This window comes from Lontra canadensis, unplaced genomic scaffold (assembly GCF_010015895.1).
Source record: "Lontra canadensis isolate GAN:19392208 unplaced genomic scaffold, GSC_riverotter_1.0 scaffold66, whole genome shotgun sequence".
Taxonomy (NCBI): Eukaryota; Metazoa; Chordata; class Mammalia; order Carnivora; family Mustelidae; genus Lontra; species Lontra canadensis.
This window is the reverse complement of record NW_022631060.1, coordinates 6,671,470-6,732,417: the sequence shown is the minus strand read 5'-3', so window position 1 is coordinate 6,732,417 and position 60,948 is coordinate 6,671,470. Positions and strand designations below refer to the sequence as shown.

Genomic DNA, 60,948 nt, shown 5'->3' with positions numbered 1-60,948 from the left:
CTCTGTGGGCTCAGGAGTGAGGTGCCACGCACCTCTGGGACCGCCCTCCAGGGAGAGACTGGTCAGCCCCGAGGAGCCTGGGCACCATCCCTTTGTAGAGGGCCCGGGGCCTGACAGGACCCCCGCACCTCAGCCCTTCCCAGGCCCGGGGGGACAGGGCCTCCCTGCTTTCCTCCCCAGTGCAACAGGGCCCCCGTCTCCCTCAGTATGGGCCCCACTTAGTCCAAGAGGCAGATGGGGGATTAGGCCAGGCCCAGCCCAGAAAATAAAGCAGGGAAGGGCCCTCCAGCGCTGTGCAGTTCTGTCATGAGCTCTGACTCCCACTCAGCCCTCCTCAGGGAAGGGGCTGGGGAGAGCCGGGCAGCAGGCCCCTGCGGACACGGCTGCTCTGGTGCCTCCCCTCCGGTGGTCTACACTCCAGAGCATTTTCCTCTCTCATGCCCACCTTACTCCAAACGCAGAGCACCTGGGGTGCAGAGCAGTGGAGTGGGGGGGAGGCAGAAGCGTCTGGGCAGTACCTTGTCCTCCTGGAAGAACTGGATGGGAGCTCTGAAGGGCAGTTAGAGCTGGGCTGGTCCCTGTGCTGATTCCCAGACTCCCACTGACCAGTACTTTTGCTTGCTGCCAGGAAGTTGGTGAGGGGGAGGCGGGTAAAGGGGTGACTCAGCGATGACAGGAGCCCAAGGGACAAAGGTCATGGGTGGAGAATTGAGAGACACTGTTTACAGCAGCCCGCCTCCTCCAGGAGGTCTTCCAGTGCTGAGCCGGCCCCACGGACAACTCCTCTCCGACCCACCCTTCTACTCCCCTTTCCTGTTTGTTAGGAATTTTGTCCTTGCACTGACAACTTGGGTGTCCCGTGTGCCTACCCCATTAGCCTCTGAGCTCCTGGGTTGGGGAGGGCACAGCGGAACTGTGGTTTAACTGGGGCCCCACAACGGCTGGGACCATCAGCACTTCCTACTTTGAAAAACCATTTTATGAGGCGCCTGGCTGACTCAGCCGGTGGAGCACACGACTCTTGATCTTGGGGTGGTGAGCCCAAGCCCCATGTTGGGGGTAGAGATTACTTAAAAAAAAAAAAAAAAAAGAAAGAAAGAAAAACCAGAAGCATTTTACATCTATTTTAGTTGAGTGAAATGTGGGAAAGTGCTGAGAACAGTACTTGGCACACCGTAAGTGCCATAGAAGTGTTTAGTTTATCGCTGGTATTTTCTGCTCATACTGTCGCATTAGTGACACTGGGCAGATTTTACTGATAAAGACCTGGGGATACAAACACTTTGGCCCTCCGCTCACTGTGGAATCTTCCTGACTAGTAGGGTAGGCATGGGCAGGCTACAGGACCCCCAGAGAGTCGACAAGGCCAACGCTTGCCTAGACTAAGAGCAGGCAGGGTCTTTGGGCACAGACTGTGAGAAAGGAGCTTTGGAACCCATGGGCTTCTCCCTCCAGTCTCCTGGGGCCGGCGGGGGTGGGGTGGGAGCAGGGAAGGGGGCTGGATTAACCCAAACGCTCTTCGGACCTCCAGACCTGCCCCCATAAGGCTCTGCGGGACAAGGGGTGGGAGTGGAGGCTCCAGCTGGACTCTGGGGAGTTACCAACCGGCCACGGGGATTACTGAGGCTGAAAAGAACATTTGCCTAGGAAGGGAAAACGGGAAGTGAGAGGCTGAGGATAACGCTCTATAAGTCCCCCGGGACCCACTGCAGACCAATGGGGAGGAGGGGGGTAGGGGGAGGTGGTGCAGTCTGGGGCATCTTGACAGGTCCCCCACCCCAGCCTCACCCCTTCTCCCCAGAACACAGCTGCAGCAGCTGCCCCGCCCCCTCTGCCTTCGCCGCCTGCCATTGGCTGGAGTCGGGCCCCGCCCCACGGAGGCGGCCAACCATTGGTCTAGGTCTTTGATGTTTGTGCGCTTGTGGGGGTGGGGGACAGGCGTCATTCCCTGGAACCCGCGGACTTCCTCTCTGCTTGTCTGGGTCACCCTGTCTGCCCGTCGCTGGCCCCAGGCTCGGTCTCTGGCCCCAGCCCTCTTCTCTCTCTCTCTCAGCAGCTGTCTCTCTCGTGCCCGCTGGCCTGTCTCTCTCCTTCCCCGCAGTCGCCTCCTTCTCTGCCTGCCTGGGTGGCCGCCATGGGCCGGAAGCGGCTCATCACTGACTCCTACCCTGTAGTGAAGAGGAGGGAGGGCCCCGTTGGGCACAGCAAGGGGGAGCTGGCACCAGAGCTAGGTCTCTTATGTGTGTGGGGGGGCGGGAGCAGTGGAGGCGCCGAGGGGCATGAGAGGACGCGGGTGGACGTGGGCAATGGAAGAGGAAGTGAAGTATGGTGTCTACTTCCTACTCCAGGCCTGGCAGTGGCCGGCAGAGGAAAAGGGGTGGTGAGGGCCGGGGAGCAGTGGGGCTGCTGTGAGGTGAGGGGCAGGGGACTGGCCTGAGGAGCCGCATGTCATTGCAGGGGAAGAGCCCCAGCCCCCAAGCGTGGATGAAGCAGAGCTGGAGCTGCTGAGGCAGTTCGATCTCGCCTGGCAGTACGGGCCCTGCACAGGTGAGAGCCCTCTCTGGCCCCAGGAACACATCCTGGGGACAGTCCTGTCACCTGCACGTCCCCGAGGCAACCCAAGCCCCTGCCTGACCCTCTCGGCCACTGTCTCCTGAAACTAGGGGGCGTGGAGGTTCCGACACACCCCTCCACACCCCTCCACACACACTGTCTGGCCTGAACTCTTCCCCACTGCCCTGAGGTGCCAGAGTCGTCTTCTTCCCACCCTGGCAGGGATCACACGGCTGCAGCGCTGGCATCGGGCGGAGCAGATGGGCTTGGAGCCGCCCCCAGAAGTGCGTCAGGTGCTACAGACCCACCCTGGAGATCCCCGATTCCAGTTCAGGTCAGAGACAGGCCAGGGAGGGCTCTCAGGGGAGCCAAGGTTTCCATCAGGCACCACTGGCCTGCTGGCCCCTGGGGTGGGGGCTGCCCTGGCCTGGGGAAGAAATGGATGCAGGCTTTGGGGCCTTGCTAAACAGGCAAGAAGGTTCTCTAAGGTGCCTGGCTCAGGAAGACCAAAGATTGCTTTAATAATCCCTACCGCTGAGCTAATGGTGGGGGAAGGGTGCACCCAGGGCCCTAGGGACTATGTATTTAGGACAGAGGGGTTGGCCAATGACTATAGACCATGGCCAAGAATTAGGGCTGGTGAAATCCGACCAAGGACTTAATTGACTCTCTGGCTCCTCCCTTCCTCCCCCCCCTCCTCCCCTTGTACAGCCTCTGGCATCTCTATCCCCTTTGAGGCACCACCTAAGACCTCCTGCCCGCTCTCCCAGAGCCTCAAGACACAAGTGACAGGCAGTTGGTGCCCCCTTGACTCAGTTCTGCTGTGAAGAACCTTTAGCAGGAAAGAGCCTCATAGAGAAAAGAGGCTGAATCTGGAGGTCTCGGAGGCTCAGGCCTCCATCTAACCAGCAGGCTCCTGGAGCCGCCTCTGAGAGCCAACTCAGCTGAAGCTTGCACTTCCTACAGGGAGAGTGGTCTTGAGGACAAGGACCTGGCCATGACCTTTCAGATACCTGCTACGCTCCTCCCTGACCACAAATCCTGTGGTCCTGGGAATAGTGTGGCAAATAGGCACAGCCCTGGACACAGACAGGATGGAAGGCAAAGATGCACTCCCCACCTGAGGCTGGGAATCTGAGGGCAGAACTGGCAAGGGGTTCACTAATGCTTGTCAATAAAGAACACTGAGTCTGGAAGCCTGGCCTTCAGTCCCTTAATGTGGCCCTGCGTGGGCTGGCAGCAACCAGCAAGTTGATAGGTGAGAGAGAACCAGCGCTCCGCCTTCCCTCCGCGGCCCAACCCTACACCTGGGACGGAAGAAAGACGCCTTACTAGACCCTGGGACGAGTCCTCATTAGAGCCGATCAGCCTCTGGCGCCTCCTGGTGGTCTACAGGGAAACTACTCTTTAGCCAACTGCAGGGACCAGCCAGAGAAAACCTACCTGACAGGGCCACCCAGCCTGCCCAGTGTGGCCCACCTCACAAATATGGGTCCTTTGTCAGAGGAGGATCCACACAAGCCTTATAAAGTCCAGACCTACACATTCCCGGAAAGCACCTCTGCTTCCCACATCGAGGCCACCTGGATCCGAAGCAGCATTGAGGAGGTCCTGCTCCGAGATGGCCATCATCCAACCGGCTCTGGTGGGGACTGGGTGAGGCCGAAACAATGATTAGGGGACCCTGGGATGGTCTGACATGGAGAATGGAGTCAGTGCTCCTCACCCTGTGTTTCTGTGCCAGCCCTCCATCCCGAGCAGAAAGAGACAGCACCACTGTTAACTCCTTGGGGACAGGCCCACAGAGCAGCCAAGTGGCCTCTTCAGCCCCCACTGTCCTGGGCACTGCCTGTGCCTCAAGCACTGTAAATGAATCATCTCTAAAACCCCTAGAGGGCACTCAAGGTCGATTTTACAGGGAGGGGGCCTGAAGCCCGGAGGAGCTGGCGGCACCAGCAGGGGTGTGGGGATGAGAGGCCTGGCTCTGCCTGTCTACACCCGTGCCCCAGCTCATCGGCTGAGCACCTGCTGTATCCCGGGCTCTAGAGGTCCTCTCGGGTGTTGTTAGCAGTGAGGAGATAAAGAAGACGTACAGGTAAATATTACGTGGTAGGCAAAATGAGGGTTAGAGGTCAAAGAATGCCCGGGGTGCTTGGAGAGCTTGATCAGGGAAGCTCTCCGACAGGGTGGCGTTTCAGCAGAGACCTGAACAAAGCACAGGAACGGGCCCTACACCTACGGGGGCGCTCTGGACAGAAGAACAGCAGCACAGTCCCAAGACAGGAGCGTGTGCGTCCTGGTCCAGGAACAGCATGGAGGCCACGCAGCCAGGGCGCAGACGGGGGCAAGAGGAGTACGGTGGGAAATGAGGCCAGAGAGGTAGCAGGTTGCTCCCACCGGGCCTTTCACGCAGGCTGAGATAAGGAATCTAGATTTTAATCGGAGGGAGACAGGAAGACACTGGTGGGTTTTAAGCCAATAAATGACATAATCAAGCTTATGTGTTGAAAACATCACTCTGGCTGTTGGTGGAGAACAGATTGTGGGGCTGGGGGAAGAAGAGGCAGCAACACCGCTTGGGAGGCTTTTGGGGTCGGCCCTGAGAGTGCTGTTGGTGACTGGGGCCAGGGTGGGGAGACCAGTTGGCTGTGGGTCTGAGAGAGACGGGCCAGGGAGAACTCCAAAGCCTTTGGCCCGAGCAGCTGGAAAGCCAGAGTTCCCATGACTGAGATGGGAAAGACCTGGGAGGGGTGAGGAGGGCTGGGTGTCGGGAGTTTGCGCCTGACACCCAAGCAGAGCTGGGGAGTAGGTGGTGGATACGCAAGTCTGGAGTTCTGGGGAGTTCTGAGTTTGAGATGTAAATGTGGGCGTGTTTTAGGTGGCATTTAAAGTCCTGAATGTGGATGAGGTTACCTGAGTGGGTACAGATGGAGATGAGAAGTGGTCCAAGGACAGGCCTGCACCTTCTGTGCTTAGAGGCGGGGGAGGAGGAGACTGGGGGTGGCAGGCTGGAGGAAAGTCCGGAGGGGCGGGCCTAGGAGGCCTGCACAGAAAGCATTTCAGGGTCTCCGATGCTCTGGAGAGGCTCGTAAAATGAAGCCTGAGGGCAGCATGCTGGACTTGGCAATGTGGAGGTCACTGGGGACAAGAAGTTTCCATGAGTCCTGGAGTGGGCACAGATGGAATGGCAGTGGGAGTGGAGAGCGGGAGCATGCCAGCTCTTTCGGGGACTTGTACTGTAAAGGGAGCAGAGCAATAAAGTGGTGATCAGAGGGACGTGGGATCAAAGAAGGGTTTTGGGGTTTTTTTAGGATTTGTTTATTAGAGAGAGAGAGAAAGCATGTGTGCGCATGCATGAGCGCAAGTTTCGGGGGAGACAGAGGGCGAGAATCTTCAAGCAGACTCCCTGCTGAGCACAGAACCCCCATGCGGGGCTTGATCTCAAGACTCATAAGACCACGACCTGAGCTGAAATCAAGAGTTGGTCCCCTTTGTTTTTTTTTTTTTAAAGATTTTATTTATTCAACACAGAGAGAGATCACAAGTAGGCAGAGAGGCAGGCAGAGAGAGAGGAGGAAGCAGGCTCCCCGCTGAGCAGAGAGCCCGATGCTGCGGGGCTCGATCCCAGGACCCTGAGATCATGACCTGAGCTGAAGGCAGAGGCTTTAACCCACTGAGCCACCCAGGCACCCCAAGAGTTGGTCCCTTAATTGGCTGAGCCACCAAGCTGCCCTTCAAGGGAGGGGTTCTTCTGTGTCGTTTTCTCTTTTGTTTTAAATGTATTTTTTCAAGATTTTATTTATTTACTTAGGAGAGAGAGAAAACAGGGGCGCCTGGGTGGCTCAGTGGGTTAAAGCCTCTGCCTTCGCCTGGGGTCGTGGTCCCGGGGTCCTGGGATTGAGCCCTGTGTTGGGCTCTCTGCTCAGTGGGGAGCCTGCTTCTTCCTTTTTCTCTACCTGCCTCTCTGCCTACTTGTGATCTCTGTCTGCCCAATAAATAAATAAAATCTTAAAAAGAGAGAGAGAGAGAGAGAACACAAGCGGGGTGAGCACCAGAACCGAAGCAGACTCCCTGCTGAGCAGAGAGCTGGACAGCTGGGGGGCTGGGGCTTGAACCCGGGACTTCAGGATCAAGACCTGAGCCAAAGAAAACACTTAGCCGATGGAACCACCCAGGCGCCCCTTGTCTTTTGTTTTAGATAGAGTGACGCTATAGCATGATCACACAGTGAGTGAGCCAAGAGGGAGGGTGCTGGTGCCACAGGAGACCAAGGTGGCGGTCACGAGTGAGGCCTTTGTGAGAAAGTAACAAGGGCCAGGACCAGGACCCAGGGACAGGGTGGCCTCAGGCAGGAGCATCCAGCATGAAAGGGAGGGAGGGCAAGGATGTGGAAGTAGTTGCAGGTGGGAAGGTATGGTATCGGTGGGAACATTCGAGAATCTGATGTTTGCTGAGAGCCTTGTGCCGCTGGGTGGGGTCTGATGTTTCCTAAATGCCCTCCATGCCACCTGCTGGGCCGAATGCTGCACCTTCCTTCCGTGGCTGACTAGAGGGACTCAGAACACCGTCATTAGGTGAGTATTAGCCACGGCTCACAGGTAAAGGCAACTGAGGCTGAGACTTGCTCAATCAGGAAACACAGGGCCAGACTCACACCGAGGGCTACCTGTCGCACTGCATTGCCCGCACACCTGCTTCCTACCTGTACCTGTGCCCCAGCTGAACGGACAAGATCCACCTGTGTGGAAAGTTAAAAAAAAAAAAACAAAAAACAGTGTGATACAGAGGCCACGTTGTGGGGGCCACAAGGAGTGGTATCGACACTGAGTCCTCAGGAGGGAGAGAGCACGCGTGTTAGAGACCCTCACTGCGGGGACCCTGAGCCCAGGACAGTTACCTCCCACTGCAGTGGTTCCCTCCACCTGCCTTCAGAGCCTCACCCCTTCTGCTCACCCCTGCTTCTCAAACCCTTCCGCTGCAGAAGGAATGCAGACCCCCCAGGGCAGCGGGAGCCGGGCCCAAGATACTTCCTCTCTGAATATTCTTCCTACTTGTATGTTTTATCTTCAAAATCCCTGGCCAGGTTTGTTTTCTTCTCCATGACAGGTCTGAGTAGTTGTCGTACCATTAAGAAGGGATGAATTTGCCAAGTATAATGAACCCTTTGGGAAGCCGTGCCATGTGTGGCCTCTGGAGGGCTTGATCTACCCCAATGCACCCCCTGCCCCCCCACTTTGCCCCACCCACCCACCATCTAGCCCAGTGGCGGAGTCATGCTGCAGGAAGTGGCAAACAAGGGCTCATTGAAAGCAAAATGGGAGGTCAGTGGCCCATGAAGGGTGAGGAAGAGTAGGTGGGCAGAGAAGAGCATTCTAGAATGAGGCACTGGGCTGAGGAAAGGTAAGGAGGAGAGGCAGATGGGGGTGCCCAGCGGGGAGATGTGCAGACAGACTGCAGCACTTGCTTTATGAAACTCGGGGCAAAAAGCTAGCATTTCAGGGCTTCCCACATATGCAGCACTGTTTGGAGTGCCTTCCTTCCCCTAGAAATGATGATACACATTTTAAAGATTTTATTTATTTATTTATTTGTCAGAGAGAGGAGAGAGAGAGCATGCACAAGCAGGCAGAGAGGCAGGCAGAGGCACAGAGAGAAGCAGGCTCTCCGCTGAGCAAGGAGCCCAATGTGGGGCTCAGTCCTGGGACCCTGAGATCATGACCTGAGCCAAAGGCAGTGGCTTAACCGACTGAGCCACCCCGGCGTCCCAATGACAGACAGACAGAGATCACAAGTTTGACAGACAGAGATCACAAGTAGGCAGAGATTCAGGCAGAGAGAGAGAGAGAGAGAGAGAGAGGGAGGAGGAAGCAGAATCCCCACAGAGCAGAGAGCCTGATGCGGGGCTCGATCCCAGGACCCTGAGATCATGACCCGAGCCGAAGGCAGAGGCCTCAACCCACTGAGCCACCCAGGCGCCCCAATGATTCACATTTTATAAAAAGATTTTATTTTTTAATTAAATTTTTTAAAGACTTTATTTGTTTATTTGACAAAGAGAGATCACAAGTAGGCAGAGAAGCAGAGAGAGAGGGGCGGGGGAAGCAGGCTCCCTGCTGAGCAGAGAGCCTGATGCGGAACTCGATCCCAGGACCCTGAGATCATGACCCGAGCTGAACACAGAGGCTTAACCCATTGAGCCACCCAGGCGCTCCTATAAAGAGATTTTAAAGAGGAGATCGAGGCACAGCCAAGGTCAAGTACTTGCCCAGGGTCATACAGCTGTAAGTGAGTAAGAATCTGATGGCTGCAGGCACGTCCTGTGGGATAAGGCCAGCCAGAGGGACTGGGACCAGACAGAGGGCCTGGAGTCTGCCCTTACCCATGGTGATGACAATACCAGAAGGCTGCTGAGCAGAAGGGAGATAGGATAAAAATAATCATTTTGGAGAATCTGTCTGCCCAGATGGGGAAGGAACTGCAGGCAGGGAGACCACAGGGGAAGCTATTAAGTATTTAGGATGGGGGCGCCTGGGTGGCTTAGTCCGTTAAGCGTCTCACTTTGGTTTAGGTCATGATCTCCAGGTCCTGGGATTGAGCCCTGTGTTGGTGGGAGTCTGCTCGTCCCTCTGCTGCTTGTCCCTCTGCCCCTCCCCCTGCTCATGCTCTCTCTCTCTCTGTCCTCTTGCAAATGAATAAAATCTTTAAAAACAATATTCAGGACATGGGTGCTGAGACCTTGGATTCGCAGACAGAATGCAAAGGACCGAGAACGGCCAGAGCTGTTGCAAAGGCAGGCGGTAAGGCTTGTGTTTGGGAAGGGAGGAGTGGGGGGGGGAGGCGTCAAAGATGACTCAGGATGTGAGCTGGGGTGGGTGAGAGAAGGCTGATGCCAGGAACAGAAAAATGGAAACTGGGAGGGCAGGCAAGCTGTAGCTCACGCATGTGCAGTTTAAGATGATGACAGGACTCCCATATGGAAACATCCAGGAGGCAGAGGCAGCCTAGAGGGCAAGTCCAGCAGCAAGGTCAGGAAGAGGTGGCATCCAGGGCCCAGGGGGATCGCCCGCACGGAACCCACACTCGAGCCCATGAGGATGGGTGAGTTCTCGGTGTGGGGGCCTGGGGAGAGAGACAGGGAGGGGGCGTAAAGACAAGATCAAAGATGGCACCCGGGAAATCCTCTCCAGAAGGTGGAAGAGCAGCCAAGGAGAAGGGAGAATGGCCGAGTGGCAGGAGAGCCACACCAGAGCCGGCTTCCAGGCAGTTCTGAGAACTCTGCAAGTGGCTGGTGGCACCTGCCAGAAGATATCAGGAGGAGGAGGTGGAAGGGAGGACTGGCCTGCTCTGAGTGACCTCACACTTGCTGCATCCCTCTGTCTCTGCGTTGTAATTCTCTCCGCCGCCCGCAGCCGCGGCAGTGACTACCAGGGCCACACCCGCCAGTGAAGGTCACGCGATCCCTTCTCTGTTGACTTAGGTGTGGCCGTATTTATCTGCCTCAAATTCAGACAAATGCGCTAGGAACACAAAGGCTTCAGGAGCTAATTCGCCAAGAAACTCAAGTAAACAAGAAAGGCACAGATTTCCAGACTGTTCTAGAAGTAGACTGAGGCCACAGCAGTGGTGGCTTAAGGTGGATTTGGGTTCATAAGACCTCTAGGACTTTGGCGATCCTCAACACGGCTGCTGGCCCTCCAGTCCATTCACCTGAGCCCTAAACTAGAAAACAACTTTGGGCCAGTGGTGGCAGGTGCAGATGGTCAGAACCCCATGCGGAAGCTTCGAGAGCCTCCTGGAAGCAAGAAGGCCCTACATGCGCATAGCAAACACTGCCCCAGGACAGGTGTGCACCTGACACTGTGGGGACTCAGACTCCCTGAAGGCGGCCCTGTGGCTAAGGATTTTAGAACGAGTGGGGTGGACACGAGGGGCTCCTGGGTCCTTCTCGAGCCCTACTTTGGTCCTTGGGCTCTTGAAGGAAAAGGCATTTCCCAGAACCTCCCTTGGGGCAGATGCCTCCTTCACCTCACCCAGAGTTTGCTGTGGCTCCTGGTCCGGCTCGTCCCACCCTCCACCACACGCCGTTTCTCTCTGTGCAGCCTTCCCTAAGAAGACTGAAGGATTTCTCCTCTGCTCTCCATGGCCGTCTGTTTCTATTTTGTGAGAGCTTCATGGTCCCCTCTGCTGAGTGTTTCATCCTGGGGTGGGGGGGGTAACATGGGGGGGTGCTCCACAGCAGGCCCTCCAGGCTGATGGAATCTTGGCACGTCCTTCATACTTCCTGCTGGGTCTGTTGGTCCCGTCCAGCCTGCGACACTCAGGTAGACGTCAGCTGAGTGAAATCCGGTCTCTACCTAAGTCACTTCTGGGGGCTGCGTGGCCTTGTGGGCGGGAGCCGTCTTCTCCTAGAGCCTTCTCAGCAAGGGACACATCGAAGCTGTCAGCTGCAGAAGTGGCTCCTTTACACTTCTTGCTTGAAGCCCACAGCTCCGCTGGGCCAGGCCTTGGCGTGCTCCCCGGAGGCCCTCTCGGGTACGGAGAAGGGAGGATCATCACATCGGAAGCACACAGGACCGCCCCGCCGCTCCTCCACGGGCTCTCCGGGGGTGGGGGGTGGCTGCCCAGGACCCTCCCACAGCCACTCCTGCAATGCAGGGGTGTAAGCCGGTACAGCTTGAGGATGCCAGTTCGGCATCCTTTGTCACAATGACAAATGCGCACATCCCATTCAGTCCGTAGCTAGAAATGCAACCGACGGATACAACTGTGCGTGTGTAACAACATATGGAAGGTTATTCGTGATCTTTCCATTTGTAACAGCGAAGACTATCAGCAGCCTGTCTACCAGGAAGGCACTGGTAAAGGGAGTTACGTACACGACAGACACCACACCGGAAAAATTCAAGCAAGCTCTGCACGGACTGGTCTAGAATAGAACGGGCTCTCAGATATATGGGGGAAAAGTGAGGTGGGGAAAAAAAGATTTATAGAGGAGTGTATACAATATGCTACTATTTCAGTAAAAAAAAAAAATGTGTGCATTCATCTACAATAAGCATAAATATCTCTGAGAGGACACTCCAGAAATCCAAACCATCAGTTGCCTTTGAGAGGAAGGTAACTCAGTGGGTTGGAAACAGGGAATGAAGGGACATTTTTTATTAACATGAATTTTGAACTACATGACTATATTACCTATTTAATCAACCAATAAGAAAGGCTTTCTTACCGTGTTCATGCTGACGTATTTAACAAATATTAACTGTACTAGAGACAATTCTAAGGTAAAAGAGGCTTTGTGCCATCTAGTGCAATGGCCTTGTGGACTCAATGCCGCCCTCTTTTGACTACATTCCACTGGGATGGAGGGGTCCTCTACCTGTCCTTGGGGGTGGGGGTACTGGCAGGGGGAAGGGCCATCTCCTCTTTCACTAGACCTCTGCAGGGCACCTGGCACTGCCCACATTGGGACAAGAGTCAACTGTCATGGTGACCGGTTTCACAAGAGTCCAAGCATGATGAGTCCAAGAGAAATCCAGGCAGTTTGTCTCTTTCCTTGTTGAACAAGTATGGGGCACCTGTTAGCACGAGCAGCACATGGAAGCAGCAGCTTCGGTCCCAAGCCTCAAAGCCTTTCCAGTCCACCCTTAAACGTATGACGAGATACCCACCATCAAATACGACTGGCAAAAGCTTGGAGCGCCTGGGTGGCTCAGTGGGTTAAAGCCTCTGCCTTCAGCTCAGGTCATGTTCCTAGGGTCCTGGGATCGAGCCCCGCATCAGGCTCTCTGCTCTGCGGGGAGCCTGCTTCCTCCTCTCTATCTGTCTGCCTCTCTGCCTACTTGTGATCTCTCTCTCTGTCAAATAAATAAATAAAATCTTAAGAAAAAAAAAAAAAGACTGGCAAAAGCTAAAAAACTTGGACAGTATAGTCTGTTGGCCAGGTTGGGGGGAAACATGTAGGAGCATACCACTGGCACAGCCTCCTGGGGAAAGGAATTTGGTAGTGCTAGTGGGACGATGGAACATTTGCCCTCTGGTCCAGCAATGCTAGTTCTAGGAACTGATCCCAAAGATTCACTTCCACAGACATATAGCAACACAGGCCTAAGTTTATTCACTGTACGCATTATTTGTAATAGAGCATTGGAACCACATTAAGTTCCCATCCATGGAAGCTAATTAAATAAACCCAGCAATGCAATCCTGTGTAGCTATTAAAAAACAAATAAAAACAAACAAACAAACAAACAAACAAAAAACGAGAGAGAGAGAGATTCCCATTAGCTGATACAAAGTGATTTCTAGGATATCTTGTTAAATATGTAGTGTGCTACCTTTATGTAAGGGAAAATAAGGTATAAATCTGAAAGAAGAAACATAGGAAGAGTAAACTAGAGGTGAGTAAGACAGGTCCTGTTGGGGGTAGGTAAGAATGGGCTGGAAGAGGACGGGAGGGAGATCTAAGTATTTCTGATATAGTCTCAGCTCCTGAATCATATGAATATTTTACAAATTCAAAAATATCTCAGGAGAATTTTTTTTTAAATCCTAAAATTGACTACAAATACTAACACCTGAACCTAACTGTGTATCAAATTGATGATATAACCACACATAAAAAATAATAGAAGAATACAAATAAATTCTCAATATAGTTCATGGGCTTCCTAAGGACTACCAAAAAAAAAAAATCTTGAACTTTACTTAATAGGTTTGTTGTTGATAATGGAATGGTGTAGGAATTCTAAAACTCTTTTGCTGTTTTTGTATGAAGGATACCAAAAAATGAATAAATACACAGACGTTAGAAGTCAGAGGTTGAACTATGGAAAAAGGGAGATAAAATGCAGAAAGAAGATGAGGAAAAATCCTCTAGTTGCCAGATTTGAATTGGAGATAACAATATGGTAGATTTTTTTTTTCTTTTCTTTCTTTCTTCCTTTCTTTCTTTCTTTCTCTTTTTCTTTTTTTTTTTTTTTTTTTTTTGGTGGGGGGTTAAGTAAGCTCTAGTCTCAACACGGGGCTTGAACTCACAGAGGATCAAGAGTTGCGTGTGCTACCACCTGAGCCAGCCAGGTGTCCCTAGAATTTTTTGGGTTTTTTTGCCCCTAGAATTTTTTAATGTTTTCATTTCATTGAAATGTAATTTATTTACAACAAAATTACAGACTTTAAGCATATAGTTTGGGTAAATGTATGCATTGATGTAACCATCAACCCAATGAAGATCTAGAACATTCAATCTGCCCAAAAGTTTCCTTACTCTCCTCCTTTACCCCTTTTCACACTCTTGTTCCCAATAATTGGTAATTTGTATTTCCCTCCTTTTTTTCTTAATCAGTCTTGCTAGGGGTCTATCAATTTTATTAATTTTATTCAAAGAACCCAACTTTTGGTTTTGTTTTCTTTGTTCTTGGTGTGTTTCCATTTCACTAATTTCTGCTCTCATTATTTCATTTCTTGGGGTTTAACTGGGTTTTTTTTGTTGTTTTTTTGTTTTTTTTAGCTTGTCTTGTTTTACTCTTTGACCTATAACATAATACATAAAATCCATGATGTAAAAGTGTACAAATCTGGGTGGTGAGGCACCTGGCTGGCTCACTCGGTAGAGAATGCAACTCTTGGTCTTGGGGTCCTAAGTTCAAGCCCCATGCTGGGTGTAGAGATTACTTAAAAAATAAAATAAAGGAAAAGGGTACAAATCAATGGTTTTTGGTATACTCACTACATTGTACAACCATTGCCACTAATTCCAGAACACTTCTGTTACTCCAGAAGGAAGCTTATTAGCAGTCAGTCCCAATCCCCCCGCCAATCACTTGTCTACTTTCCTTCTCTAGGGATTTGCCTTTTCTTAACATTTCATACAACTGGAATCAAACAACATGTAGCCTTTTGCATCCAGCTTCTCTGACTTACCATAAGGTTTTCAAGGTTCATCCATGTTGTAACATGTAACTACATTCTTTTTTATTTTTTTTAAGATTTTATTTATTTATTTGACAGAGAGAGATCACAAGTAGGCAGAGAGGCAGGGAGGGCGGTGGGTGGAAGCAGGCTCCTGCTGAGCAGAGAGCCCGATGCGGGGCTTGATCCCAAGACCCTGGGATCATGACCCGAGCCGAAGGCAGAGGCCTAACCCACTGAGCCACCAGTCACCCCCAAATAAATAAAATCTTTAAAAAATAAAAATAAAAAAATAAAGTTATTGATTTTCCTCTAAGCACATCTTTAGCTGCAATACACAAATTTTGATATGCTGGCTTTCATTTTTGTTCAGTTTGAAGTATTTTTTTTATATTTATATATTTGAGAGAGAGAGTGTGCAAGCAGGGAGAGGGGCTGAGAGAAGAGAGGAAGAGAGAATCTCAGACAGACTCCCTGCTGGGTGCAGAGCCTGACACGGGGCTTGATCTCACAACCCTGAGATCAGGACTTGAGCCAAAATCACGAATAAGACGCTTAACTGACTGAGCCACCCAGGCACCCCCAGTTTGAAGTATTTTCTAACTTCACTGTTTTCCTCGTTGGCTCATTAGTTATAGAGAAATATATTTTCTGGGGCGCCTGAGTGGCTCAGTCGGTTAAGGCCTCTGCCTTCTGCTCGGGTCATGATCCCAGGGTGCTGGGATGGAGCCCCGCATCGGGCTCTCTGCTCAGCAGGGAGCCTGCTTCCTCCTCTCTCTCTCTCTCTCTGCCTGCCTCTCGGCCTACTTGTGATCTCTGCCTGTCAAATAAATAAATTAAATCTTTAAAAAAAAAAAGGAAAGATATATGTTTTCTCTTTTTTTAAGATTTTATTTTTAAATAATCTCTCCATGCAGCGTGGGGCTCAAACTTACAACACCAAGATCAAGAGTTGCGTGGTCTACTGACTGAGCCAGCCAGGCGCCCCTACAAATACATTAATTTGCAAACATTTGGGGATTTTTCCAGATATATTATTATTTATTTCTAGCTTAATTCCATTGTGATCAGAGAACATGTTCTGTGAGATTTTAATCTTTTGAATTTTATTTATTTATTTATTTTTCAAGATTTTACTTATTTATTTGAGAGAGAAAGATGGAGAGAGCGCAAGCACGCAGAAGCAGGGGAGTGGCAGAGGGAGAGGGAGAAGCAGACTCCCCACTCAGCAGGGAGCCCGACACAGGGCTCTATCCCAGGACCCTGAGCCGGAGGGATCATGACCGGAGCCGAAGGCAGATGCTTAACCGACTGAGCCACCCAGGCACCCCTAAATCTCTTCTTGTAAAGGCACCAATCATACTGGATAAGGGTCCAGCCTAATGACCTAATTTTAACTTAGCACCTATGTAAGGACACTATCTCCAAGGACAGTCATATTCTGAGGTGCTGGGGTGGGGGTGGTGAGGATTTCAATATATCAATATATCAATAGTAGAAAAGTCTATCATGTTGCTACATTTTTTAAAAAATTTTTCTTTAAGATTCTATTTATTTATTTTACAGGCAGAGATCACAAGTAGGCAGAGAAGCAGGCAGAGAGAGAGGAGGAAGCAGGCTCCCCACTGAGCAGAGAGCCAGATGCAGGGCTCGATCCCAGGACCCTGGGATCATGACCTGAGCCAAAGGCAGAGGCTTTAACCCATTGAGCCACCCAGGCACCCCTACATTTTTAAAATTTGTCTCCTATGTTCTTTTGTTCCTCGGTTCTCCTTTTTCTGCCTTCTTCTGAGGAACTGAATATAATTAATACTATATTTACATATTATAATTCAATAATCAAGATATTAAGTATCATTAATGTTATATTTTACATCCTTTCTTTGCTTTGTAGCTATACCTCTTTTTATTATTTTTTAATGGTTGCCTTAGAAACTATAGTATTCGAGGTGCCTGGGTGGCTCAGTGGGTTAAGTGTCTGACTCTTGGTTTTGGCTCTTGATCTCAGGGTTGTGAGATCGCACCTGGCGTCCACTCAGTGGGGAGTCTCTTTGAGATTCTCTCCCTCCCTCTGTCCCTTTCCCTACTTGCATGCATGCTCTCTCTCTCTCTCTAAAATAAAATCTTAAAAAAAAATTACAGTATATATCGCTAATTGATCACAGTCTAAATGAATTTCTTCACATTTTGCAAATATAAGAATGTTAAAACAATATAACTTTGTTTGCTCTCCCATTCTTTTTACTGTTATATTTTATTCCTACATATGTCATAAACTGTATTTTTTAAAAAATATTTATTTGACAGACAGAGATCACAAGAAGGCAGAGAGGCAGGCAGAGAGAGAGGAGGTAGCAGGCTCCCTACTGAGAGGAGAGCCTGATGTGGGGCTCCATCCCAGGATCCCGGGATCATGGCCCGAGCTGAAGGCAGAGGCTTTAACCCACTGAGCCACCCAGGCACCCCATAAACTGTATTTTATGATAATATTAATTTTGCTATAAAAAGACACTTGTCTGTTATGGAAATTAAGAAAAGAAAAAAGCAGTGCTTTTAAATTTACCCAGATATTATCATTTTTGTGGTGCTTCATTCCTTCCTATGGATCCAAGTTGCCAAATTTCCCTTCAGCCTGAAGAACACCCTTTAGCATTTCTCATAGTGCAGGCCTGCCAGCAGCAAATTCTCTCCTCTGTCATTTTTCTTAAAATGTCGTTCCTTCTCCCTCCTACTGCAAGGTATTTTCATCGGCTGAAGAATTCTAGATTCAAAGTCTTGTCAGCAGGATGCTTGGGTGGCTCAGTTGGTTAAGCCGGGGCCTTTGACTCAGGTCATGATCCCAGGGTCCTGGGATCGAGTCCCACATCAGGCTCCTTGCTCGGCAGGGAGCCTGCTTCTCTCACTGCCTCTGCCTGCTTGTGGGTTCTCTCTCTCTCTCTCTCTCTCTGACAAATAAATAAATAAATAAATAAATAAATAAATAAAATCTTTAAAAAAATAAAAAGAAAGTCTTGTCAGCGCGTTAGAGGTGCAACCCCACTGTCTTCCATCCTGCTCTCTTCCACATCACTGTTTCCTGATCTGTAACCCACCTGCTTTCAAAATGTCTTCTATACTTCTGGTTTTCAGCAGTCTGACTGTTATGTGCCCACTCCAGGTGTGATTTTCTTTGTGCTCATCCTATGTGTGTCTTGCCAAGCTTTTTGAATCTGCAAGTGAATGTTTCTCATTAAATTTCAGATTTTTTTTTTTTTATCATTCTCTCTTCCAAATATTTTTTTCTGTCCCATTCTCTGTCTCCTCTCCTTCTGGACCTCTGGACACATTGTCAGACCGTTTGATATCATCCCATAGATCACTGGGCACTGTTAATTTCTATTCGATACTTTTGTCTCTGATTTTCAGAGGACATCATTTCTCTAGACTGTCCTTAAACTCATGGGCTTTTCTTCTTCCAAGCCTTCTTCAATCTTCTTTTAAGCCCCTCCAAAGGATTTTTCAGTCCATTTGGTTCTTTTTTACAGTTTTAATTATTCTGGTAAGACTCCCCATTAAGACCACCATATATTCCAGGGGGGTCTGGGTGGCTCAGTTGGCTAAGCATCTGCCTTCAGCTCAGGTCGTGATCCTAGGGTCCCGAGATCGAGCCCCGCATCCATCTCCCTGCTCATCAGGGAGTCTGCTTCTCCCTCTGCCGCTCCCCCTGCTTGTGCTTTCTCTCTCTCAAATAAATAAATACATAAATAAAATCTTAAGGGAAAAAAAAAGAAGAAGAATCAAGAGGCAGGACAACTAAAACCAGTCTGTGATCCCCGACTGGGTCTTGAATCTTTTAAAACAAAACAAAACAAAACAAAATGCTATAATGGAAATTTTAGGGATATTTGAAGAAATGTAATTATGATAGGCAATCTAGATAATGATATTGCATCATTGTGAAGTTTCCTGGTCACTATGAAAACAGTTTGGCAATTCCTCAGAAAGTTAAACATAGACTTACGATATGATTCCCAGGCTTGCTTTTAGGCACAGGCCCTAAAGAACTGAAGCAGGGACCCAAACAGATACTTGTACACCCATGTTCACGGCATCATTCGCAGTCGCCAAAAGACGGAAACAACCCATATGTCCATCAACAGATAAATGGCTAAACAGAATATGGCCTATCCATGTAGTGCAATATTTTTTTTAAAGATTTTATTTATTTATTTATTTGACAGATAGAGATCACAAGTAGGCAGAGAGGCAGGCAGAGAGAGAGGAGGAAGCAGGGTCCCCACTGAGCAGAGAGCTGGATGTGGGGCTCAATCCCAGGACCCTGGGATCATGACCTGAGCCGAAGGCAGAGGCTTTAAACCACTGAGCCACCCAGGCGCCCCCATGTAGTACAATATTATTCAGCCTTCAAAAGGAATGAAGTTCTGGCACATCCTAGAAGCACAGATGAATCTTGAAGATATTATGCTAAGTGATATAAGCCAGACACAAAATGACAGATGCTGGATGATTCCACTTACACGAGGTACCTAGTAGCATAAGTAAATCTATGGAGATAGAGAGTAGAATGAAGGAGCGCCTGGGGGGTTCAGTTGGCTGAGTGTCAGACTCTTGACTTTGGTTCCAAGCCCCACATCGGCTTCGTGCTCAGCAGGGAATCTGTTTCTCTCTCTCTCTCTCTCCCCCTCCTTTGCCCCTCCCCCCACTCATGCGTGTTCTCTCCCTTTCTCTTGCTCTCTCTAAAATAATAAGTAAATGTAAGAAAGAAAAAAAGGAAGAAAGGAAGGAAGGAAGGAAGGAAGGAAGGAAAGAAGGAAGGAAAACAAATTAGAGATTACCAGGGTGGATGGGATGTTTGATGAAAAAGTTCTGGAAATGGATAGTGGTGATGGGACACAAGCTTATCAATATAGTTCATGCCACAGCTGTGAAGGTCTCCTGAGGCATTCGGCAGAAGGGGGTCAGTCCACCAAACCCAGAAATGAGCTGCATGGCCGTGAGTGCTGCTGGGGTCGACCATGAGCTGTTCCCCCGAGCACCCTCGCCCAGTTCCACGCCTTCCCAGGCCACATACACTCGGTGGGGTCCATACAATCAGCTCTGTCTCTCTGGCCTCGAGAAGCATCCTCCTTTCCCCAACGGGCTGCTCACCCCCACAATTATGTCTGACGTGAGCTAGGCCAGCACACGGGGCCTTGCTTGCATCCTGGCTTGTGCCTCGCTCCCCTTTCTGCCATAGCTCCCTCTCCATCTTCACCTCTGAGGCTCATGGAACGGCAGCCAGGCGTGCCATCCTGCGCCCAGCCCAGACACAGGATCCCCTAGAGCATCCCAGTGACCCGGGACGGACACACGGGAGCAGGGAGATCTGGCAAAGGAGGGGGCAGAGCGCCAGCTCTCTGCAGCAACATGCTGCCACAGGAACAAGGCAGTGTCTAGAGAGGGCATGACAACGAGAGACTCGGGCCAAATATGTCTGGTAACAGAGAGCAGCTGGGCCAGGCTGGAACACTGAGGAACATGGGTAGGGAACTCTGGCTGAAATGGGAAGGAAGCAGAGTACCTGTCTACTTTCAGGTTAGCCTATGACCATGACCTTACCAGGAGGCAGATGGCAGCCCTTCGGGGACAGCCAAGGCAGTGGAAAGATCGCTGGTCTCAATACCACCATTTGGCTCTTTGGTCTATAACCTAAAAACCCAGCTCCCGTAGGTGGGAAAGGGGAAGTCAGAATGGGAGACTCGCGGGCCGCTGTAAAGGACCGGCGTGCCCCGAAGCAGGCTGACGGAGGCCTCCACGGCAGGCGCTGACCACCACCTCCTCTCCAGCAGCAGGTTCTAGACTTATTAAAGCTTTATGTGGCACTTAGCAACGCAGGAATGCTGGCACACCCAGCAGGCACTTACCTGTGGCCGGTGGAGTGGGGGTGAACCGGAGGGGCAGGACGGAGAGGAAGAACAGGACTCCAGGGTTGGGAGCACAGGCTGCCCGGGAGACGAGGTCACAGCTCGCTTTGGGTCCCCCGTTCAGGAAGAGGAGCTTCTGTAGCTTCCAGAAATCCTGCGCCATCCCACATCTGGGGACAAAATCAGTAGTCAGTGGCGCCCCATCCCTTCTTTGTTGCATCCACTTAAACTTTCCCCAGCTTCCTCATTCTGAGGATGACTTCACCCTTTGTGAGCAACAGAAGGTCCCAGAGGGGAATCTAAGTAGGCCGTGGGAGGGTCTGCCCTGTCCTCAAGCCATTCTCCTCTCAGTAGTCTCTGCTTTGCCGTCCTCAAGTGACTCCTCTATCCCAGGTCCTAAGGCAGTTCTCTGCTCCCCGGGGTCACTGGCAGCTGTTCCAAGTGGTCAGCTCCAGGGCTTGCTCCTGGCACAGGGTCAGCCCCAGGCAGGACTAGAAGGACGGGCCCAGAAGTCAGCCTGAAGACGGCACTGCTGAAGCCAGCTTCCCTCTTTCACAGCCGCCACAGGCCTCGGCACGGTGGACATGGTTTCCACCCCCAGGTGGGTCATAAATGGGCGAGAAATTTCTCTGGGGAAGAGAGGGCCACAGACAGAGAAGAGCCAAGAACAGACCCAAAGGAGTAGCCATCACTGGGCCTCAAGACCGCTTCACAACGCCATGACGAGGTGTCCTTCCCTTGTGGCTGTTGCGCTCACTCCCAGGGACGAAGGCTCACATGCCCTCCTACCCATTCACGAGACCCTATTCCCCGGGCTCCCAGTTACTGTACTAAACCTGCCACCAATACAGCCCATGCCGCATAATCACCTGCCTATTCACTCTCCTCCCCGAGAAGGACATCTATAAGACAGCACGGAAGCTTCATAAAAGGGTCTCAGGACAAAACAAAGACCAGACCTTGGCTCATCTCTGCAGGAAACTCACAGCCCTCGTTCCTTCACTAACAGCGCCTACATGCCATGCTGGGAGTCAGACCCTGACCAAACCCTGTCCCTGCCTTCTAAGACCTCACGTCCTGTTAGGGCCCCAGACATTTCTCCCCCAGGGGCTGCCAGACTGGAGCCCGCAGCAACGTTGCCCTACTTCTGCACACATGCACCTCGTCCACATCCTCCAAAGCCCGGCTGAAATGCTGTCTGCTCCCTGCTGCTCTCATAACACAGCCACTTAGCAGTGGGGTCTCCTGCCTCTGAATGTGCACAGCAGACATCTGTACTCTCTCATGACACATCACTTCCCTCCTGCAGTCCGTGTTCAGTAGGCACAAATGATCTTCTCTATAGACTTTTTTTTAAAGTAGGCTCCATGCCCAGTGTGACGCACAGTGAGGGACTCGAACTCACCACCCTGAGATCAAGACTCAGACCCCCAACCACTAAGCCAACCAGGCACCCCTACAGACTTTTCTTGAGGGCAAAGATCATTTTATACATCTGTGTATCCTTCAGACCACCCTACACCAAACCAGGTACCTAACAGGCGGTCAAAAACAACGTGCAGAACACCTAGCTTCCACATCAAGATGCCTGTTGGATGAGTGAAGGCTTGTTTGTGAAGCCACTGGGAATTCCCAGACTTAATAAACGATACATTTTATCACTAATTTAAAATTCCTTGTTAGGGGGCACCTGGGTAGCTCAGTGGGTTGAGCGACTACCTTCGGCTCAGGTCATGATCCCGGATTTCCAGGATCGAGTCCCGCATCGGGCTCCCAGCTCCTTGGGGAGTCTGCTTCTCCCTCTGACCTTCTCCTCTCTCCTGCTCTCTCTCACTCATTCTCTCTCAAATAAATAAATAAAATATTTAAAAAAAATTTTTTTAATTCTTTGTTAGGGTTTTCCCAATTAATATCAAGTTTGAACTCAAAGCCAGTGGCATAGGACTCTGACGTATTCCTTCTGTGTGTGTATCCAGTCCTATGTAAATGTTATATAAAAATAATTCATATTCAGCTGTCTCTGCATGGTAGCACTCGAATGCTCACATCCTCTAGGAATCTTCCGGAAGGGAAAGCATCTTCCGCACTGCATAGTGTGGGCTTTGCCCCCTCCCTAGAGGCTGTGGGGTAGGAACAGAACCCAGACCACAGCTGGTGGGAGGAGATCCACAGCTGATTCTCCATCGGAATCAGCCTTTAACCATCCCTCCTAGGAGAATGGGTTTGCCCATCAGCAGAGGAAGTGACTCCAAAATTTAGGAAAGGTCTCATGGTAGCGAAGGAATGTTTATAGAGTCTCGGAAATGACGGCTGGGATTTCACTAGGGGCGGGCCTGCGGTCAAAAACTTACACACATTATCTCATTTAGTCTTCGACACCTGAGGGGGCACGATCATCACCCCCCGTTTTGCAACTGAAAAAACGGATGCTCGAGAGATGCAGTAACTTTGCCCAGAGTCACAAACCCAAGCTTCTCTGACTCCAGACCGTGAGCTGAGATTGTCGCTCAAACCATCCAGTTCCCTTTCCCTCTTCTTGCACGAGCGGGTAAGACCCCACATCCTCTGGAAGACACCGTAAGGATCACCCCCTCCAACCTCCCTCCGTGACAGCGGAGGAAACGCGCTCGGAGAGAGGAAGGGGCTCGTTCCCCGGGTCGCGCAGAGCCGGAGCCGCTCGGCGACGCGATCGCAGGGTGCCCCAGAATTCCAGCCCTGGCCGCACTGACGGGGGCGGTGGGGGACACCGAAGCCCCGAGCGGTGGCCCCGGGTCCGGATCCGTGAGGGGCAGAGCCGGATCCAGCCCCGGGCGCGCTCGCTGTCCTGCCCGGCTGGCGCTCCTCCTCGCCCGGCGGCGGCGCCAACCATCCCGCGGGCAGCAGCGCCCGGCCCGCGCCCCGGGAGTACCTGTCGGCGGCGCGCGGGCTCTCGGCCGGGGACCGGGCGCTGGAGCGAAGCGAGCGGGGCCGCGCGGGCCGGAGGCGGGCACTGGCCTGGCCGAGCCAGGCCTCCCTGGGCCACCTCGCCTCAGGACGTCGAGGCCCCGGGAGCGCGCGGCCGGCCGGACGCCGAGAATTTGGGAGCTTGTCCCGGGAGGCAGAGCCGCCTGGCTTCCTCCCCTCAAGCCCCCTACTCTGCCCCTCTGCAGACCCCTAGCTCGAGGACACCTGAGGGGGAGCAACGGCCACGCGGTCCTCAGAGTCAAGTAGCTGGGACCCTTGGAGGTTCCCATGGAAACGAGAGAGGCTCTTCACGCCTGCGCGGACGCGCTAGGCACGGGGGGAAATGTAGTTTCCCGGCTGCTACCCGGCGGCCAAAAGTACGGACGCCAGATGGCGCCGGAGCGTCGCGGTGGGTTCTGGGTCCTTCTCCCCGATCCCATCCCCAAAGCCCGGCGCGGGCGCTGCCGGCATAGGGGAGGCCGCGGAGGCCTGAAAGGTAGTTTCTCTTGGCACCCGCGGCTCTGAGGCGTCTGGGGCGCAGGGTGAAGCGGCGAGGGCACGCTTTCTTCGGCGCGTACAGTTTTGCCCTTTTGAAATCTGGTGCTCAGGAGGGGCCACCCTGGCTCGGGCGGGTCCTAGGCGGGCCGAGGCGGGCCGATGCGGGCCGGGCGGAGGGAGGACTCCATGGAGGTGGGAGCTGGCCTAGGAGGCACCTGCTGTCCGAGGGACGCGAGGTCCGCATCGCCCGAGGGTTCACGCCTGGGCTGGGCGACCAGTGCGGCGCTTGCCGGGCTCCTGCCCCAGCTGGGGACCGACTTGGGATTCCCTGGGCGGGGGTCCTCCCGCCCCTCCCTCCTGCTGGCCTCCGTCAGAACCGGTGAATCTGGGTGAGCCTGCCCGGGAGCCGCCCTGTGCGTCTGAGTTAGGCCTCTAGCCCGAGATCTAGAAACTTAGGCTCTGTTGCAGGCCTTATCAGAGTCTTAGTGACTTCTCTGGGCCTCACTTTCCTGTTTCCAAAAAGGTGGTAATAATCATGCCTGCTCTGTCTCCTGGGAGCGTGGCTAGGTTCGATGGAAATGGCACTGGAGTGTTGTAGGCTGGACAGTCCTTTAAGGACACAGACAGACGTTCCCATTTGCTGTACACTGGTGCAACTTCTTGGAAGGAAATGAGGCAACTCCTTTCAAAATTAAATACAAATAGGCTTTGCTTCAGCAGCTCTAGAAATAGGCCCTACAGGTTTTGTCCGTGTGTGCACCAGAAAGTATATGCAGGAGTAACCTAAGCATTACTTGGAATGAAAATTCATGAACAACCTAAATGCTCTTCAGTGGATGACCGCTTAAGTAAACAGTGGAGTCCATTGAATAGAATATGTTCTGGGGTGCCTGGGTCTCAGTCCGTTAAGAGTCTGACTTTGGCTCAGGTCATGATCTCAGAGTCCTGAGTGAGGGCTCCAGGTCAGGCTCTCTGCTCAATGGGGAGTCTGCGTCTCCCTCCCACTCTCCCTCTGGGCTCTCTGCACCCGCCCCCCACCGGCCAAATAAATAAATAAAATCTTTAAAAAAGAAAAAGAATATGTATGATTATTTTAGAAATTAGGCAGAGCTTCCTGAACTGATATGCAAAAAATTTTCAAAGTGCAGAATGTTGATAGGCTATAATTTGTTTCTAAAAGAATAGATAAATATATTTGATGACATAAGCATGGAATGTCTTTGGAGGGACTCGGAAGAAGCTGTAACATGGGTTGCCTATGATGGATTGGAAAATAAGATCAAGGGGGCACACTTTTTTTTTTGTCCCTTTAGCAATGTGTGTAAGCTGTGTGTGTGTGTGTGTGTGTGCGCGCACATATGTATTTCTTAATCATTTGTCTGCATTTTTTTCCAACTAATTTCTACACCCAGTGTGGGGCTTGAACTCGCCACCCTGAGATCAAGAGTCAGGTACTCTACTGACTGAGCCAGCAGATGCCCCTGTTTCCATTTCTGACGCAGTTTCCCCTGCAGTTTTTGCTTTCCCGGGTGCTGAATTCTTACTTCTTGGAGTCCTTCATAGATTCTGGTCAGCTCCAGAACTCAGAGTTCATGGTAGGACCCTCCTTCCCAGCTGCAGAGGCTACAGAAGGGCAGGGCCTGGCCTTGACTTCCCTCGTGACACTGTCACCCGACCTGACCCTAGCATGGTTTAGGACCACTGAAAGGGCAGTCTGCGTGGGACTCGTGGCTGGCCATGGGATGGCAGGCAGCTCGCTCAGGAGGGTTGACCAGCCAAGCGGACCAAGAATCAGACTGGCTTCCCTGGACCCCACCTGTGTCACTAGGCATGTCACCCACAGATAGATGCAAATGCTTCCTCTTCTAGAGAACAGGTTGAGGGTGAATTCTATCAATATAGGGGGGAGGGACATATATTGTTAAAATATCAAAGTGGGAAGGGGGACAGGGCACTTAGGGATTTCCTGGTCTGATCCCATTGTTTTACAAAAAGAAACAGGGACTGGAGGTGGAGTGACCTCAGTGGCAAAGCCAGGGTTAGAACCCAGGTTTCCTGGCCCTTGGTGCTCCGGGGCTAGAGCAGTGCTGGGCTCCCCCCAGGATCTGGATGAGAAATGCCCTTAAAATGGGCCATGAGTTCTCCATCAATGAGAACATTTGGTGCCACCTCCTCCCTCCGAGTCGGCTCTGAAGGAAGGAGTGGCATCCCCACCCCAACCCCAAACAAAGTAGTGTGTTATAGGACAGAGAATATAATCTTGGGAAGAGGGGACAGAAGTGACAAAGACAGGACCACTTATTCTTCTTGAATACTAAACCTGACCAAAAGGAATCTGTACCTAGAAGGGGAGGGCCCGTTGAGGGGACTTCTCCCTTGGCAGTGACGGGCTCTGTTGCACTGTGGCAGGAGGAAGATTCTCGGGACCCTAAATGTGCTCAAGAACTGTCACCAAGGGTTCCTCAGTGGCTTAGTCGGTCGGGCTCTGCCTTTGGCTCAGGTCATGGTCCTGGGGTCCTGGGATCAAGCCCTGCATTGGTCTCCCTGCTCGGTGGGGAGCCTGTTTCTCTCCCTCTGCCTGCCCCTCTGTCTGCCGCTCTGCCTACTTGTGCTCTCTATCAAATAAATAAATAAAATCTTTCTTTATTTATATTTAAAAAAATTTTTTTAAAGATTTTATTTATTTGACAGAGATCACAAGCAGGCAGAGAGGCAGGCAGAGAGAGAGGGGGAAGTAGGTTCCCTGCTGAGCAGAGAACCCCATGCAGGGCTCGATCCCGGGACCCTGAGTTCATGACCCGAGCCGAAGGCAGAGGTTTTAACCCACTGAGCCACCCAGGAGCTCCCAAATAAATAAAATCTTAAAGAAAAAAAAAAAAAAAAAGGAACTATAATCAAGTGTCCAAAAGGAGCCGTAGCTTCTGGAACAGGCTTGGTCCTGTCCAGATAGGCGTTGGCAGCTCCTGCTTTCTCATGGGTAACTCCCTTCAGCTGTCCCAACAGAGCCAGGCACCTGCTGCCCAGTGTAGGCTTGTCCCCTCCACCCCACCCCTACCATCCTGCCTGAGGAGCACGTGGGCAGCTACCATTTACCCAGGTCCTGCCCTAGGAGAGGAGGGAGATAGCACTGGTCTCCCCTCTTCTCTTCCCCATTCTTCCTCCCACTCCAACCCAAACCCACCGCTCCCGCACACAGGCCTGTCACAAGACACCTGGGAGCTGGGAGGAGACCCGACGAGCTAGGAGAGACCAGATTCCTCGTGTAACCAGAGAAGGATCAGACTCGCGGGCAGATAGCTTTATCATAAAAATGAAAATAATATGAAAATGTTTATTTCTAAGTACAAAGTCAGATACCATTAAGACTGTGAAAAACTGGCCAGAGGCCATAAAGGACAAAAAGAAGACTCTCTTTGGCCTGGTGTCCTGTGAACCAGCGCAGTGCTGTGGGGGAGTTGGGTGGGGGCAGCAGCAAAAGACCCGGCCAGTTGTGGCCTTTCGAGGGAGGCTGGCCCACCGGCCCTACCTGTGGGCCAGCTCCCCGCTCCTCAGAGCCTCGGGGCCTGGGGACTGAGGTGACTCCCTGCCTTTAAGGGCCACCGGTTCTCTGGCCTAGCGGCCCCCAGGAATAAAAGGGGCAGGGGTGAGGCAGATGGGAGTGGGTGAGGGAGGAAGCAGGGGCTTTTCTGCAGGGGAGCTCAGTTTTCATATTGTGGCTCAAGTGAATGTTTCAGGCAGCGACTGAGAATGAAGCAAGGTGTTCTTGCCCCCAGAGATATCTTCGGTCTCTCTGTCACATCCCCATTATAGATAAAGAAGGTCTTGAGCCCTTGGAGGAGGATATGTCTGAGACTTAAGGCCGCAGCCGCCGAGGCTGTAGTGACGATGGGGACTTGGCGCCACCTGGGCGGGGCGGGCAGGCGGGTGGCTAAAAGGAATGTGGGCAGGTCGGCTGGAGTGAAAGATGCTCATCCCAGGAGCTGTGTGTGGGCCCCTTGATTTGTGTCTGGGAGCCACGGGAGTGTGTGAGGGCTCAGGCCTCGCCCTCCTCCCCACTGCCATCCATGCTGGCCTGCCTCACCACCTTCCCGCGGAGCCTGGGTGCGGAGGTACTGGCAGCCTCCCCCTGCTCCTGGAAGGCCTGGGTCCGGGCGGCCACCAGGGCGGCGCTGTTGAGGGCGACCACAGAGTGGCGGGACTTCAGGGCCGGCCAAGGCCCCTTGGGACCCCGCCTGCAGCCCTGGGCCTTTGAGAGCTGAGGGCAGGGCTCTGGAGGGTCTTCCTCTGAGGATTCATTTGAAGAAAACACCTGCGAGGGTCAGAGTAGAAGAAGGACCTCTGAGAAGTCTTTCCAGGGCAGCGGCATCGAGCACGGAGCCTGGAAAGGGGCAGGTGTGGAACCATAAGTGAATGCAGAGACTGGGCTACCCACGGGTCACATTTCCACAAGCAAGAAGACAGCACCCCAGCCCCACGGTCCCTGCTTCTTGGCCTTCACCTGTCTACAACCTCCTGGCCCCACTCCTGCCATATCTTTGAGGCGCCCTCCTCCTCCCCCTGCCCCCTCTGCCTCTGTCCAGCCAGTCCTGAGGGCCTTCAGGTGCTGGGCTCTAAGCCGGGCGCCGGGTGAAGACACTCTGCCTTTAGGACCACACACCCTCACCCATCAACCGTCCATACCCAGTGCCACCTCCTCCAGGAAGCCTCTCCCAAATGTTCCCGCCTTCTGTGACGAGCTCCCCTTCCTCCAGGTTGGCCATCTTGGCCTCTGGTCGTGTGTGTGTGTGTGTGTGTGTATATGCATATATATATAGCAGGGTGGTCTGGCTTCCTATAGTCAAAGCCAGTCTCCGCTCTTCTACTCGTTCTACTCATGAAGGTCCACTGCTGAGGCCAGCACTTGGCTGTGTGGGTGCCATGACCCCCCGCACCCCACCCTCTGATGGGTCGACTGCCCCTCAGATTAGAGAGGGGCTGCCGAGATCGCCTCGCCTCCCTCCTCTGGGGTCAGCAGTTGTCCCACTCCTGGCCGGGAGGGTGGCCAGGCAGCGCTGCCCTTACAAAGCCTTTCATCAGGCCGAGAGCACCCACAGCCTCCAGCCCACGGCTGGCTCAGCCCAGAAGCCGCTGCGGATCCCCCCGGCCCCAGGACTGCTCTCCGGCTCCCATGGAGGGCAGCGTGTTCACTGGCCCCCTCTGGGTCTCCTTGGCCGCTTCGAGAGGACGAAACAGAGCCACCGGAGGCGGGGGGAGCGCACCCCATGGGAAGCCGAGCCCCAGTCCTGGTCTCTCTCCTTCCTGCCCCCACCTGCCCCTACTTTTGTCCCCTCACTGGGCCTCAGCCTGGGCTCCCTCCCTGGCCCCAGCCTCACCTCAGGCAGGTCAGTGGCCCCTGAGGCGCTTTCCAGCTCCGAGGAAGGCTCCAGGAGGCTGATGGACCTCATGACCCCTCGGAGGTTGATACGGGGCCGTGGCCCAGGCTCTTCTTTCGGGGCTGCCTGGCTCTCCTCCGGACCCATAGTCTTCACCTCCCCACCGCCCCCCGGCTCCGGCGGAAGAGGCGGGAATGGTGTAGAGACATCGGGGGCGAGGGGCTCCTCTGGGGAGGCCCCACCTGCTTTTTGCTCCCAGAGGTGGCTCTGCCGGCTGCAAGGAGGGGGCCCTGAGTCAGCCGTAAGTGACCCAGTGGCCACCTGAGCCTCAAGGCCAACCTTGACACCCACCTACTCGCGCTCCCCCACCGCCCCCGTCTCCCCCTCGAACCTGGCAGTCAGGATGCCCTGGTAGGTCTGCAGCTGGCGCAGAAAGCCGGGGTTCGGGCGAGCGATGGGCCGGAGCTCCTGCACGTGGCGCAGGGCCTGCTCCAGGCTCCAGCCGTACTGCTTCATGGCATAAGCGACCACTGTGGCGGCCGAGCGGCTGACCCCCATCTTGCAGTGGACGAGCACCCGGGTGCCCTGTGCCCTGTGGGGGCGGGCACGGTTGGTGTCGGGGAAGGGCAGGGCGGGGGGTGGGCGGCGAGGCCCTGCAGGCCAGGAGGAGTTGAGGGCACTGGGGACCACTTGGAGCTGGGCTGGGGGGAGCCGCGGGAGGCCGGGGGAGCCCCCACCTGGCGGCCTCCACGAAGCGGTGGGTCTCCTTCCAGTGGGGCAGCAGCTGGGCTGACTCCTCGTCCCAGAGGCGCACATTGTGGTAGACGAAGCGCTCAGGGTAGAAGTTGTCGATCTCGCGGGCCATGTTCAAGATGTGGCTGACCCTGTGGTGGCCAGTGGAGGGCGTGAGGCCTGGCCGACGGGGCCGGGCTGGGGGTGGGGGCACGTGAGGCCCATCGGCCCGCAGACCCGGTGTAGCCTGGCTGGTTGGGAGGGTCAGGTGGAGAGGAGGTGGCCGTGACCCCGAGCGAATCCTGTCGCCCTGCTGGGCTGGAGTTGCCCCCTCTGGTCCTGCCAGCAGTCGGGCTGACGGCAGTGCTAAGCCCTCTGGTGTCAGGGGGTCAGAGAACAGCTCTGAGTGAAGCTGAGACCGCGTGGCCTTCCCAGGAAATCGGAGGGCAGATGGCAGGAACCCAGGAGAGCAGGCAGCCAGGTCCCCCAGGAGAGGGGCAGGCACTCCTCCCTTAAGACACGGTCTATGGAGAGGCGCTTTTCTGCCTGGGAAAGGCTGTCAGGACACCCGGCTGCCCCTCTTCCCTGTGGGACTGCGGCCCTGGGGCTGGGGCTGGCTTCGCAATGTGCGGAGGGCAAGTGGGCCCAGGGAACCGCCACCAGGCCCTTCTTTCAGGCTGGAGGCGTTGCAGGGGCAGCAGCCTCCGAGGGAGGCGGACCTTCCGAGGGGCTAGAGCCCTACCTGTTTCTCTGCAGCTCCTCTAGGTTTGCGGCATTCCACTCAGAGCCCTGCGGAGGGAGGGCAGCGTCGTCCTCCGAGTCCCCAGCTTGCAGCACCCTCGCGCCCACCCTCACGCCTCACCCCTCCCGCTGCTGCTCACCAGGTAGAGGTGCGGGAAGATGCGGGAGGCGCGGTCTTGCTGGGCCATGAGCAGCAGCATCTGGTTGTCGATGAAGTCGCGGTACTGCTGCAGCGGCTGGCCTAGGCGCAGCTCCAGGGCCTGGCGGATCTGTGGGCAGAGCCACAGCGCCACCACCAAGGCTCAGAGGGTCCCTTGCAGGTACCCTGATGCCCCACCCTGCCCTCTGGGGCCTCAGAGGGCCCGACCTCCCGTCTAGGCAGAGGAGCTGAGGCCAGGTGTGGGGGACTGGCTCAGGACAGGAGGAAAGCAAGGTGGGAAGGAAGAGAGGAAAGCTCTGCCCCAGCTGGAGGACACCCGCCTGCATCAGACGCCCCCTCCCCCTGCTCTGTATGGGGGGGTGCTCCCTCCTCACCCCTGTTCCTCCCCCTTCCCTGACACCAGCCCACTTCTTTGGGTTTTCTGTGTTTTTTGGTGGTTATGTTTGTTTTTAAAGTAAGCTCTACGCCCAAAATGGGGCTTGAACTCATGACCCTGAGCTCAAGTCTCATGCTCTCCCAACGGAGCCCACCTCTTTGGAAGTGACGCTCTCCAGGTCACTGGTGTCCAGCACCTCCCACAGCTCAGCCCGGATAGCCTGCTCCATCTGCTCCTGCTCGGAGGGCCTGGGAGCCGAGCCCGTCAGTCCAGGGCCCCCGCCCCAGCCACCACGGCACCCTCCCTGTCCTCCCCTCCCTGCACTGACCGGCCGGGCTCGGCACTGGGAGGCCGCAGGGACTCCAGGTCAGCCATAGCCATCCACTCGTTGAGACAGCTTTGGTCAGAGCTCAATCTCTCCTGGTAGTGTCCAGCCCAGGTCAGGGCGCTGCCCCCTGGCACGAGGCCGCTGCCGAGAGCCGCCTCACATGCCTGGTGCAGCACCTGGAGCGTGGCCCTGGGACGGGGGGAGAGGCGGGGTCACACTGTCCTCCCTGCCACCCCTCCCCAGACCCTCGGCCATCTCTGAGAAGAGGAGGCCGGCGTGAGAGTGGGGCCATCCTAACCCTCACCACATAGTCTGGATGGAGATCGGCTTGAAGATTCGACTTTGCCCACCGGACGTCACACTGAAGCCCCTGAGGGAGATGGGGTGGGGGTGAGACCCAACCCCAGGCTCTGGGACAGGGCCCTGAGAGGCCAGCCCAGGAGCACCCCGTGAGGCTGGTCCTCAGGGTCTGGACACATCACCAGGCTTCAAGATAAGCCTCGTTTGCCAGATATGGGGTAGCCGAGGCCCAGAGAAGCTAGGCAACTTGCCTAGGATCACACAGCAAATCCAAGGTAAGGATGAGTAGACCCAGACCCCAGATGTCCAGCCTGGAGTTCGTCCACTGCTCCCCGGTGCCCAGCTGCCCCATCACACGTCACCCTGCGGGCCCCATCCCTCCCCCAGTTGCCACCTCTTACCCGTCTCCATCTAGGTACACCTGGGTGTCACTCCAGAGAGGCAAGACCAGGCCCAGGGTGCAGCTGGGGGAACTGGCAGGGGACAGAAGAAAAGCCATTGCCCCTCAGCATCTCACTTCCTCGCCCCCCTCCCTTCCTCTCTCTGCTCCCACCTGCTATCCGGGAAGTCCACCCCCAGGAGGACAGTCTCATCCCGGCGCAGGTATTCTCTTGTGGAAACTACCAGCAGGTAGCGGAGCCGGGGGGGCCGGGCTGCCTCCAGCTGGGCTGCCTGGGGAAGACGGGAAGCGAGAAGCCCAGGGTCACAGGGGCCCGAGGAGACCCTGCACCCCCCACCCCTGCCTGACACACACCTGGGCCTAGAACAGACCATCCTCTTCTCAGATACCAGATTAGTAGCTATAACCTGACAATCCCCCACTTTTGGATTTCATGGTCCCACAAAAATCTCTAAGAAGATTTTTTTCTTAAAGGGCATATGTATGGAAAAAGGGGGAAAATGGGTCTGACACTGTCCATTTTCAATTTCTGCCTAGGAAGGAGGCTTAGGAAAAAAAAATCTCTTCATTTGCCATCGCCGTCATTCGATTCAAGAAAGGTTTCTCACCCCGGAAATACTGAGGACACAATCCCCAACAAAGGATGGTGTGTCCGGGGAATAAATTCAGCTGTAGAAAGCCTGTCTGCTTTTGTTTTTCCCAGTTTCGTTTTTCCCACCTTGCAGTAGGTAGTGATGTGCCCCACAGGCGTCTGGGAGCTGGTACTCGGGCTCGCACCTGGGGCCCCCGGTGCCTGGACCCCTCTGGCTCAGCAGGCCCTCCTGAGCGCCTGGGCCTTCGGTATGCGGACAACTCCTGGGGTCCGGAAGGGCTGGCGCGGGTTGCACGGAACCCCGTCTGTGTGATTCCCAGCTCTTGGCCCTAATCCGGCCCTACCGGGCTCAAGCAGGACAGACCTCCCCCCACCGATTCCCACCCTGCCAGAGACCCCAAGACTTGACTGTGCCCCATCAAACTGACCAGCTGAGACGGCAGGCTCGCCAGCGTTTGGGGGCTCCTGTTACTGCTCCCCACTCAGACACACAGGCGAGCTCCCTTCCACCCTCCTTGCCCTCCCGCCCCAGGGCAGGCTCTCCTCCGTTCTCAGGGGGCTCTGGGCCGCCCCTCACCAGGCGGATGTCATCCTGCGGCCTCAGCAACTCCACCATGAGATGTAGGTGCTGGCTCTGCTCCTGCTTCCTGGGGCTCTGGGGCCTGTGCCCGTCGTCTGTCTGGTCCCCGTGGGGGTGTTCTTCGCCCGGGGGTCTCTCCACCGCCTCGGGACCACCCTCGGCTGCTTCTCCCTCATCCTCTCCATCCTGCAGTCTCAGGACAGCCCCGCGGAGCACAGCAAAGCTCTGCCTGGCGGGGTCCAGGGAAGCCATTAGGGTCCCTCGTACCCCCCAGGACAGGTGCCTCCAAATCACCCACCAGGGTTCTTAAAACAGGGATTGGGCCCCAACCCTGGGGAGTCAGTAGGTCTGGAGCGGAGGCCTGAGAACGTGCATTTCTAACCAGTTCCCAAGTGCCGAGGCCACCCATTTGGGGAACTACTGTCTTGGAGGCTCTCGAGCCACTTGTCTAAGGTTGGAGGGGCGGCGGGGCAAGGGTTGCTCCCTTTCCCTTCACACCTGCCTAACTCGGGAGATGCTTGGTGGTGGTCCAAGAGTCCTCGAGCCCTGTTGTCTCAACCTGCACTTTGGTTTGTGACTAGGCCTGAGCCAGGGTCCAGGATGGTGGTGACCAGGGGGAAGATGGAAGCAAAGCAGCCGGATCAGGGCTGCAAGCCGACTGCGCCCACCAGCCATGCCCGCTGACAACACTGCCCCACACAGTCAGTAGTTGGCTTTGGCTGTGAGTCCTCCAAGGTGGCAGTAGCCAAGCCTGGCAGCTGGACGTGGGTGTCTGTGTCGGGGAGAAGAGCTCACCTTCTCTGGAGCCGGCTTCTCCGCCTGGATGCCTGGTCCTGCTGAGAAAGCGGCCCCCAGGGCAGAGTGAGGAGGGCAGGGCAGTGGCAAGGACTCTCCTCTCTGCTCTCAGGGCTGCTGGGGGGAGGGGTGGGATCACCTCCCCCTACAACTAAGGACTGGAACCAGGGAAGGTGTCAGATCCCTTCCCATTCCAGTCCATTCCAGTCCACTCCCCACCCGGAGGGACTGGGGAAGCCTGGGCCCAGGTCCAGGTAGGGCAGCGTGGGGTGAGAGTGGGTGGGGGTGTTGGAGGTGTCCAAGGGGTTGGCCCAGATCTGGGCCTGGCAGTGGGCAGGGCCTCTGCTGTCTGGGCTGGCGCTTTGGGGCTCCAGGTCTTTGGTCTGAGTTCCTGGGAACCTCAAGACCCCCTCCCAATCCCCTCTAGCATGATCCTTGGGGTCCCCTTCCCCGCACCCCCAGGCTCAAGGGAAGACTGGCAGTGGGCAGGACGTGCTCCCCCAGGCCCAGCTGGCAGTCAACTGCGTGGGCCGGACCACGGCAAAGCTAGACTTACCGTGGGCCCCACAGGCGTGGAGTGGCCGCTGGCCGGGGGTGAGCGGCTCACGGTGACCAGGGCCATGGGGCCTGGCAGGGGGACACCTGGGCCGGTCAGGGCACTTTGCCCTCCCACAGCTCTACCGACAGTCCCTGCCCCGCAGGACCAGGAAGGAGAGACCGGAGCCACCAGGGCCTGGCACCTCCTCGGGGGCGGCCCTTAAAGGGCCAGACACTCGTCCAGCCCGGCCTGCGGAGCCAGCACGGAGCGGCCGCCGCCCCTCCCTTCGCGACTCCTCGGGTTGGGTCGCCTCGCCCCCGCCCCCGGAGAGATTGGGGGCGGACCCGGGGCGGGGCGCAGGTGCGGAGGGCTGCCGGAGGGAAGTGTCCAGAGGTCCTGCAACTTGCCAGCTTCGCCCTGGGGTTAGTCCCTCCTCCCGGGAGGCGCCCCTACCCCTGCCCTCCCGGCTCCGCCCACTTAGGTCACCTGAGTTCTGCTTTGGACCTCAACCGCGCTATTACCTACAAGAGATGGGTCCCAGGGAGGCGGGGCTGGGGACACCGGTCTTGGAGAGGATCAAACACAGTGAGTCTTAAGTTGGGGGGGCCCCCAAAATTATTTCTCCTTGCTGATTGACCCTCCTGCTTCCACTCTGTGCACGAGTCATTGGAAGACATGCAGAGCTTCAGGGGGAATCAGGCGGCGTGTAGAACTAACCCTTGCAGCTCACGGGGGACCCTCAGGGCCACCTCGGAGGTAAGCAGGGCTGAGCTGCAGCAGAGGGAAGTGACTTGTCCGAAACCAATCGGATAGAAAATGCTGGGGTCAGTGCGGGAACCCAGACCTGGGGCGCAGGGGCTCCTCCCAGCTGGCTGGGGCTAGTCTGGAGGCCCCGCCCCTCCCCCCTCTTGGACAGGAGCACAGGTGGATTCTGGGAAAGACCCAGGGAGTCAGAGGAGGAACCAGGGTCTCCGACGGGTTGGGGGTGGGGGGAGGGAAACAGGCTCCAGGGAATTGAGGTTTACAGACCACCGACTCTGTAAGGGACTTAACCTATGTGGGTTCATTTCATCCTCTCAACAGGCCTGGGGAGTGGGTAGGGCCTCATTTTACAGCTGAGGAAACTGAGGCTCAGAGACACTAAAGGGGCCACAGCCAGGATTCAAACCCAGGTCCGCGGCCATTGCCCACAGCGTCTCCCCTCAGTGTCACCTCCCCCTACCCCTGCCCCGTCTCCCCATGGAGCAGAGTAAGTCTGCTGCTGAAAGTCTGTTTATTTCCACCAAGGTCTCCACTGCAGGCCCACCTCCAGGGCTCCAGGCCCCAAGCTCAGCAGCAGAGAGTTTATAAATAAATAAGTTACAAAAGCAGGTGGGGAGCAGCCCAGACAGCCCTCCCAGGGGCTCCGTGCTCAGTGCTCGGTGAGTGAGAGCTGCAGGATCCTCTCTAAGTCCTCCTCCTCCTGCTGGCCCCGTCGTTCCCGCTCCTCCTGCTCCCTCGAGGACAACTCCAGGGCCAGGCGAAGCTGTTCCTCAAAGCTTGGGGGGCCCGGGGCTGGGGGTGTCCTGTGAGGGGATTCTGGGCCACTGGGCTCTGTGGACATCCGCAGGCTTTCTTGGAGGGCCCTTCCAGACAAGGCATGAGAGGGAGGGCAGACCAGTGAGCACTGGGGCGGGGGGAAAAAGGCTAAGGGCAGGGTCACGGCTATGGAGTTTATACAAGGGCAAGGAGAGGGTGGCTGGGACGCGGGGTTAGGCGCCCTGTCTCCCCCATCTTCATGCTCCCTTCGGTGGTAGGCAGCAGTGCTCACAAAAGGCGGCCCTGAAGAGGGCATGGGATCCCGGGATCCGCGCCTCCCCACTCCCCACCGCCACCAGCCAAGGACCCCCCCGCTGGCAGCCTCCTTGGGGAAGGACAGGCCGAGACATCGTCCTGGTAGGTCCTGGAGGGCCTCACCGCTCCAGCTGAAGCTGCTCCTCGTAAGCGGCGGCCTGGGCAGGAGCCCCGGGCCGGGTGTTGGTCAGCGCTTCCCAGACGGTCACCTGCAGCAGACGAAGCCCGGAGCTGTCACGCCAGCCGCCCCTGCCAGCACCCAGGGGGGCTGGGCCTGCCCACGTCCTACCTGCTCGGCCTCTGCACCCGCCTCCAGCAGGCTCTGCCGGATGGCAAACTGCAGCAGGTCGTCGTCCTCGTCGCGGAGGGGCTCGCTACGCTCCGCGCCCAGCACACTGTACCCCTCAGGCACCTCGAACACGGCGGGGTCCACCTCGCACGGGAAAGGGCTCCCTGTGCAGGAGGAGGGCTGCACTCAGCCCCGGGGCTCGGGGCCCAGGGTAGTGGGGCGGCCTCCCTGCCGCGCAGGTACCTGATCCCGGGCCACCGGAGCCGGAGGCCGGCACCCACACGGAGCTCAGGGGCTCGTCGCAGCCGCACAGGTTGCTGAAGGTGATGCGGGCGTTGAGCACGTGGAAGAGGGGAATCTCTGTGAGGAGGCAGTGAGCCTGAGCCACTGAGCCCCCGGGGCCAGCGGCCGCCCCCCCACCCCGACCCCTGGGGCCGTAGGCCGGTCCTCACCAATCTTGACCGGGAAGCCAGGGGGGAGGCGCAGGGTGATGAAGTCACGCAGCTTGGCAAAGTGGGCATTGCTGATGGCCATCAGGTCAATGATGGGTGTCACCTGGTCACCCAGGGAGAGCGGGTGCTCCTCACTCAGCCATAGCGTGGCCTTGAACCTGTATAGGACGTCAAGGAACCTCTGGTGGCCGGTCTGCTAAGGCTCACCCGCCCTAGACACCTGCTTTACTCACGCCCTCTGCCAAGCCTGAGCTGGCTCCCTGTCCGCTCAGCTGTCCCCACCTGCCTCCCCCAGGAGCTTATGTCCTTCTGGCCCTACTGCCCCAGCCGTCCCCCCATGGTGGGACCCTGAGCCCAGGCTGGGGCCTAGGAGAGCCTCAGCTCGTCTGGATGAGGCGGGCAGGGCCGGGCTACTGGCTTCAGTCAGGGCCTCCTCCACAGCCCCGTCCTCCTCCTTGGCCCATAGCCGCCCAGCACCTCACATCTGCTGTATTTTGGGGTCCAGCAAAGCCCAGAGGCCAGGACTACAGGGTCTGAAGCTCCACTCTGCCCCTCAGTGGCTGAGTCCACCTGCAGGCCCTGGGGCAGTGCTGGGCCCATCGTAACTCTACATCCTGGCTCCTCAGATCCTCCCAGTGCCCTGGTGAGCAGGTGGCGGCCAAGTGTGACTGTTATTCTACTGAGAACAGACTCTTGGAGGGGAAGACATTTCCTGGGGCCACAGAGTCAGGAGACGGTACAGCTACGAGCCCCTTCCCTCCGCCCCAAGCTGGCACTGAACAGAGAACCATAAATGGGGGGTGGTGCCACCCGCCCATTCATTCATTCATCGAAGAAGTGTAACCAGTCCTCTGGGCCCAGCCCTGAGCTGGGTGCCAACAACCACAGATAAGCAGACTTGACCCCTGTCCCCAAGGAGGAGAACCTAGCAGGAAGTCGGCTGGGTGAGTGGGTCTCCCCACTCTGGTGGGCCCCATGTGTGACAGCAGTCTGTAAGGGCTCAGGGGGACCATGCCAGCCAGGGTCCCCATCCCTGAGGGAAGTCCCCAAGCCAGCTGCAAGACCTCACCTCTGCACCTTGCTGGACATCTCAATGGGGCGGCCGATGTTTCTCGACTCCAGGCTGAAGTTGGGATCGAAGTATTCACTGGGGGAAATGGCTGTGGGGTTGGTGGGGCTGGCGGCCTGTTGCACAGAAGCCTGGGAGGGCCCCACGACCACACTCAGTGTTCAGGAGGGTGCCTGCCTGGCCCCGCCCAGTGGGTCCCTGCCCATGGTGCCCACCCCCCTGGGCCTGGCTCACCCCGCTGTGGGAGGAGTGCTGCTGGGCCATCCCGAGGAAGGACTGGAATGGAGTCTTCCCTCCTAAGGAGAAACGGTGGAGCCCTTGAGGAGACTTTGGGCCACTGCCCCCAGACTGTCCCCCCCCCACACACCCCCCATCCACTCCGGGAGCCTCCTGTCGGGTGGGATACAGAACACATGGGAACGGGGAGGCCTCCCAGCTTGTCCCAGAGGTTGCGGCCCCGACCCCAGACCAGGGACCCCAGCATGCGGCGGGAGGCAGCAGGCAGGCGCACCTGGGTTTACCTTTGCTCCTTGACTTGTCCTGGTCTGAGAGGTGCTCCGTGCGGGTGCGTGTCACCAGCTCCACATTGGTGGCACTGTATACCTGGGGAGCAGGGGGGACACGGCAGGAGCTGAGGGCTCAGAGCCTGTTCCCCACACTCCGCCTCACCAGTGCAGGACCCACGTCCTCCTCTCTGCAGGAACAGACAGGCTCTCGCCCCCCACCACGGAGGAGTTGGCAACTCTGAACCGTGGGGACTCAGTCGTGAGGGGAAAGCACTCCTCGTGTCATCTCGGTAACCGGGGTCAGGGCCCGTGCTGGGGTGATCCCTAACGTGCTCGGCGGGGCCTGGGCACTCGGACCCCCCTGAGTTCCCACGGCTGCACCGGGCTCCCAGAGCCCACGGGCTGCGCTGTCTCTCCTCCACGTGGGTGGATGTGGAGAAACGGAGGAGCTCCTGGGCCTCATCTCCTACCCCAGCCCCCACCACTAGCCTCTCCTGCCTTGGCCTCGTAGCCGCTAACGGTTTCCATCTTCTCAGACCGCCAGCCCCAGATACCACATTTGTTCCTGCAACAGACCAAACAGGAGCTCGTGAGGGCCGGTGCCCCTCGACCCTAGCCAGCGCCTCCCTTCTCTCTCCCTTCCAGAGACCCCTTCCAATTCGCCTTCCCACTGTGAAACGCAAGGGCCTTGCGGAGGATGCCTGGACAGCCGGGGACACTCGAACAGGGACCGGGCACTAAACGGTACTGAGAAATTATCAGTAACTTTGGTAGGCGTGATAATGGCGTTGGGGCTGGCTTTATAAACTTCCTGATCGGTTAGAGTCACGTGCAGAAGCATTTACTGTTAAAGTGACGGGACATCTGAGAGGTGCTTTAAAAATAGTCGAGGGAAGGGGCGCTGGGGGTGCCTCAGTGGGTTAAGCATCTGATTTCGGCTCAGGTCATGGTCCTGGGATCGAGCCCTGCTCACTGGGAGTCGGCCTGTCCCTCTCCCTCTGCCCCTCCCCGCACCTGTGCTCTCTCTCATTCTCTCTCTCAAGGAAATAAAATCTTAAAAAAAAAAAAAAAGTCCAGGGTCTGACTTGGGTGGTTCAGTGGGTTAAGCCTCTGCCTTCAGCTCAGGTCATGATCTTAGGGTCCTGGGATCGAGCCCCGCACTGGGCTCTCTGCTTGGTGGGGAGACTGCTTCCCCTGCTTCTCTCTCTGCCTGCCTCTCTGCCTCCTTGTGATCTCTCTGTTAAACAAATAAGTAAAATCTTAAAAAAAAAAAAAGTTGGGGCGCCTGGGTGGCTCAGTGGGTTAAAGCCACTGACTTTGGCTCGGGTCATGATTCCAGGGTCCTGGAATGGAGCCCCACATCAGGCTCTCTGCTCAGCAGGGAGCCTGCTTCCTCCTCTCTCTCTCTCTCTCTCTCTGCCTACTTGTGATCTCTCAAATAAATAAATAAAATCTTCAAAAAAAAAAAAAAGTCCAGGGAAGGGGCGCCTGGGGGGTTCCGTCAGCTGAGCGTCCAACTCTTGATTTTGGCTGCGGTCATGATCTAGGGGTCATGAGACTGAGTCCCGTATTGGGCTCCACGGTGGGCACGAAGCCTGCTGAAGATTCTCTCACTCTCTGCCCTTCCCCCACCTCTCACTCCCTCTCTAAAAATAAAATAAAGTAGCCCAGAGAAAAAAAGGAAAAAGCAAGGAAGGACAGGTTCAACAAGATTGACAGAACACCCGTAAGTGTTAAAGTTGGGCGATGAGGACATCCTATTCTCTCTTCTTTCACACGTGTTTGAAGTTTCCCGGAATAAAAAATGAAAAAAATGTGTCTGAATCAACGATAATGGTTTGCGAGACATCAATACCCCACTTTTGATCATGGTTACAGGACAAGGAGACAAAAGATCAACAAGGAAACAGAAGATTTGAACAACCCTGTAAACCAGACTTAATAGACTTTCTTAGAACACTCCACCCAAGAAGAACAGAACACACATTCTTCTCAGGTGCACGTGGAACGTTCTTCGGGATGGACCACATACTAGGCCATAAAAGAAGCCTCAAGAAAACCGAAAGGAGAAAAGTCATACAAAGTATGTTCTCCAAATGCGAGAGAATGAAATAAGAAACGAATAAAAGAATAAAGATCTGGGAAACTCACAAATGTGTAGAAAGTAAACACACTCCTAAAAAAAAAAACCCCAAGGGTCAATGAATAAACCAAAAGAGAAATCAGAAAATGCTTTGAGAGAAGTGGAAGTAAAGATACAATATTCAAAACCTGTGGGATGCAGCGAAAGCAGTGGTTAGAGAGAAATTTAGAACTCTAAATGACAACATTGAGAAAAAAAATGAAAGACCTAACTAAGTGGGAAATGATGTCTTGGGAGAAGACACTCAACATTGCCAAGAGGACAGCACGCCCCAAACTGAGTCACAGATTCAACACAAACCCTGTTAGGATCCCACCTGGCGGGGCGCCTGGGTGGCTCAGTGGGTTAAGCCTCTGCCTTCGGCTCAGGTCATGATCTCAGGGTCCTGGGATCGAGCCCCACATTGGGGTCTCTGTTCGGCGAGAGCCTGCTTCCCACCCCAACCCCCCCCAGCCTACTTGTGATCTCTGTCTGTCAAATAAATAAATAAAACCTTAAAAAAAAAAAAATCCCACCTGGCAACTTCTTGGTAGAAACTGACAAAATGGATCTGGAATTCCTATGAAATTGCAAGGGACCCAGAATACCCAAAATAATCGTGAGCAGGAAGAACCAAGTCAAAATGCTCACACTTTCCGATTTCAAAACTTACCATAAGGAACACTTACTAAGACAGTGCGGTACTAGCACGAGGACTGACATCTAGGCCGGCGGACTAGAACTAAGAGTCCAGAAATAAACCCACACATCTGTGGTCGCCTGATGTGCCACAAGTGTGCCAAACCCATTCAATGAGAGGGAGCAGTCTTTTGCACACATGGTGCTGGGACAAGCGGGTCCACCCGCAAAACAATGAAGTCGGATCCTTTCGTCACACCATACACACAACGTTAATTCAAGATGGATCAAAGACCAAAATGTAAGAGCTAACCCTATAAAGCTCTCAGGAGAAAACACAGGAGAAATCTCTGTGACTCTAGATTAGACAAAATATTGTCAGATAGGATGCCGGAGGAACAGGCGACGAGAGGGAAAAAAAAGATGCATAAATTGTATTTCACGAAAATTAAAAGTGTTCAAAGGACACAGTCAAGAGAGAAAAGTCAGCCCACAGAACGGGAGAAAATACTTGCGAATCATATTCCTGAGAGGGGACTTAGATCTAGAATATGCAAAGGACTCCTGCAACTCAACGGTAAAAAGAGAACACAATTTTTTAAATGCGCAAAGGATCTGAGTAGACACATCCCCCAAAAAACAGCTATAATTGGCCAATGAGCACATGAAAAGGTTCTCCACATTATTCATCATGAAAGAAATGCAAATCGCAGTGTGACGAAATACCCCTTCTCCCACCCACTAGGGTGGTTATAATCCAAAAATAAGTAAATGGACACCAGCGCCGGTGAGGACACGAGGGAAATGGAACCCTTGTCCCCTGGGGGGCAGGGGACGGAAAATGCTGCAGCCCCCTTGGTAAACAGTCTGACAGTTCTTCAAGCAATTAAACATCTGGTTTCCAGATGACCTAGCAATTCTACTCCCCGGTATACACCTGGGAGAAATGAAAACCGTGTCCACACAAAGCCTCGTATATGAACGTTTACAGAAACATTCATAAAGGCGAAACGTGGAAACAATCCTGATGTCCGTCAGTAGGTGAGTGAATAATTAAAATGTGAGCGAGGCACACAATGGACAGCAATCCAAGGAGTGAGGCAGGTGCACAGTACAGCCTGGGTGAAGTCTGAAAACGTTCTCGGGGAAAGAGGTCACACGAGACCACTGGTGCACGATTCCGCTCGGGGGAGAGTCCAGAATCGGGAAATCTCCAGGGAAAGTGAGTCAGTGGTTGCCTAGGGCTGGGGAAGGGGGTGAGGGCAAGGGAGCTGGTGGGGCATTTCTGCAAACATTAAAAACCACTGAATCGCACTTTTAGTAGGTGAACTGTTCACGATATGAAATTATATTCCAATAAAGCTGTTTGTTTGTTTGTTTGTTTGTTTTTCAAAAAGGTATTTCTGAAGTCTGTTCCAGGAACTGGGACATATGTTGTCAGAGAGAGAACAGCCTGGCCGGTAGGGTCAGACTCCTAGGCTACCCACAAAGGACTCTGGCCCAGAAACTGCCAGACTACTAAGAAACCCACACTGGGGCAAAGAGCTGCCCTGAACCACAGCCTAGAGTCCTTGTGATGGGAAGACACACGAGGACAGAAGTCAAGACGCTGGGCCTCCCTGACCTAGCCTCCGCCCCAGGAAGACAGCTGCCCTTGGGCAGGCGTGCAGGGGCCCGAAGGGACACACAGGTGGTCTGAGTGGGACCCCGGACCTGAAGGGACCCCTGCCCAACCTGAGCAGCCTCTGTGAGCGGCTCACCCTCCCCGAGGCCTGAACCAGGGCCCACGGTGGGGCTGGGCCCCAACTGACCTCTCGAAGGCCACATGGCGCGTGTCCAGGTGGGTGGAGACGATAGGAGAGGTGAGCCGGCTGGCCACGTGCTCCTCACTGGGTCGCATGGCGGCCAGCAGCGCTTCCGGCTCGTGCAGGGCGAGCCCCAGTGTCTCAGTGTGCACCACCTGCCGGTCGTGGTCCACTTCCATCACCAAGGCTCCTGCCTCTGCCCACCGGCACGGGTGCGTGAGGGGCGCAAGTCAGTGCCAGGCCCCAGATGGCGGGGAAAGGGCCACTGTGGTGCCCGTGGCCACCGGCTGCTAAGTGGGCCAGGCCCCAGCCCCCTGGGTCCCCTCCACCCTCAACCTCCGTTTCCACAGAGTAGAGAAAAAGAACAGCACAGTCCTCACAGGCCACGGGAGAGTCCGGGAGCAGGAAGGCGGTAGCCCGCCTCACGCCTGCAGCGAGTGCCCCGGAGTCCCCCAGAGCTCACCCCGGCCCTTGAAGATAAAGCTCCGCCTGCCGCGCTGCCAGGTCATGTGCTCGAAGCCCAGCAGGCTGGTGTCCACCCGCAGGCTCTCCCCCCGCTTCCACACTCGGTACACGTCACTCGGGCACATCTTGGACACGAGAGGCACTGTGGGGAGGACGGGGATCACCATGGTTCTCTCCCATAGATTTCCACCTGCCCCTCAGGCCCCTGGAAGCCAAGAGGTCCTCACTCACCCCAGCTGGTGAACTCCCACTTCATCTCCACGTAGAAATCGGGAGCCTGAGATAGACCAGAGCAGCTGAGGGGGCCAGGCGCGGAGGACCCGCGGGCCTAGGCAGCTCCTGATCTGCAGCCCCGCTCTGGGAGTCCAGCCCGTGGGCAAGTCTCAAAGTGCTGTGTCCCAGCTACGCCCCCACTATAACCACACCCCACCCAGGAAACGGGCGAAGTGGGGCCCTAAAAAGGTCTCAGAAGAAACAGACTATAAGTATCTGGAGCCTGGAGGTCAGTGTCCACCTGGCCACTGGTCTGCGGAGGGACCCTGGGGGACGTTCTTGCTCCCCCTGGGTCCCAGAGTCCGCATCAGTAAAGAGGGCACAGTGACCCCTCTGGGACTGCCCCCCATGCTTGAGGAGGACGGACAGGCACTCCAGCGCATCTGGCTGCAGCCACTGCGTCAGATGAAACTCTCCCCCCAGGACACAGGCATTCACCAGGAGGCACACATCTAAAGTTCCGTGAAGATTTCTGGCACCAGGGACCCCTGACGTCGGCAACGGCCTTCCTCCTAAAGGGCCCCCATCTCACCTATCTCACCCGTGTGGGCCGGGACTCCTATTTCCTACATGACCCTGGACTGGGGTCGAGAGAGAGAGGGCCGTCGTCGGCAGTGATGGGTAAGCTTGCTGCGCAGACCAAGCGAGTGGCGAGTGGCGGGTGACCAGAGGGACCGGACTGCCATGCAGTCTGTCACAGCCCCCTGACGGGGCTCCCCGCCCCTCCTGTCCGGCCACACCCCCGTGCCCAACTGTACCTGGCGGAGTTTGTTGAGTAGTTCTGGAATGCCAGCCAGCCTCTGTGTGGCCCTCTGGTAGTCCCGATACTGGAGCACCAGCTGTACCATCTCGGGGTCCCCAGTGCTGACTGCCTCCTGCAGGACTGGGGGCACCAGGCCGCTGAGGGCAGCTGCGTCGAAGGCCCCAGGCCTGGCCACTCACTGCCACGCACCAACCCCACTGCCAGCCTCAGGGGGGCCCCTCTGCCCTCTGCAGTACCTGCCCAGCCCTGGCAGCTCTCTTTGCCCACATTGGCATTGTGTCGAAGGAGGACTCTCACGGACTCCAGGTTCCCCAGGGACACAGCCAGCTCCAGGGGAGTGCGCCCCCGGGGGTCCTCCTGTTCAATGTCGTGCTGGGGAAGATGGGACACTCAGCACAGGGCAAGTCAAGAGAAGCAAGGAGGCCACTAGGCTGAACATGGTTGGGGGTCATTGTGGGAAATAAAGACAGCGAACAGGACATGGAAATGGCTGTCCTCATGGTGGGGGAGCAGGTGGGAAGGCCTGCCCACCTCTCCTGCCTTCCCAGAAGAAAGCTGGGGGTCACGCGGTGGGCGCTGGTCAAGCAGCCTGATCAGGGAGAGGTGCAGCCGCAGATGTCAAGAGTTTGGAGGCGCCTGGGGATCAGAACCAGGCTGGCCGTCCTCACCCTGTGTGGCGCGAATTCGGGGGTTGGATGCAGTGTGAAGCGGGCAGACGGGCGGGGGAAGGCCCAGCGCTGGAAGCCCAGGCCAGAGGCTCAAGCGAGAAGGGGCAGTGACCTGGGCTTCGGCCTCCAGGGTGGAGACCGAGGCTTTGAGCTGGCTGCGCAGAGGACAGCCCGGGTGCCCGGTGGGTCTCACCTGGCGGCTGTGCAGCGCGGCCTCCAGTTCACGGTGCCGGTTCGCCCAGACGAGCCGGTGCAGCGGGAAGGTGGGGCCCGGGCCGGCCATGCTGGACTTCAGCGCCGCATCCCGGGAGGGAGGGCGGGCGCGGCGGGGGCGACCCGGCCCCGCCTCGTCTCCAGGCCTGGTGCGGCCCCCTCGCCTCCGTCCGCGCCGAGGTGCGCCCCGCAGCCCCCGCGCCGGGCGGCAGTGGCGGCGGCGGCGCAGGCGGCGTGGAGGGCGGGCCGGGCGGGCCGGGCGGGCGGGGCTCGCCGGGGCGGGGCGGGGCGTCGGGCCGCGCGCCCCCTTGCCTCCCGCAGCCATGGCAACCGCAGCCCGGCCCGCGCCCGCCGGGGGCAGGCTGGGGGCGCTGCTCAGTCGCCTTGGCAACCACGCGCGCGGAGGAAGCAGCCAGGGGCAGCTTCTTGAGGACCCCGGTTTCAGCCGGGCCCGGGTCTGCGGGGGTGGGGGTGGGGGAGTTCCTGGCGGGCGGGGCCTGGCTACGGCTCCCCCCGCAGCCTGCAGGGGGCGCCCCAGGCCTAGCGCAGACCCCTGTTTGCGGGTCCGGAAAAAGGAAGGAGGGAGGGAGTCCGGGGGCGGGGCGGTCCGGCCAGGGGCGGGGCCCGGGCCCCTGGGACGCGTGCGCGCGCGTGTGCGCGTGCGTGCGCTGCGGCCCGCGATCTTGCTGTCCCCGGATTATCCGCTTTTCCCCATCGGCCACCCAACCATGCCCCGGCCTTCCTGCCCCGGCCTTCCTGCCCCGGCCTTCAGACCCTGGGCACCACGGGTACCGACTGTGCCTGTGAGGGCGGCCGAGACGGGAGACCCTGGCTCCCCTTCCCATCACCTCCGAGATGTCCCTAAATGCTGGCTGGCTTCGCAGAAAGCACCTTCCCCAGGGCCCTGGGCCGGTGTCTAGTGGTGGCATGACGGGCTGGGCCCAGCCTTGCGGAGAGACGTGCGGAGAGACAGCCCTGCCAGGTCACTGGAGCCAGGGATGGGAGCACGGGGAATGGGGCCAGTGGGCCTGGCTGGAGTCAGACCTCTCCCAGGGGACTGCCCGCCGGGAATGGTTGCCTTCCCCCACCGCACAGATCCCTTCTGCAGAGGCTGCACTCGGCTGCCAGTGTCAGGAAAGGAAGGAGAGTTTCGACATCAGGCCGGCCTTCCACCCACACCGGAACTAGGGTGCAGGCCTCAGCTGCCTGAGCTCTGTCCTTACCCCCAGCCTCAGCCTGGAGGCTGGTGTTGGTGGGTGGCAGGGCAGCTGCGGGGCTGGGCCAGGGCTGACCCTCTGGTCTCAGGCTCCCTATTGGTAAAATAACTAACTACGTATTTTGATCTAGAAGTTTGAGCCGCGTCTGTGCGGGGAGGGCCTGGCTGCCATTTTCCGCCTGCCAGGCGGCTCCCGTGCTATCTGGGATCCCTTTGCTACTCCGCCCCGTGGTGTCATCAGGTCACTGTTAAGTCCTTGGCTCTGGAGCAGCTTGAAGGCCTCTGAATGCCCAGAGCTGGACACTAGGCCGCCCTACCCTACTGCAGCCCACTTCAGCCTCTCCCTTCCTTGTAAAGGGCTCTCCCCTCCCCCAGGTTCTTCAACCCAAATCTAAGGGCACGTTCTCTCGCCAGGCCCCTCCTAACTTGTGCGGTGTTGAACACACCTCTCCGCCCTCTTTTACCCAGGGTACACTCCCTGGCTGTCCTCTGAACATGCCATAGACCTCCCTGTGGACACTCCCTGTGGACTCCTACCTCTCTCTTGTCCCCAAGTGGGGCCCATTCCTGGTGGGCCGTGTTCTTCCTCTCTTTGTATTTCTCCCCCGGACAAGCAATGGCCCCTAGCCTGTCTCCCTGCCTCCTATCCTGCACCTCCCTCCCTGCATCATGGGTGTCCCTCAGCACTTGTTCTACAGCCCGTCCTCATCACCAGGCCTGTCCAGAGCCTCCAGGGACTTCCCAGAACCTATCCAAGTTCAGACCCCACGTCCATTTGTATCTTCATCACTATGTGCGCCCTAGGCTCTGGGCCAGGTTTAGCCTGCTTTTCAGGGCCTCCCAGGCAGCTCCTTCCCACAGTGCTCCTAACCTAAGCCACTCCTGACTGCCTGGCCGTTCCCTGCATCAGGAAGCTCCTTCCCGACTCCCCACCCTAATGCCACCTGCAGGCCCAGCTCAAGGGCCTTTCCCTCCCAAGACTCAGCCTCTACCTCCAGAGCATCCCAACCCCAGCAGCCTTCCTTCTCCACCTGCCATGCTGTGCCCTGCATGTAGGCCACTCACCCCTGCCCAGCAGAGCACTGCATGGAGTGGACAACAACAGACATCCCGAGGGGCCTGGAGGGCCAGGATATGGGGGAACCGAACTTGAGCAGAACCTCCAGGTAAAGGCCCAATGCTGAGGCATCTCTCGGGCCCCAGGGACCCCGGGAGAGGGCAGCGCAGCAAGGCAAGAGAGGAGGCGGAAGCCAGGCAGGTCCAAGGGCCCAGAGGCCGCCGTGTGACCCCAAGAGCAGAGGCACTTGTCTGACTGCTTGGAAGGTGTCCTCAGCACAATGCCTGGCCAGCCGGGGTGCCCAGTCAGCCAGCCCACACAAGGACACCGAGGACCAAACTGCAGGCACACCCTCCTGCTTCCTTGGACAGCAGGCAGAAGACCCCTTCTGCTCCCCTAGGGTGGGAGGATGAGCTGGGAGAGGGGGTGGGAGAGCAGTGGAGCAAAGGGCTGGGCCTGGGTAGGCTGGCCCTGGATGCCTGCCACCGCCATGGAGGGGACCCAGTGCCACCAACACCCTCTCCCCTCAGACCCCGGCCCAGTGGTAGCTGGAAATGGTCATCAGGCACAAAAGAATCAGACACAGCCAAGTCAGGCACCATTTTTTATAAAAACGCATAGTCTCATTTTCCACTCTTTAAAATCACATTCAAAAATCGGCAAAGGAACGCCCCGGGGAGTGAGTAGATGGGAGGGGAGGGCGCGCCAACCCAGCCCCAGGGGGAGAGGGCGCGACACCACACACGGCAGCGTGACTGGCACAAGGGGGCATGCGGCGGGCGGGGTGGCGCCCCGTGGGCAGTGGCACTGACGGGACATGGGGCCATGGGGCTAGACAGCCCGGGGGGGAGCACAATGACCGGCCAGGGTTGGCGAGGGCTGGCCCCACCCGGCCCCTCTCGCTGTGCTGCCCGGCCTGTCCATGCTGCTCCCCTCTGGTCCTGGGCAGATGAGGCCTGGCCCAACCCAGGAGGGGGCGGGCAGGGGACCTCGGGGCCAAGCGAGGCCAGTGGACCCCAGCCCACAGCTGCCTTTCTGTGGTCCCTGAGCCCGGGCGCTTGGGGTGGAGGAGGAAGGGGGGACCGCAGGGAGGGCAGCGGAACCTGCTGCAAAGGGCCCACCCTCCCGACCGAGCCCCTTGGCGTCCGCGGACTGTGGGGATGGAGGCAGCCAGTGACACTGGGGTTCTTCCCAGGCAAGGGCACACAAACTCAAGTCGCTGTGGTGAGGCCCTGGGGTCAGGGAGATCACGGGCCCCTCCTCCACCAACCGGCTGGAGGACAGGACAGTGCAGGACTGTGCCCCTGGCGCAGGAGGGGCTGTGGTGGGAAAATTCAAGTAGTACCCCTGTGCTGCAGCCTCCCCCCGGGGTGGGGGGATGCGGGGCCACCCTCAGAGCACAGCCCAGAGCCTGAGGGGGCACAACCTGGTGTGGCGTCGTCCCTGGGGAAGGGCTGGGAGGGCCGCCGGGGCTGCCGCTCTCCCCACGCCCCGCCCTCCGCAGGAAGACACTGGGAGGGGAGACCCCCGGAGGGTCAGGGCTGAGGGTGGCTGGACAGTGGCTGGGTTGGTGGCAGCAGGAGCCAAGGCAAGCGGGGCCCCCTCCCCGGGGGCTGGGCCAGGCTGGGGCCACAGGAAATCACAATAATTACAAAATAAAACCTTTTCCGCTTGGCGGGAAAACAAATAATAAAAATCCGACAAAATAAATTAGAGGTTTATAAAAGGCGGGCGGGTCAGAGGCCGTTGGCGCTGCCGCGCTGGACCAGCGGCACCTTGCTCAGCTCCACGACCGGGGAGCGCGGCTTGTTCTTCATCTTGGGAACGCGCTGCACCAGCTGCTGCGCCTCACGGTACGCGTCGCGCAGCTCCTTCTTCCACTGCACCAGCTCCGGGTCGCTCTGCGGGCGCCCGAGGGGGTGTCAGGCGCGGGGGAGGGGTGGGGGTGCAAGTCCCCCCCACCCAGCTCGTTTCCCCCCACCCCAGCCACCCCCACCCCCCCGCCCCCGGCCACACTCACGTCGCACTGCAGCACGAACTGTTTGCCGCCGCGGATCTTGAGAAGGAGGCACTTCCGCTCCTTGATCTGCGTCTCCTCCACCGACTGGATCTCCTCCATGGTCAGCAGGCTCTGCTGCAGGCCGGGCAGGACGGGCGGGGCGGTGAGGGCGGCGGCCGGCCGGCTGGGCCAGTCACCGCGCTCTCGGGGGAGCCCCCCAGCCCGCCGCTTACCGGGGCCTCGCCCTCGCCCCGCCACTCCAGCCGGTTGGGGAACAGGTAGAAGTACCGCCGCTGCCACTGGGTCAGGAAGGGGTTGCCCATCTTGGACATGTAGCCGTGCATGATGCAGTCCTTGCCCAGGGCGTAGTCTGACGCGGGACAGCGAGAGGCGGACTCAGCCCGGCGGCCCAGGGCGGGATCCCCCGCCGGGCGCTGCCACCGCAGGCGGCTTCCCGCGACCGCGGCCTGGACCTGGGCCCCGCCCGTTCTCTACCATGAGCAGGGGGTGCCCACCCCACCCCCCGCGGCCCTGCACCCTCACCTTCCTCATGGCCCAACTGCTTGTTTTTGGTTTTCTTGCGGGCCTCCATTCGGTCCGTCTCAGCGTTGATGGTGTCGAAGACCGTTTCTGCCACCTCCTGCTGCCACCGCTCGGAGATGGTGAGGGGAAAGTTGCGGTAGAGCTCCTGGTCGCTGTCCAGCAACTTCAGTGAGCAGACAGGGTAGGGACAGCCGTCAGCCATGCGCCTCCCCAGCCCCAGGGCTCCCAGGTTGGGGCGGGGGGGGGGGTGGAGGGGGGCGGGGAGGGGCTGGTCTGGTCCAACAGCCTGCCCATGCCCATGCCAGGCACATTTGGGGAGGAGGAGCCTGAGGCCAGGCCAGGCAGGGACGAGCCAGGTACCTTGATTCCTTTTGTGTCCTCCTCGTCAAAGGAGCCAATGTCAAAGGCGTCAGCAGCGTTCACCTCCCCTCGAGGAGGGATCAGCGGGGGAGGGTACTGCGGCAGAACCCGGACTGGGCGTCAGCACGGGGCAGGGGCTCCCGGGGACCCGCCCGGCCCCAACCCAGGCTGGTACCTTCTGCAAGAAGACCATCTGCCAGTCCAGGGAGCGGAAGAAGGGGCTCTCCTTCACCTCCTGGGCCCTGCAGAGAGATGCGGGGCATCAGGCCAGGGGTCGCGTCTAGGCACTGGAGCAGGTAGCCCCGGTGAACTCCCAGGCCAGCCGTTCTTTGGCTCTGTCCCCTTGGGGAAGTTCCTTAAACTCTAGCCTGTTCCCTCAACTCTAAAACAGGGAGAGCAACAGTTCCCACACCACAGGGCTGCTGGGAGTTTTCATGTTTGTAAACCTTGAAACATCACGCCCAGCAATTAGTAAATGGTTTTGGTTTTTTTTTAAGACTTTATTTGTCAGAGAGAGTGAGCGAGTGCGCATGAGCAGGCAGAGTGGCAGGCAGAGGCAGAGAGAGAAGCAGGCTCCCCGTTGAGCAGGGAGCCTGATGTGGGACCTGATCCCAGGACCCTGGGATCATGACCTAAGCCAAAGGCAACAGCTTAACCGACTGAACTACCCAGGCATCTGGTAAATGTTTAATAAACACCAGAAGCTCTCGTCATCATCAATACCGTCACCATCTTTGTTCCAGGGGCCCCTTCTGGAAGCCGGCCCCAGCCAGCTCCAGCAGCTGCGACCCCAGACAGCCCCGCCCCCTGAGAACACAGGACAGGGCTGGTCACACCCCCACCCCGTGAGCAACTCAGAGGATACTGGCCCCAGGAGGGGGCCCTGGTGGTGGGACACAGGCCTCATCTTCAGGCCAGCCTAGTGGTGTGCCCACACAGCCGTGGCAGGGAAGACAGGCCTGGGACAGGGACCCTGGCCCCAGACACGCACCCTCGGCCCAAGCAGCCCAGTCTCCGGTTGACATCCCTCTGCAGCAGCCCCTCCAACAGGGAACGGAGCTCGGGGGAGAAGGAGTCGGGCAGCTCCACGGCCTGCAGGGAGGAGCGGACGTTGGCAGGGGCCGAAGAAGAGTCCTGGCCCCCGGCACAGAGAGACAGCGCCCAGCTTCCTCACTCACCCCAGAAGGCGTGTCTGTTCTGACAACACAGGGATGGGGAGCCTCTGGGGCAGGAGGCCCGAGTTTGGTGAGAACTGAGAGTCCACGGCCCAGACACGCACAGCAGACCCCAGCCCCACCGTGGCCCCCCGTGGACTCCACCCAGCCTCCCTATACTCACCATTGTCAATGTCATGCGGTCAATCTCATGCTTATCTTTGGTCTTGTGCTGCCGGAAGGGACTGTGCCTGGACAAGAGACACAAGGTCAGAGGACAGGAAAGGGGAAACTGAGGCAGGCAGCAAGAATGATTCTCATCTAACGTCAGGGATGGTGCCACCCTAACCCCCAAGCAGTGGAGGCACCCCTCCCCTAGGCCGCCCCCTGGACTGGGGAAGAGGGCCTCTCCCACTGCCCGCCTGGGAGAGCCCACTCACCCCCGCAGCAACTTGAAAAGCATGCAGCCCAGGGAAAACCAGTCAGCACTGCTATCGTAGGCCACGCCCTTCTGCAGGACCTCGGGGGCCATGTACCCGTGGGTGCCCCTGTGGAAGCAAGGGGACCATAAGTGGATTGGGCCGAGGACGCAGGAAAGGAGAGTGGGGGGGCTGGGCACTCACACGCTGGCGTGGGGCTTCTTCTTGGAGAAGTCGCAGGCCAGGCCCAGGTCTGAGATGCGCACGTGGCCGTGCTCGTCCAGAAGGATGTTGGCTGGCTGTGGAGGAAGCCTAGTGAGCAGCCTCCGGGGCGGCCCAGGACCGAGTGTGGCCAGGCAAGACGCCCGCGAGGGTCAGGTCACTCTAGAGGGATCCAGGTGTCCAGGGACGAGGCCCTGGGCGAGGCCTTCTCCTTCCCCCCGCCCGTGACCACCTGAATCTGGAAAATGGCTCGGTAACAGGGATAGGAAGAGAGCGGCCGGCTGGCCCGTCCCCGCAGGTCCTGTGCCAGTCGCGCTGCGGGGCCGGGGTGGGGGCCGAAGCCTCACCTTCAGGTCCCGGTAGACAACGAAGCGGTTGTGCATGTGCTCCAGGCCCAGGATGATCTCAGCTGCGTAGAAGCGCATGTCGGCCTCGGAGAAGACTCCGTGCTGGGACAGGTGGTAGTGCAGGTCCCCGCCTGCGGGAGGCAGCCCCGCGGGGCGCAGGGGCGGCGCTCAGCTCCCTGGCCGGCCCCCAGCCCCGGGCGGGTGGGGTTAACCTGGGCACAGGCCGTGCACTCACCGTTCATGAGATCGAGGATGAAGCTGAGCTTGTCCGGCGTGTGGAAGGCATACGACATGCAGACGATGAATGGGCAGTCCTAGAAGGACACGGGAGTGGAGTGAGCAGAGCCGCGCCTGGCTCGGAACCGAAGGCTGCTGCGGTTGACAGGCCCGGGCCCTCCCGGCTCACCCCAGTGCTGACAAGGGAGAGCATGATGCGCTCGTTCAGGGCCAGGGTCTCCCCCTGCTTCATCTTGATACGCTTCTTATCCAGACACTTCATGGCGTACCTGGTGGGGGAGGAGGGGGGCAGGGGGGAGGGGCAGGGGGGATGCCAGTCAGTCAGTCAGTCCATATGCTCCTTTGCTCCTTCGGTGCAGAGCCCAGGGCTGCCTCTGGGAGTCAGCAGGGGCGGGGGGCAGTCCTCGGGGCTCTCGCAGTGAAAATTAGACACTGTGACAAGCCGAAGACCCATCGGAGTCAAGACAGAGCGACGGCAGGCCTCTGGGGGCCTGTGCAGTGAGGATCCGGGATGGAGAGGGACAGGAGCCTCCACAGAGAGCCCCACAGACATCCCCAGGGGCCCTCCCTTCCTGCGGGCGTCCCACTCGACCCTGGCTCCGAGCCGGCGCTCACATCTTGCCCGTGTCGGCCTTCCGGCACCCGTACACCTCACCGAAGCCGCCCCGCCCGATGATGCGGTGCACACTGAAGTCGTTCATGGTCAGCTGTGGGGGTGGTGACAGCAGGGGTCACTGCGGGCTGCCCGGGCCCCGCCTCGGGGTGAAGACACCCAGGCAGCAGGGGGCCAGTCCCATGCTGTAGGAGGGGGGCATATGCAGGGGCCCCCCCATTCACCATGCACTTACCTACCCCGGGCCACCCACACTGGAACCCAAGCACAGACCCCCTCAACCACCACCCTGCGGGCTGAGGGACAGACTCCCCTGCACCCCGCAGCCTGGGGAGGACAGCGGGGAGGCAAGAAGCACAGTCCTCCACGGCCACCACCCCACTCACATGGATGTTGAGCTCCACGTTCTTCCACTGACAAAACCGTGTGAATTTATCACTGTAAGAAAAGACCCAGGGCTCCGATGAGATTCAGAAAGTGGGCAAAATGGTGCCAGGTGCAAGCCTGCCCCATATCATGGCCGCTGCCTGCTGTCCCAAGCCTCAGTGTCCCCTCCTGGACTGCCTAGGCATAGCGCTGGCCCAGGTGGGGCCTGGCCACCTGCTGTCAGGTTTCAGGTAAGCCTGGAGAAGAGGTCCTCCGGTCTGATCCAGATCTCCTGCTACCATAGTTCTGATGGTGCTCAGCTCATCCCAGCTTGCATGCCTCCGGCGATGCAGCACTCACTCCCCTGAGGCTCCCACTCCACAGCTGGGCAGCTGGGACCTCGGAAAACTGTTCTTTCCATCAGGCTGAAATCGGCTTACGGCTCCCGCCCCGCAGGCTGGCTCCAGCCATGAGGGTCACAGTGGAGGACGCAGTGTCTTTTTGCGCCCACCCCTACTGTCACCCTGGTACTTCTCAGCCTAGATGGGCCCAGCAAGGTGCTAAACAGTCCTTGAGAGGGAAAGACACTTAGGTGGTCCCTTGCTCCCTGGGGACTCGCCCAGGACAGGCTCGGAGATATCTGTCACCAAGAAAGCCAGGACGGGAGCGCGCAGGATGTGACGGCTAGGAGCCTGTCTGACTTTTGAGGGTGTCTGCCCAGGGCCCCGAGACCGAAGCAGGCTGCCTGCTCTCCCGCACACCATCCACACCTTCTCAGAACAGCCTCGTCCTCCCCTTGCCCTCCTGCGCGTGCCCTCTCACCTCTCGATGAACTTCTGGAACACGTCCCCTCGGAGGTTCTGACAGATCTCTTCGATGTACGGCTAAGGGAGGAAGCTGGAGTTGGTGACGGAGCCAGACCAGGAGCTGACCAGGCCCCGTGACCTCGGCTGCCCAAGGGCGACCCTGGATGGGCTGGTAGGCAGCGGGGCAGAGGCCCAGTACACACCTGGAAGAGATCCGGAGGCACCTGTTTCTTCACTAGGTGGCCCTGGACATGCTCAGTGGCACTTTTCGAGAAGGGCTGGGGAAGACAGAGGCGGCTGTGAATTCTCCGCAGGGTCCTTGCATCCCATCCCAATGCCCAGGCCGCTGCGGGCTGGCACGTGGGTCTGGGTCTGAGGACAAGCGGGCCAGGGCACTCACATGCGAGCAGGCCAGCAGCTCCTTCATGATGTAGGTGTCGAAGACCTCCCGGCTGCGGGCCAAGCGCTCTTCCTCTGTCTCCAGCTTCTCGTATTTCTTGATCTAGACGACAAGACCCACACAGGTGACACGGAGGCGCCAGCGCCAGGCATCTTGCAGATTCAAACAAAAGCAGCCCAACCCCCTCCCCTCTCCCCAGGCCGCAGGGGCCTCACCTCCTCATAGAACTCCACCAAGGGCTTGGCCTCCTCTAGGTGTTTCAGGCAGAAGTCTCGGAAGAGCAGGTACCCTGAAAGCAAGGGTGTCGGGTCACGCGGAACCGTGCCCCTCGGAGGCCTTCCCATCACGGTGGGTGGCAAGGGCAGAACTGGGCAAGGATGATGGCCCTAGGCAGGGACTGGGCAAGATTCTCAGTTCCAGGGTAAAGGGTGCCTGTGTCTCCACCCCCCACCCCCAGAATCTGCTTCCTCGGGGGGTGGCTAGAAAGTGACGTGCCCTCTGGGGAGGCAGAGGCTCGGGGCTGGCTCTGGCCGCCCACCCTCTTGCTGCAGCCCCAGGCCTGCACCTGCTGCTCGAGGGCAACATGCCCACTGGGCAGGCTGTGTGGGTGCTGATCCACCTGGGTCGGGCCAGCTACAGCAGGGGGGAGGAAGTCTCCCAAGGGGGCCTCTCCCTGGACACCCTCCCCCCCCGCCCCCGGTATCTGGCTGACTTTCACAGTAGTCCTGAGAAACAGTTACAGAAACAGACTTCCAGAAGGCCTGTCAGGTGGGCATGAGTAGAACCTGGGGCTCTTCTACCCATTGGGAGCTCCTGGGAAAGACAGGCGGGGGGAGACTGGGAAGGTTAAGAGGTGGGGCAAGCTATGAGAAGGGCTTAGGAGGCCTCCCCCTTCCCTGGGCAGGTTAGGCCTCACCCCTCCCAGGGAACTGGGGCCTGAGGCCTGGCCCCAGAGTAGCCCTAAAGGTTCAAAGCAGAAGTAAGGGCAGTGCCCATTCCCTCCAGGCTGACATGGGGGACCAGGCTTGCACTGGTGGCTTCCAGGGGCACTACCTGTGGACATCTACCAGAGCACACAGCCATCACCTCCAGTAAGGGTGGCCTGGCCTTCAGGTAATTTGTGACGTGGGTTTCCCAGTGGGCAAGGGGCTTTCACTGAGACCACGTCATCCGGCCCTCCACCAGTCCCGGGTAGCAGGGCTTCTGAGTCCTAATTCCCAGGTGAGGACATCAACAGGCTCAGAGATGTGAAGCGATGTGCTTGAGGTCACACAGCATAGGCAGAGGACCCAAACTGTGCTTCCTGATAGACTGATTCCCCAAGACTGAGCTCCAGTGCCTGATCTGGCCAGGTCAGGCCAAGCCACTCCCATATCAGAGCTGAGATCCTGCTCTCTGACAGGCCACATCAGGGCCGAGCTTCCCCGAGACCCACCCCATCCCACTCCTGCCCCATGGGCCAGGTCTGCAGCCCCCTGGAGGGGGAGGAGAAGGAGGATCTCAGGGGCCAGCCAGAGCAGGTTGCTCACAAAGAGGGCCCATGGGGGCGGGGGCGGCGACCACAGCTCGCCAGGCGCCACAGGAAGGGCCCCGCCCCTTCCTGTCAGTTCTACCAACGGCCCGAGCAGCTGTGCCTGCGCCAAGGGGAAGCTGCAATTCTCAAAAACAAAAACCCCAAGGAGGAACTTCCCCGGCAGCCTGGAAGGTCGCTGGGCCCCCACCCCCTTCACGGGGCTCCCGGGGCCGACAGCCAGGGGCTAGAAGGCACGATGGGTCCTGGGCCTGGAGCAGCCCTGCTGCCAGCCTGGGAGATGGGGCACTCACAGCTGCCCTGCCCCATCAGAGAGGAGGCCAACCCTGGCCGGACCCTGAAAACAGAGGCCTGCCGATGGGGGTGGGGTGGGGGGTGTGGGGGAGCAGGAAAGCAGCCTCAGGGGGTCCTCCTGCCCCCACTCCCCAGGGCCGGGGCAGCTGGACAGGGGTGGGAAGCCCTCAGGGCCACCAGAGCTCCTCATGTACTCACCCAGCTTCTGGGAGAAGATCTTCTCGAAGGTCACCTCGCCCCGGTCCTCAAGGTACTTCTGCATGACACTGCGGATACTGAGAGACGGGTTGGGGGGGCCTCGGTGAGCTAGAGCCCCCGGGGCTCCTACCAGGCCCATTAGGCCTACTGGCCTGGAAGCCTGCAGCTTCCTCTCCCGGAATGCATAGTGTCACCGCTGCCTCCAGGAAGGCAACCACCAGCCTGGGTCTGGTCACCACATTGTCCCTCAAAGCCAGGCTGGCCAGCGTGGCTGCTCAGAAATCGGGTACCGGCACCGCCTCGTGCCGGCTTCAGGGACCCAGCCAAGCTCCAGAGCCCGGCCTCACCCTCAGCAGGTGATGGATACCCTAGATGGGGCCCGACCTGACCGTCCCGTCCTGCTCGGCCGTCAAGTGTGCCGGAGCGCCGAGACACAGAAACGCTGCAGCATAGACCAAGCTCAGAGAGCTAAGGGAAAAGAGAGTCACCGAAGTCCCCAGGTTCTAGGATTCCACTATCTCATGTGTCCAGCACAGGCAAATCTACGGAGGCAGAAAGCAGACTAGTGGATGCCCATGGCCTGGGGGAGAGGAGAGGAGTGACTGCTAACAGGCATGGGGTTTCTTTCTGGGGCGATGGAAATGCTCCGGAATGAGGTAGGGCAAGGGTTGCACAATGCCAAGATGTACTAAAATCCACTGGATTCTGCACTTTAAAATGAAGGATTTTATGTTGCGTGAATCATATCTCAGAGTTTTTACACAGTAAAAAAGCAACAAAAGTCAAGCCTCAGTTCCTGGGTCCTGAACATCTGAAATAAACCTGTGCCCCCTCCCCCTGGGCTGCCTGGGAGGGCCGCAGGGGAGAGACTGGCCGTTGTGACCACGAGACCCCAACCCAGCACTCCCCACCCGAGAGCTCACCCTCAACACAAAGGACCATCTGGGCAGGTGACCTGGGGCTATGCCTCTTATCTCAGTGGTACCCTGCTGTCCCCTCCCATCCCCTTCCTCACCTGCTGTCCCCTCCCCCACTCCCCCCGGGCCACCTGCAGTCCTGCCTGGTCAGCCTGCCTGTCACGCTGGCCAGCTGTAACCACTCTAGGCTTCCCGAGGCCGGGCTCCTGAGGAACGCTCCAGCCTTGTACCAGGGACTAAGCTGGGCCGGCGCACCTGAGGCCACGCCATGCTCACAGCCCTGAGGCCATGTGGGGCCACCGGCAGGCCACTGATAAAAGACACAGCAGCCGGTGAGAACCAGGATGACAGAGTCCAGGCTCTGCGCCCCCGCCTCCCCGCATCCCTTCTGGAACCCGGCTCAGGTCACCAGGGCCTGCCACCCATCCTCTACTAGAAGGTTGCACGCACCCCTGCCGTCCAGGCAGGCCCTCCCAAGGAGCAAGTTCTGCTTCTGTGGCCCTGAGACAGTAGATGGTGCGTGACAAAGCCTGATAGGAGCCACGCGGGCAGGGAAGAGTGTTCTGGGCCGACGGGAGACGCTGCGTGGAGGAGGAACCGCACTGGGTTCCTCCGTGCAAATAGGATGTGAACAGGTGGCAAAGCCTGGGACAGATGGGGGGATGTGGGGACAAGCAGGGGAAGACCTCGCCAAGGGTGAGCAAGAGGCTATGAGGCGGGGGGCGGGGTTCGGTCCAGGGCAGACGGAGTTCACTGGAGGCACCCAAAGGAGGAAGTCCAGGTGCGGAAGACACGACAGGGACGACCCGAAGGGAGGGGGCGAAACAGTGCGGGGCGGGAGCGGGCTCTGCCACCGGGCAGGCGGGAGAACAGACCGGGCCAGCCGGACAGCAGGCCGCCTGCCAGGGTTTCACCCGTGAAGGGGTGTCTGAGGCCAGAGCGCTCCGGGCAGGGCCGGTGTGGCCCAGGGACACTGCCCAGCCTCTGGGACGGGGCTCGAAGGCAGGGGGACCCCTGCCTGTTTCCCCTCAGCACTCTCCTTCTCCTTCCTCCTCCCAGCCAAGAGCCAGTGGCTCGGTGGCCCCATGCTGCCTGAGCTGGTTCCCTGGGGAAAGCAAGGATGGCCTCTGCCACGTGCAGCGGCTCAGAGGCCGGGAGGTGTCCCTCACCCAAGCCAGCACACCCTCCTCTCCGGAGTGCCACACACCAGCCCACACCCACCAGCTACTGACCAGAACACATCTCTTTGGCTCCACGACATTCAGGAGGCCCACTCTGTGCTTCACACATGGTAGGAGCTTGAAAACCCTGCCCTGGGGCCTGCAGATCAGACTGGAGCCCTATGGGTCCTTGCCCCGTGAGGGAACACACAGGACCTCCTTTTGGGAGGACAGTGGGACCGGCCTGGGGGGTGCGGGGTGCAGCAGAGCAGCACGGGCCCAGAGCAGGTGGAGAAGGCCCGGCAGGGTCTAGAGACCAGGCAGCCCAGAGTCAGAGTCTAAGCTCGGAGCCCTGGGACCCCACAAGGGACCAGTGCCTGAATTCCACCTGTGAAGTGGACTGGGAAGATGAGGTCCTCCCTACCCCTTGGCTCAGCTCTTGGCACTGCACATCTGCACCCAATTCTGGGCTTGGGGACATTCTAGCCTACGGGAGGGGATGGACAAAGTAATAAAGAGGGACCAAAATATCAAAAAACCATCAGATGGTGGTCAGGTGCGCTGGGGGGGACGCCCAGACATAGGGGTACACACGACAGGCCAAGCGACTCCAGCCCCTGAAGGGTGACCCCACCAGCCCACTGGGCTCAGCCCCTGCAGTGACACTGGGAACCCCGCCTGAGCCCTACACTAGCTTCCCTGGAGCCAGCGAGACCGGCACCACTCAGCGAAGACAACAGAGCAGGAATGCCCACCACTGCCCCGTCCCCCCACAGGACCCCGCGGCCCCAAGAAGAACCGGGGACTAGACTTGCCAGAGAAATGCGCTCTTTACAAGGGCCTGCAGACGAAGGAGCTGGGACAGTCGCCTCTCAGGAAGCCGGCCTCTGGCACAGCCTTCTCCCTTCCCAGTGACTCTGCTGGGGGCTCAGCCCAGGGAAGAGCAGAAAGTGGGGCCCGGGTTGGTGGGGGGGGCAGACCCCGCATCCCCGCCGAAGCTGCACGGGATGGCCACAGCTCTCTCCCCAGCCCACAGCACTTCACTTTCTTCCTTAAAAAGAAAAAACTGTTTTCTAAATAAAATAAACAATCCCCCCTCCCCGCCACCCAAACACAAGATCAGACTGAGCAGAGCCCTTGCATGGAAGGCCCCCAGAGCGATGACGTCAGGGCTTCCTGTCCGCTCTCCTGGGGCTGGCAGCCGAGGGAGCCAGCAGGTCAGAAAAACGTGTTATGGGACACACTCGTGCCAGGGTGGCAAGTACAGGCTGGCACAGGAGGTGGTGGTGGC

General features: G+C 57.5%; 4 protein-coding genes across 9 annotated transcripts; 1 reads left to right on the top strand and 3 right to left on the bottom strand.

Moving 5' to 3' along the window:
• Window positions 1–1,928: 1,928 nt before the first annotated feature.
• POLD4 (DNA polymerase delta 4, accessory subunit) lies at window positions 1,929–3,754 on the top strand. The gene is made up of 4 exons (XM_032879612.1): window positions 1,929–2,231; window positions 2,458–2,547; window positions 2,776–2,887; window positions 3,265–3,754. The coding sequence occupies exons 1-4, from the start codon at window positions 2,135–2,137 to the stop codon at window positions 3,287–3,289; spliced, it is 324 nt and encodes a 107-aa protein (XP_032735503.1). The 5' UTR covers window positions 1,929–2,134; the 3' UTR covers window positions 3,290–3,754.
• A 23,987-nt stretch (window positions 3,755–27,741) lies between these two features.
• Window positions 27,742–35,143, bottom strand: SSH3 (slingshot protein phosphatase 3). Of its 2 annotated transcripts, none has more exons than XM_032879611.1 (14): window positions 34,740–35,143; window positions 34,184–34,221; window positions 33,386–33,617; window positions 32,370–32,488; window positions 32,218–32,289; window positions 31,821–31,886; window positions 31,517–31,705; window positions 31,343–31,436; window positions 30,793–30,921; window positions 30,654–30,700; window positions 29,917–30,063; window positions 29,571–29,771; window positions 29,180–29,453; window positions 27,742–28,116 (listed from the first exon to the last, which is right to left on the bottom strand). In XM_032879611.1, the coding sequence occupies exons 1-14, from the start codon at window positions 34,803–34,805 to the stop codon at window positions 27,841–27,843; spliced, it is 1,950 nt and encodes a 649-aa protein (XP_032735502.1). In that variant the 5' UTR covers window positions 34,806–35,143; the 3' UTR covers window positions 27,742–27,840. The 2 variants fall into 2 exon arrangements, with proteins under 2 accessions (XP_032735502.1, XP_032735499.1); XM_032879608.1 differs by having other exon boundaries at window positions 34,184–34,224; window positions 34,740–35,142.
• An 834-nt stretch (window positions 35,144–35,977) lies between these two features.
• ANKRD13D (ankyrin repeat domain 13D) lies at window positions 35,978–46,030 on the bottom strand. 4 transcript variants are annotated; one of them, XM_032879604.1, is made up of 15 exons: window positions 45,799–46,030; window positions 45,174–45,309; window positions 44,933–45,057; window positions 44,133–44,178; window positions 43,900–44,043; window positions 43,443–43,632; window positions 39,369–39,435; window positions 38,886–38,967; window positions 38,599–38,660; window positions 38,365–38,495; window positions 37,296–37,453; window positions 37,087–37,203; window positions 36,844–37,007; window positions 36,678–36,763; window positions 35,978–36,346 (listed from the first exon to the last, which is right to left on the bottom strand). In XM_032879604.1, the coding sequence occupies exons 1-15, from the start codon at window positions 45,886–45,888 to the stop codon at window positions 36,133–36,135; spliced, it is 1,812 nt and encodes a 603-aa protein (XP_032735495.1). In that variant the 5' UTR covers window positions 45,889–46,030; the 3' UTR covers window positions 35,978–36,132. The 4 variants fall into 4 exon arrangements, with proteins under 4 accessions (XP_032735495.1, XP_032735496.1, XP_032735497.1 ...); XM_032879605.1 differs by having other exon boundaries at window positions 38,599–38,657; XM_032879606.1 differs by having other exon boundaries at window positions 44,933–45,049; window positions 45,799–46,028.
• Window positions 46,031–49,792: 3,762 nt separating this feature from the next.
• Window positions 49,793–57,663, bottom strand: GRK2 (G protein-coupled receptor kinase 2). 2 transcript variants are annotated; one of them, XM_032879602.1, is made up of 20 exons: window positions 57,581–57,663; window positions 55,773–55,846; window positions 55,558–55,659; window positions 55,361–55,435; window positions 55,174–55,235; window positions 54,372–54,423; window positions 53,988–54,079; window positions 53,542–53,641; window positions 53,371–53,449; window positions 53,136–53,266; window positions 52,771–52,865; window positions 52,588–52,695; window positions 52,332–52,398; window positions 51,985–52,085; window positions 51,169–51,235; window positions 50,994–51,089; window positions 50,634–50,796; window positions 50,324–50,460; window positions 50,112–50,225; window positions 49,793–49,992 (listed from the first exon to the last, which is right to left on the bottom strand). In XM_032879602.1, the coding sequence occupies exons 1-20, from the start codon at window positions 57,642–57,644 to the stop codon at window positions 49,828–49,830; spliced, it is 1,944 nt and encodes a 647-aa protein (XP_032735493.1). In that variant the 5' UTR covers window positions 57,645–57,663; the 3' UTR covers window positions 49,793–49,827. The 2 variants fall into 2 exon arrangements, with proteins under 2 accessions (XP_032735493.1, XP_032735494.1); XM_032879603.1 differs by having other exon boundaries at window positions 50,112–50,222.
• Between the last annotated feature and the right edge of the window lie 3,285 nt (window positions 57,664–60,948).

Excerpts from the sequence above, each read along its gene's own strand:
- POLD4 (XM_032879612.1), top strand. The coding sequence starts at position 2,135 with ATGGGCCGGAAGCGGCTCATCACTGACTCCTACCCTGTAGTGAAGAGG. Across the intron at positions 2,232-2,457 it reads GGAGCTGGCACCAGAGCTAG|GGGAAGAGCCCCAGCCCCCA; the intron begins GTCTCTTATGTG and ends ATGTCATTGCAG. Across the intron at positions 2,888-3,264 it reads GATCCCCGATTCCAGTTCAG|CCTCTGGCATCTCTATCCCC; the intron begins GTCAGAGACAGG and ends CCCCTTGTACAG.
- SSH3 (XM_032879608.1), bottom strand. The coding sequence starts at position 34,805 with ATGGCCCTGGTCACCGTGAGCCGCTCACCCCCGGCCAGCGGCCACTCC. Across the intron at positions 32,290-32,369 it reads GTGGACTTCCCGGATAGCAG|TTCCCCCAGCTGCACCCTGG; the intron begins GTGGGAGCAGAG and ends GTCCCCTGCCAG. Across the intron at positions 28,117-29,179 it reads GGGCCACTGACCTGCCTGAG|GTGTTTTCTTCAAATGAATC; the intron begins GTGAGGCTGGGG and ends TGACCCTCGCAG.
- ANKRD13D (XM_032879604.1), bottom strand. The coding sequence starts at position 45,888 with ATGGCCGGCCCGGGCCCCACCTTCCCGCTGCACCGGCTCGTCTGGGCG. Across the intron at positions 44,179-44,932 it reads TACTCAACAAACTCCGCCAG|GCTCCCGATTTCTACGTGGA; the intron begins GTACAGTTGGGC and ends GGTCTATCTCAG. Across the intron at positions 37,204-37,295 it reads TGGCTTCCCGGTCAAGATTG|AGATTCCCCTCTTCCACGTG; the intron begins GTGAGGACCGGC and ends GCCTCCTCACAG.
- GRK2 (XM_032879602.1), bottom strand. The coding sequence starts at position 57,644 with ATGCAGAAGTACCTTGAGGACCGGGGCGAGGTGACCTTCGAGAAGATC. Across the intron at positions 55,660-55,772 it reads TGGTGGAGTTCTATGAGGAG|ATCAAGAAATACGAGAAGCT; the intron begins GTGAGGCCCCTG and ends CTTGTCGTCTAG. Across the intron at positions 52,086-52,331 it reads ACCGCATGACATTGACAATG|GCCGTGGAGCTGCCCGACTC; the intron begins GTGAGTATAGGG and ends TCCTCCCTGCAG.